Consider the following 72,089-nt stretch of genomic DNA (forward strand, 5'->3'; position numbering starts at 1 on the left):
GCAGTAATGCTATGTAGTTATTACTGTATTTATGAGTTTAGCACCAAAATATCACGATGTATTGAAAACATTGACTACAAAAATCTGTTGGATAATCCAGAATGTTGAATAAACAAGTGTTGGATAAGTGAGACTCTGCTGTATTTCCTTATGCCATCAACTTAAATGGTGGGATGGTGAAAATCCACTCTTAAAAGTACTATTTAAGATGTTAAATCTATTTTTAGTTAGCAGAATAAGAATCAAGACCCTGGACAGCTCCATTTCATTGGGCCACTGACTCAATTCTGCAAGGCCATTCAATGCTAATCAATGTGGCCAATTGCAACATTCACACTTGCCTCAAATAGACAAGAGTTCTTTCTCCCACCCTGGACATTCTACAGATATATAAACCCCACTTGCTTAGCTTCCAATATACCTCACACCCTCTGAGGATGCCTGCCATAGATGTGGGAGAATTTTCAGGAGAAAATGCTTCTGGAACATGGCCATACAGCCCGGAAAACTCACAGCAACCCAGTGATTCTATCCATGAAAGCCTTTGACAACACATTTATCACTGTTATACTCTAAGGTTGTGTGGGCAACCCATTCACTTTTTTGCTTCAGCCATGGGTAGAATTCCACTGTAGAATCAATGCAGTTGCTATCGCTTGAGTTGCCATGTTTTAATGTAATGGAATCATGTAAGTTGTAGGGAGAGCATTGATCCTCAACCAGGCGTACTTCTGGTTCACCCTGGTCACATCATCACCATACTCACAAATTTTGTACTACTATTACACACAGTTTGCTTAAAAGGGTCTGCTTCTTGGCACTTCCATCCATGCATCTCAGGAAGTGGTTTTAGGGTACATCTAGACCAGGTATGGGCAAATCTTGGCTTTCCAGGTGTTAAGAATTGTGGGAGTTGTAGTCCAAAACACCTGGATTGCCGAAGTTTGCCAATGCATAGTCTAGACCAGGCATGGGCACACTTCGGCCCTCCAGGTGTTTTGGACTACAACTCCCACAATTCCTAACAGTCTTCCGGCTGTTAGGAATTGTGGGAGTTGTAGTCCAAAACACCTGGAGAGCCGAAGTGTGCCCATGCCTGGTCTAGACTGAGGAATGAATGCAGTTTGCCACTCCTTGAACTGCCAGGGCTCCATGCGGTGGGATCGTGGGGGCTGTAGTTGTGCAAAGCCTGAGCCTTCTCTCCCCAAAATACAAATCCCAGGATCCCACGGCTTTGCGCCTTGGAGGTTCACGGGGCGTCCAAGCACGGCGTCGAGCCCCTCCATGAAGCGAGTCCCACCCAGCTCGGGTCTGAGCCTCTGCAGAAGCGATCGGTCCTCCACGCTGTTGCTGGGCGACGGCGCCTCGGTTCAAACGGGTTCTGCCGCCGTGCGTTGCGTCTGAGGCGGAGGCACCGCGACACGTAACGTGTGAATCCGCCTCCCTCTCTTCTCCCTTCTCCCCCCATCTCCCATCCTCCCTTTTCCCCCATATTGCCTATATCTTCATCGGGGGAAGGGTCCCGGCGGTTCATCTCTGCGGCTCCCCCCCCTCCCCCTTCGATCGGTGGCTCGCCTCCTTCTCCTCCTCCTCCTCTCCTCCGCCATGTAGACCCCAGGGGCCCCCTTTCTGCTTTTCGCATGGAGCGGGCTCCTTGACGTCAGCTCTATGAATATTGCACGAAGAAGCCGGCTGGCCAGAGCGACGGCGGCGGCTCGATGTAGACCGGGGCTCTATGGGGACCAAGGCGGCGGCGGCGGCGGGGGAGGCGGGCAGGAGGAAGCTCTGATCGCCGCCGCTTTGGAGAAGGAGGAGACCCGGAGGCTGCTGGCCGAGAGAGGCGGAGGAGGCGGCGGAGGAGGAGGCGGAGGAGGGGGCCCCGTCCGCCCCTGCAGCGGCCCCGCGGGCTTCGTGCTCCTGCTGCCCCCGCCGCCCCCGCGGGAGGAGGAGGCGGGCCTGGGAGGCTGCGCCCTGCTCCCCTCGCCCCGCGAGGGCGGCGAATGTGACCTGGGCGCCCGGCACTGGGGCAGCGGGAGGGGGGGCCGCCTGCCCGGGAGCGCCGCCTCCACCGGACCCGCCGCCAACGCGCTCCTCCCGCCGCCGCCCGCCCCGAGGCTCCTGCCCGCCTCCAACGCCTCCGCCCCGGCCCCGGCCCCGGCCCCGGCCCCGGCCCCGGCCTCCAGCATGTCCGCCAAGGAGAGGCTGCCCAAGAGCAAAGTGCCCACCAAGGAGAGCGTCACGCTCTTGCCCTGCTTCTACTTCGTCGAGGTGAGTGTGGGACAGACCCATCACAGGCTGACTAGCACCCTCCTGGCCTCCCATGTGGATGTGCTGGACCTGTGCACCACCAGCAGTGGGGTTTTGTGTGTGAGAGAGAAAACGGGCAATGCAAGGCTGAGCTGAGCCCTCCTGGCCTCCCTCTGAGATGCGATGGGGTTCCTCGTGGTGGCCTAAATATAAACCTCAGCGGAGCATCATCATCATCATCAGTTATGTGCTTTTTATATGTGGGACTGATCAATCACGGGCTGAGCTAGCGCCCTCCTGGCCTCCCATGTGGATGTGCTGGACCTGTGCACCACCAGCAGTGGGGTTTTGTGTGTGAGAGAGAGAATGGGCAATGCAAGGCTGAGCTGAGCCCTCCTGGCCTCCCTCTGAGATGTGATGGGGTTCCTCGTGGTAGCCAAAATATAAACCCCAGTGGAGCATCATCAGTTATGTGCTTTTTATATGTGGGACTGATCAATCACGGGCTGAGCTAGCGCCCTCCTGGCCTCCCATGTGGATATGCTGGACCTGTGCACCACCAACAGTGGGTTGTGTGGGAAAGAGACAGAATGGTCAATGCAAGGCTGAGCCCAGCCCTCCTTGCCTCTCTCTGAGATGAGATGGGGTTTCTCTTGATGGCCAAAATGTAAACCCCATTGAGCATCATCAGTCATGTACTTTTTATGTGTAGGACAGATCAGTGCATAATCACTTATGTGCTTTTATGTTGAGCATCATCACTTATGTGCTTTTTACATGTAAGACAGGTCAACCAAAGGCTGAGCTGATCCCCTCCTGGCCTCCCTCTGAGGTGTGATGGGGTTCCTCTTGGTGGCCAAAATATAAGCCCCCTTGAGCATCATCAAAACAATATATGCCCTGCTTTGCAAGGAAAGGAGAGATGAATACAAGACTTTTTACGTGTAGGACAGATCAATCAAAGGCTGAGCTGGCACCCTCTTGACCTTCCATGTGGATACACTGGAGCTGTGCACCACCAGCAGTGTGTTTGTGTATGTGTGTGAGAGAGAATGGTCAATGCAAGGCAGAGCTGAATCCTCTTGGCCTCCCTTAGAGATGTGATGGGATTCCTCTTGGTGGCCAAAATATAAGCCCCCTTGAGCATCATCAGTTATGTGCTTTTTAGGTGTGAGAGAGATCAACTGAAGGCTGAATTAGCACCCCCCCCCCCAGCCTCCCATGTAGATGTCCTGGGGTTGGGCATCAGCAGTTATGTGTTTTTGTGTGTGTGAGAGAGAGAATGATCAATGCAAGACTGAGCTGATACCCTCCTGGCCTCCCTGGAGATATAATGGGGTTCTTCTTGGGGACCATATATGGAGAGCAAAACACAACTGGCACCACTAGAGGTGTGTGTTTTAATGTGTGAGAGAAATCAATAAAAGCTGGCACACTCCTGGCCTCCCAGGTGGATGCACTGGGGTTGTGCACCAGCAGTTGTGTATTTGTGTGTGTGAGAGAGAGAATGATCAATGCAAGGCTGAGTTGATACCCTCCTGGCCTCCTTTGGAGGGGTTGTGCACCATCAGTTTTGCATGTAAGAGAGATCAGTGCAATGGTGAGCTGGCACCTTCCTGGCCTGTCTTGGAAATGTGGTAGGTTTCCTCCCAGTGACCAAAATGTGAACCCTATAGAGTAACACATAGTTTTGTCTGTGTAGGAAAGGTGAATGCAAGGCTAAACTAGCACTTTCCTGGCCTCCCTTGGGGATATTCTGGGATTTAACACCATCGGTTCTTTGTTTTTGTGTGTAAGAGCTGGGCTGGGCTGAGCTTCCTGGCCTGCTTTAGAGATGTGCTTGGTTTCCAGTCTACGTGATGACCTGACCAAAATCCAGTTGTGTATGTGTGTGAGAGCAAGGGAGATCTGATATCCTTATGAGCTGATCTCCTCATGGCCTCCTTTGGGGATGTGCTGGGGTTCCTCTTGATGACAGATAGATAGAGGAATACAAACACCCACAACACACACACACACACACACACACTGTAAAGCAAAACACAGTTATGCACTACCAGTTGTGTGTTTTTAATGTTTGACAGAGATCAACAGAAAGCTGAGCTGGGCCTCTCTTGAAGATGTGCTGGGGTTCCTCTTGGTGACCAAAACAATATATGCCCTGCTGTGTGAGAGAAGGAGAGATGAATACAAGGCTGAGTTGGCACCCTCCTGGCCTCCTATAGGGATGTGCTGTACACCACCAGTTGTGTGTATTAGTGTGTGTGTGAGAGAGAATGATCAATGCAAGGCTGAGCTGATTCCTTCATGGCCTCCCTTGGAGATATGCTGGGGTTCCTCTTGGTGAGCAAAATATCAACACTGTTGAGCAAAACAGTTATGCATCACCAGTTTAGTTCTTCTTATGTGTGAGAGAGATCAACAGAAGGCTGACCTGGCATCCTCCTGGCCAACCCTGGGGATATGGTGGGGTTTCCCTTGGTGACCAAAATATAAACCTGTTTTGCATGTGTATGTGAGACAGACAGAGAGAAGAATGCAAGGCTAAGCTGATACCCCCATGGATTCCTTTCAAAATGTGCTGGGGTTGTGCACAATTAGTTCTGTGTTTTTGTATGTAAGAGAGATCAGTGCAATGCTGAGCTGGCATCTTCCTGACCTGCTTTGGAGATGTGCTGGGGTTCCTTTTGGTGACCAAAATGTCAACCCTGTATTCCAATACACAGTTGTGTAGGTTTATATGAGAGGGAGGTCAATGCAAAGCTTAGCCTCTCTTGGGAATGTGCTGTGGTCTCTCTTGATGAACAACAATTATAAATCCTGTAGAGCAAAACACAGCTGCATGCCTCCAGTTGTGTGTGAGTGAGTGAGTGTGTGTGTGTGTGTGTGTGTGTGTGTGTGTGAGAGAGAGAGAGAGAGAGAGAGAGAGAGAGAGAGATCAATGTAAGGCCAAATTTTGTGCCTTGTGTGTGTGCTTTAAATGAAGCCACAAGGAGAATCGTGCCATGATGCATCTGTGCCAATGTCTGATCTCATCTTTTTAAAATATGGAGCGGGGATGCTCTTGCACCTCTCCAATCCATCACACTAAACAACTGGTGTGTGTGTGTGTGTATACACAAGTGCTTTCAGAAAAAATGGGCATCTGCTCCATAAAATCAAAACAAATTCCCTTTCTCCCCGCCTGGTTTGGGGAGGGAAAGGGAAACATTAGAAAGATGGAGAGAGTTTTTGCAAATGCAGGGGGGAAGCTTCATGAGATCATATCACATGCTCAGGATCAATCCAAATTCATTGAAGAGAAAGGGGTTTCTTCTGTATATAAAACAGACTTGCAAGCTCAACTGAGAAAATTAAAAGGATGGTATGGAAGAGGATAGCAGATAAGTAAAGATGTGGAGGTTGTAGGTTGCTAAAACAACCTGTGTTTGATTTTTAGGATTTTACACATATTTGAAAAATGCCCAGGTAATAGGGGGAGTTTGTAGATGGTTTATGCTGTTTTCAATGGTGGTTATAGCGTGTGCTGCATATCTCCCTAAAATCAAAGAGGATGTGTTTTTCCTATTAAAAACAGAAGTCTGTTATGGCTTCTGGGTTGAATGATGCTTGTTTCTATTCCATAAACATCCCCTTTGACTCCTTCTGGCGACATGATGTACAGGCACTTGCAGTGGTGTTTCTTAACAGCTGAGGAGCAAAAAGGATTTTGGATTCCTATGTTTGTTGACAGATCAGTAAGTGAACAGGGCCCCAGAGGACAGAAGTGTTAGACCTGTTCAATGGTGGGGTGATTCATAGGACAACTCAAGAAAAAGTGTTAGCAAAAAGCTAACACAGAGCATGGAAAAGTTGCTTTTCAGATGACAGCCCCCAAAATCTAGGAGTTGTAAACTAAAAAGCAACTTTTCCAGCCTCTGAGTTCATCATATCTCATCTTATCTCCCTTGGGGTACACTCAGACTGAAAATTTCAAGGTTTTGTTCCTGTTTATTTTAGATGTTCTACTAGGTTTTATACCAAGTTGAGATACTGATTTTGTATCAGCTTAAAATAAACCAAACTGGGAAGCTGATATAAAAAGTCCCTGATTGTACTGGCAGTTGATGGAAAATATTTCAGGATGATCAGAATTTGTACAGATCTCCAGAATAAAATCACCTAGAACAGGAACAAAATCTGTGACTTTAAGATCTTCTAAACCAGTCTGCATGCAGCCATAGATGAATTATGATTTAACGTACTAGGACAACCATCACCGTGTTTATAGTAGCCAGTAGATGTTTCACACCCCTCTGGCTACTATGTGTCAGCAAGAATCAATGACAGCTGGTGTAATCCATATTAGTGGGCCAAGGAATCCATGCTTTGATTTTGTCTAGAATGCAAAGTGCTCAGCCTAATTTGGAGATGAGGTTCAGCATGCTGGATAACTTCTCTAAAGTTCAAATTGAAACCTGAAGTCTCCTGGTTGCCTTCCTCAACCTCCAGTTTCCACCAACTAGTATGAGCAATGGCTTTTCCGAATCCTGCAGATTTTATGAAGTTGTATTTCACCACACCTGAATTCTATGAGGTTGGAGAATGATGACTGGAAGTTGATTTCCAGTAAGGGCAGTAATAGGAATGGCACTAAAGAAGAAGTAAGTAGGAGCTGAAAGGTAATGCATGGTTTTTTTGGGTTTTTTAAAATGTTTTCAGAACAGTGGTGACTGATAGTTTCTGTGGGGCAGTGAATCCAGCCCAGATTGCCTCCAATGACAGATGTTAAAAGGTGGCAGCAGCCGTTCTCATACTTCCTGAGACTCTTGGCCCAACCATTTTCCAACTACCTCTAGAAGAGATAGCTGTGTGTGACACACAGCCTTTCTTCATCATCTAAACTTTATCTTGCTGTCTTGATGAAGAATACTGTTCCATTGCCAGCATGGAACTAGAAATAATGGGCAATCAAATACATTTTTCATTGAGACACCTTGGGACAGTCTTGAATGTGAGTGTTATATATATATATATATATATATATATACACACACACATACACACACACACACACACACACACACACACACACATACACACACATACATACATACACACACACATACATACATACATACAGTGTTATATGAATTTATATATATACACACATACATATGCACATACAATCTTCTATTTATTCCCATGTGCAAATAATAAGGGTTGTAATAACAGTCCTCTATTAATGTGTTATCAAAGGCTTTCGTGACTAAAATCACTAGGTTGCTATGAGTTTTTCAGGCATTATGGCCATGTTCCAGCAGCATTTTCTCCTGATGTTTTGCCTGCATCTATGGCAGACATCCTCAGAGGTTGGTTCAGAGGCCTGTTAGAAATGAAGAAATTTTTAGGGGTCTGTTGGAAATTGAAATTGAAAATATACACCCAATTGCCTCATTTCCAACAGACCTCTGAACACACCTCTAAGGATGCCTGCCATAGATGTGGGTGAAACATCAGGAGAGAATGCTACTGGAACATGGCCATACAGCCTGAAAAACTCACAGCAACCCAGATCTCTATTGACTGTTATCTAATATTATCTAATATGATTGGCATGGTGCCAGTGTATGAAGTGGATCATAATGTCACTGTACTTTGAGTTTCGGTGCCTCCACAAATGTCAGCAAAAATACTCAGAAAGTGGTGAAGCCCTGAAATGCTTATAGACTATTAAGTACATTCTGCGCTCTTGAAAGAAAAAAAAAACAAGGTAGTGGATGGAAAGTATTAAGTAGTCCCATTTTGATTCTTAGCAAGTCTATATTATAAGAAGTATGTCTGTCACACCATAATCATCATAGACTACCAATTCTTAGGGAGATAGTATGCCTTCCTAGAAATTTTATTTGATTATTCATTTAGTAGACTACCACCAGTCCTTATTCACAACATGGGATTCAAGATGCCTCACTGGATAGATACTGAATGCTTAATACTGAGTAATATGTATATTTAAAACTTAAATCAAGTCAAATGCTAAAGCAAAGTTAATTTAAAAGGCACAGTTCAAAACACAGTTTTAAAATACATCACTCAGGAAAATACAGCACCCACATGGTGATAAGGCCCTCTTTCATCAACCTATCAGTTGCCAAGAGTTTGTGTGAACAAATTGCATCCTTTGCTCATTGCTAGAAGGACAACATGGAAGGGGTCAACTAAGCCTCCTGTGGTAGGAAATTCCATAACCTAGAAAAAGATACTAAGAAATACCTCTGAGTAGGCTTTTTCCACCAAGGAGTTCCAAGGAAAAGATGCATATACTGTCCACTGCTTCCTGCTAACCTTGCTTGAACAGTGATTGAAAACTGGCCGTTTTATTATTCTGGCTTGATCCTCAAAAGTACAACATGAGGGGATGTTAAATTACAAGGTGCTAAGGAAAAACCTAGCTTATTACACATCAATATGCAGCAGATACATGCTATAGTTTGCATTTTTCAAGAAACTTTTCCATAGCAAGTGCTATAGATAAGGCCAGTTGTTCAAGAGAACAGGGAAATTCAATGTTAGGCTCAAATTATTGCTTGAAGGTGGAACATGGTGATATGATGCCCTTGTAGGATAAAAAGCATGTCATTTTACCTCTGGTTTCTATGCCTCCACAAGTGACAACAGAAAAAACTCCGTTCAGGAAAATCTGTGTTTTGCTAGAGTAGTAGGAGGAAAGGACAGGGACACGTTCTTTTAATATTGTTTGATCTGATTTATATGGAGGTCTGCAGTGTCCTGGAAGAACCAGCATGAAATCACTTTAAAATGGGTTTTGACAACCATGACTTCATTTCTCACCCAGTGAGCAACTCACAGAATTGTGTTCAGGGAACGCAAATATCCTGACTTCATTGCACTGCACAAAGACATAAAACATATTGTTTCCACTTATTTCATGGAAACCAGCAGGAAACAGAAACCAGTTAGAGAAGTTTGGAGCGTGGGAGATAAAAGAGGGAACTGTATAAGTATGTTATTTAGGTGGTCACAGAGCTTGAATCCAAAAGCAAATAGACTGTACAAGAAGCCATAATCATGTACTTGATTGCAGATAAGATCATATTTTTTTCAGGTGGGGCATTTGAGAAGGGTCATGTTCCTGAGTTATTTTAGAAAATGAAATGTGATCTTATTATAGATTTTCATAGAAGTAACAAATACCCTAAAGGCACCTGATCCCATCTGATCTTGGAAGCTAAACAAGGTCAGCACTGGCTAGTACTTGGATGGGAGACTGCCAATAAATACTGGGTTTTGTAGACTATATTTCAAAGGAAGGAACTGGTAAACATATATCTAAGTACTCCTTGTCTGAGAAAATAATGGGGTCATCATAAGTTGACAGGTAATTTCAAGACACTTTCGGCACCTAATAGTAAAAGTAGTCATCATTGTTGCCTGGATTGCTCCAGAGTTTTATCACTCCAAGTCCTAAATCCTGTTGGTAGTTCTAACTAGAGTAGATCCATTTAATTGTTGCTGAATAATGGGTCTGCAGTGATTGGGGCTATCAGTAGGATTTGGGCCCTAGAGTGATTTTAACCACAGTAATACGAAATTCTGCCCAGCCACAATCCTAACTTTGTGAAGGAGTCATTCATGCACAGACCTCCTTCTTGAAAATGCTGACTTTGAGAGCAACAGAGGACAGGACAAGTATTGTGGTGACATAAGCAGAATACCCCCCCCTTTTTTTTCTTTTTTATGTGTGTTAATACATGTAGAGTAGGAGATCTAGATGAGTGATTGGCCAAGACAGCTTGATTCCTGAGGTGAAATACAAATTGTTACCTCAATTCCAGGTTTCCAGTAAGGTTTCATTTATGGTATAATTTTATGCCTAACACATACATTTTTCTTTACTTTCCCATGGAAATTGTTCTGGGTAACCTTAGTCTAGCAGTTCCTTCATATGGTATGTCTCATTACTATAAGTACTCATTATTTCTGAAGAAGCTGTGGATAGAAAAGAGTTAACAGGCCTGAATATGTTCAAACCCCCTACCTAAATATTTTAGGAAACATAAGATTTTTAAGTATCCGAGGAGGATTTGTAATTGGTCAGGGCAAAGACAGAGATAAGGAATTAATTTAAGAAAATGTTACATAATTTCAAGCAGAAGAAAAGAATGAGATTGATATTCTGCTTATGTGCTGGGAGTCCTTAAAACAGGGGTCCCCAAACTTTTTAAACAGGGGGCCAGTTCATGATCCTTCGGACCGTTGGAGGGCCGGACTATAGTTGGCCACTGAGCAATAATAATTAATAATAATAATAACAACAACAAAAACAATAATAATAAAAAAGAGTTTTGGAAGAGACCCCTTGGGCCATTTAGTCCTATCCCTTTCTGCCTTTGTGCGCCGAAAGCACAAGCAAAGCACCCCTGACAGATGGCCACCAGCCTCAATGTTAATAATAATAATAATAATAATAATAATAATAATAAAAGAGGGTTGGAAGAGACCCCTTGGGCCATTGAGTCCAATCCCTTTCTGCCTTTGTGCACTGAAAGCACAAGCAAAGCACCCCTGACAGATGGCCACCCAGCCTTAATGTTAACAACAACAACAACAACAACAACAACAACAACAACAACAATAATAATAATAATAATAATGGTTGTAAGAGAAGAAGAGACCTCTTGGGTCATTTAGCCCAACCCCCTTCTGCCCTTGTGCCATGGGGGCCGGATAAATGGCTTCGATGGGCCGCATCTGGCCCCCGGGCCTTAGTTTGAGGACCCCTGCCTTAAAACATGGAGAAGTGTTCAGTGAAATGAGATGCGGGAAATAATACCTCCTACTAAACCTTAGACAACACTTTTTAAAAATTCAACGAGTCACAGTGACACTGCCCTTGTGTGTAGAGGGGTTGTGTGTTTTTTTGGACTATCAATGTAATGATCTTGCTGTCTGATGTTGCTGAATCCCAGCTGTATGGAAATCCATGGCAGTTTATTAGGCAAGAATATCCAGATGTGATTTTACCAGTTCCTTTGTCTGAAATATAGCCAACAGACCTTGACATTTGTTGACAGTGTACTATCCAGTTACCAGAGCTGACCTTGCTTAGCTTCCAAGATCAGATGGCCCATAGGACATAGGCCCCCTCTTTCTACATAACCAGTGTAGTTTGGTTACTTGATTGCTTTTGAATCTAAAGCAGAGTGAGGGCAGTGATCTATGTTCTTGATCTGTTACCTTCTGAATTTAATATATAGAAATAATTAATAATTAATCCCCCAGGACTGGGGAGCTTAATCACCACTACAATTCCACTATTTACATAATCCTCTCTAGCAGTGGGGCGTTCTTTGTCCTTGTATACAGCCACCATCACTACACATATAAATCATTTAGCGGAACATTTAAGCTCAGACAATTATGTGACAACTGGTTTTCCTGGTCCTACCCATTCTTTGAGTTGTGGTGATTTCCATTAGGAGATCCAGGGCCCATGTCAGTATCCCTGTTAGGCTGTGACTTTGACCTCCTTCATGCTTGTAGGGCAAGACCTGAAAAAGATGTTTTGGTCTGGAAAATCAAAACTCTTGGGGCAGCAAATGTACTCTTAGTTTTACTACCATTACTCCAACAGATGATCTCTGTGGTACAGGAGCTACCACATTCAACTCAGAGCAGCTGCAGAAAGCATGGCAGTAAAATAAAGGGTGATGGCTACCCCTGGGCAGTGGACCCAACTGCCCTGGATCTGGGATACCTTAAAAAATTCCTTCAATCTGTTGTTGCTACTGTTGTTATTGCAATTATTGTCATGCGCTGTCAAGCCATTTCTGAATACTAGCTAACTTAAGACAAAACTATCACAGGGGTTTCTGGGACTCAGAGTATGTAATGCCCAAGATTCCTCAGGGTTCCCATGACCAAGCAGGGAATCAAATTCAGTCCAACACTCAAACTATTACAATTTCAGGGTCTACTTCAATGTTTGTGACATTCTGCAATCTATAAACTCTCCTACTACATATATGTCTGTAGATCAGTAGTTCTCAACCTTCCTCATGCTGCAACTCCCTTAATACAATTCTTCATGTTCTGGTCACCTCCCAACCATACAATTATTTTCATTGGTACTTCATAACTGTAATTTTGCTACTGTTGTGAATTGTAATGTAAATATCTGATATTCAGATAATGTAAATATCTGATATGATATGTATTTTCATTCACTGGACCAAATTTGGCACAAATATCTGATACGCCCACATTTGAATACTGGTGGGATTGGCGGGGGGGGGGGGGAGGTCATTTTGTCATTTGGAAGTTGTAGCTGCTAGGATTTATAGTTCACTTACAATCAAAGAGCATTCTAAACTCCACCAACTATTAAATTGAACCAAACTTGGCACATAGAACTCTCATGACCAACAGAAAATACTGGAAGGGTTTGGTGGGCATTGACCTTGAGTTCTGGAGTTGTAGTTCACCTACATCCAGCCTTCTCTGCCAAAGAGGTTCCTAAGATCATCAGAAATATGTGTTTTCTGATGGTCTTCGGTAACCCCTCTGACACCTCCTCGCGACCTCCCCAGGGGTTCTGACCCCCAGATTAAGAAACACTGCTGTAGATGCTAATGCAGCAAGCAGGAGCTGGTTTGTAATATTGTTTTAACATTTAGAAATGTTACTTGTTTGGATTATAATATCCAGAATCATCTAGCTGGCTTGGCCCCTGTAATGTAAGAAAGTAACTTTTTCAGGCTGTGTAACTTTGTGAGTAAATTCTACCCCAGTTCTATTTCAGGCTTCATCATTGTGGTTGTTCTGCGAAAGGCAAATTAAATGTTACAGGACTTGCTAACATAATTATCCATTGCCATCACCCACATAGACCTGACAGCAGGGCTGAATAAGTTCTAATTGGAAGGTAGAGATAAGATGAAAGAATAACACAGTTTATATGCCTAGACAATGGACAATAAACATTGTCAGAAAGAAACAACACTTGATTCTGAGCAGAGTTTATGGCTGGGCTGATTGCAGAATTAGTCCATAACCAAGCATGCACAAGGCATAAGTTCATGTGATTCAGTTAACCAACTTTTTCTCACAGCAAACATGATGAAGTTCCTAAATTGCAAAGCCTGTTGAGAACCCACACCTATAGGCAAATCAAAAATGGCCTAAGGACTGCTTCATTTTTAGCAAGTCTTAGGAAAATACATTTTTCAGAACTGGTGAACTCTCTATTGTTTAGATGCTGAAGTATGCCTATCATTGCTTTAGTGTTTTCCAAAATTGTTGGCTTTCATATGATATTTCCACAAACATGGGAATTCTTTGAAAATAAGCTTTCACAAAGCCACTTGCCAGGTTGTCTAAGACAAGTGCTGGACTGGTCCCCAGCCACCTGTCCAAGTGAAGGTGACAATCACCTAAAGCCTGCCAAGGTATTTTTGTCTCATCTGCTGCTTGTCCCATCTATCTCACTCTGCCAAGGGGTAGGCTAGTCCTGGCAGGTACTTCTGGCAGGCTTTATGTCATCATACCAGATTCACCTTGGCAAACTTTAGTATATCCTCACTCCAGGAGATAGGCGAACCTTCCCAAGTTATTAAAAATTGTTAGCCAGCAGTGGGACTTCACCTTTTAAAGCTAATTCAATGTCAAAAGTATTTACTTTTTAGTAGTAGTAATGGATTTTCAGATTTTTATTTTTGTAGAATGTGTGTTCTCTCCTCACCCCCCAGAAGAGAAAATTGGTCCCATGATCTGCCGCAGTTGCCCACATCTGATCTGGAGGGTTCTCTCAGTTTGCAATTGTATAATCTGAGCCAACAAAGTAAGGTGTCCTTGCCAAGTATAGCTGTATGCTTCAAGGTCAGAAATTTGAAGCCAATAAGTAGTGGATAGTGGGCACTCTGAGTAGTTTGAAGGCACCAGCTACTCCCATAGTTCTCAAATCTTAATCCCCAATGTTTGAAGGCTGGCTGTGAATTCTCAAGTAGTAAAAGAAAATTTCCAGTATATTCCTGGACCGCAAAAGGAGCAATGTGTAGAAAAGTAGATATCTAGAAAGCTCTCTCATAACAGAGACTGAAAGACTCTCTTTCTCACACATGTCTCCCTTCAGTTTCCACAGACTAAAGTAAATCCATAAAATTGATGGAATGAACATATGTGCTCACTCATCATTCAGAAAGAGTCAAATTGAGTACAGTTGAATTCAGGCATTAATGGATTATTTCCAAATTCTGAATGACCCAGTATCCTAGTTCTTGCAGTAGCCAACCAGAGGCCATGGCAGGCTTAAAGGGATGAAGATAATAGTTTATCTCAAAAACTGGTCATAGTGATAGATTATTATGAACATGACCACTAGCCATCATGAATTATCCTTCTTACCTTCATTGTTTTCGAAAGCCATTTATTTCAGGTATGATATGTGCTTGAGTGCCATTAATACAACACTCCGCATGGTATAGTCATTTGACTATTTATTTATCATGTAGAGTTAATGTAGTTCAACACATTTTAACTGTCACAGTCCAATGCTTTGGAATCATGGTAGTTTCAGATTGGTGAGACACCAGCACTGTTTGGCAGGGAAGACAAAAATATCTTGTATAACTATAACTACAACTACAATGATTCCATAAAATTGCATTGCCTCTGTTAAAGTGGTGTCAAACTGCATTGATTCTATATTGTAGATGAAAGACAGCCTGCCTCTGCTAAGAAAACTATATGAAAAGGTTGCCTTGGGATCACCATAAGACAGAAATGACACAACAAAACCATTAACACCATTTTGCATTGGCAGAGCTAAAGGGGAAAAATTAAAATACCATGAAATGCTCATATATAAACAAGGTAAACATCTGGGTTTGCGTAATCTTACGTGGCACAGATTAATATGTCTGTGGGGATGGGGTCTTTCAGTGATTATACAGAGAAAACACAGCAAATGAGGTCAGGTCATCTCCTGCCGTTGCAGGAAAGGGTTGCATCTCCTTTCATTAGCAGAGTCTTTTTTTATCTGTTTTTAAAGATCTTCTCGTGCAATGTTCTTCTGCTCCTTTGATTCCCACTATCATGTCTGATTCATCACTGTATACCTATCCCATTAATAAGTGCACTCATTTGTGTACAGAATGAAGCACATGCATCATGTTTTAGTGGCATATACAGGATGTATCGGGGAGGGGTGAAAATTTCCAAATGTAATTTCGTTATTTTAAAGTGTTTGTGTAACCATGCAACATTCAAAAGAGCCCCCCCCCCCCCCTTGCTTGGCTCATGCATGCCTTTGTGAAAGGCAAGAGGATTTGTTATTATTGCCTTGTGCCACATTCAGATGGGGGGTGGGTTTGCTGTGCCTGAATTATGTAGAAGACTGCTTTTTATCTTCCAGATGGAGTAGGATTTAGTCTTCATACGTTGTAGGGAAAGTTGCAAAGGAAAGAGATTATTGACTGAAATGAAAGAGAAGGCAGGGGGAGAAAAATAGACATTTAACCATTGTATTGCCAGAACCAGATCTCAGTAAACAAGCTGCAGGTGTTCATCTTAGTGTGTGTGTGAGTAAACCCCTCTTTAAAGCCATAATTTCCTGTTTGATTTAAGGACTTTCTTCCCAAATAATATTGAATTTTGAAGGCACAGTAACAGGGTAGGATGTGTCCCATGGTAGTTCTGCCCACAGAGGCAGAATTGGTCACCAGACCTATTAAATTTGCATATCCCTGATGTACATAATATAATGTCACTTGTACCTGAATGGTCTTTGGAAAATTAATGGGGTACTGTTCTATATAAATAAAATTCTGGAACTGAAAAAAATCTATAAAGATCAAGAGGGTAGAATATTAATAGTCAGAGTGAAACTTCAATATAAACATGTCTTATTCATGGGAATATATATTTGCTCTATTTATACCCTACCCTTCTCACCCTGAAGGGGACGCAGAGTGATATATAATAAAATATGCACCAAATGAGAAACAAAAAATCATTTTATAAGAAATTATATTAAATATTTACATGTATTTAATATACATGTATATATTTACATGCATATTGGAGCCCCTGGTGGCGCAGCAGATTAAACCACTGAACAGCTGAACTTGCTGACTGAAAGGTTGGCAGTTCGAATCTGGGAAGCAGAATGAGCTCCCGCTATTAGCCCCAGCTTCTTCCAACCTAGCAGTTTGAAAACATGCAAATGTAAATAGATAAATAGGTACCGCTTCTGTGGGAAGGTAACATTGCTCCATGCAGTCATGCTGGCCACATGACCTTGGAGGTGTCTATGGACGATGCCGGCTTTTCGGCTTAGAAATGGAGATGAGCACCAACCACCAGAGTTGGACACAACTAGACTTAGTGTCAGGGGAAACCTTTACTTACAGGTAAAGGCACATACACTCACAAGCAGCTTGGGAAAGGGCTCTGCACATATTGATGTCTGTCTGGCAGGCTCTTTTATATTCAGGGAACATGGACCAATTTATAAAAGCTGTTTCATGTCTATAAGAGTAACCTGGAGCCCTTTCTCATGTAAGCTAAAGATGCCTATGTCAGCATGTGGTTATGTGTTAACCTGAATTGTCCCACTTGCCCCCTTTTTATATTCTTTGGATGCATAGGGAAAGTGGGAGAGTAAGTTTTGTGTATACTCTGTGATTTAGCAATATATGAGTATTCTTTTAAGAGTATACTTCTCTTGCACTTGTGGATTCTACAGATCACTTGTTTTGTGATAAACCATTACCTCGGTTTCTGTACAATCTGTGCATGGAAAAGGCACATATCCTTTTGCGTAAGGGTGGATAGGTTGGAGATGTGTTCTGATCATGTTGCTGCAGTTATTGCAGAGGAAAGTAAGTAATCACCACAAATGCATTTTGTACAATTTTAAACTGAATAGATACAAATGTAGATCTTTAAACCCATCTTATGGTCTCACCCACCTTATTGTAATCTGAAATATGACCGCATTCTTGACATTCTGGTCACCCTCTCTGCCTCTTAATGCCTAGCTTGGACCAAAAATTCTTCAATGCATTGCATCCTACAGAGTTTGTATTTTAAGAGAAGAGACTAGTACAGTCCTGGAATTCTTACAGACATTATATGTGATTCCATTTTGGCCACTCATATGTTCTCATACAGTTTCAGACTATTATGTACAATTCAGAAAAATAAAATTACCAACCTGAAAGTAAACTGGAGAAAAGTAGCAGAAGGACAGCAATGAGAATATTTCAAAACAGTAGGGGTACAATCCTAAAAGTATTACCTAGATATAAACCTTTTTCAATTTGTTTCCAAGCATGCATAGCATTTTAAATTAAGTGAGACATATTTCAGGCTAAAACATAGGATGATGTTTCAACTTTCAATTGGTTTCGAGATGAATAAGAATATGGGAAATTCTCCATTTCGATTTAGTTGTATTTCACTTAATTCTCCCTGTATCTCATCCCATCTGTTATTATATCAGCTGTATCTTTCAGTTGTATGCACCTTAACTATTGCCAATTTTTAAATGTTAGCATAGTTCTTCAGTATTTTATTTCTTCAAAACTTTTCCTATATGGAGATTTCTGAACCAAGGTACACATTGCCTTACATTGTCTTAGGGTGTGTGAAAAGGATACTCTCACTGAGATTCTCAACTCTAGCAACATTCTTTTCTGTTTTAGTGATGAATGAATGTCTGATTTATTTCTCATTCTTGCAATAGCCTAGACATAATTCTGCTAAAGTCGAAGATAATATTTTTGAAGCAATATTATTAAACTAAACTGTAACAGTTTAGCTTGGGTTTATTTATATGTGTAGATACTGCTGCTATCATCGTTGTCTTAAAAATGAGTTAGGAGGCCATTATAATAGGCAGGATAGATGTGAATCTCTTTAAAGGACTCCACTGAAAGCTCATTCACATAAAGATGAAAGGTATTCTAGGATGTATTGTTGCAGATGCAAATAATATAACTTATTTGCTCGTCAAACAACCCTGTAGCCAGGATGGGACAACTAGTGTTGGAAATGTGAGAGATAATTGTGGATCTCTCAGCCAAAATAATAAATTGACAAAGCAGAGATTGAACAACATCCAAGTGCAAGCCAAAGCCACACACATACACACATGCATAAGATCTAGCTGAGAGAAGAAATGTGTTTTGTCTCCTTTGCAAAAAGGCAAAAAAATAGCTCTATGTGATAATGCTTTTACATAATGAAGGACAGAAAGGAGGGAAACAACCACCTGCAGTTTATAATGATGCACAAAGAGAACAGGTATCGTTTTAAGAAGTGCGGAGGGGCTTCTAAATCCCAGAGGGGACTCAAGGCGGCTTCACAACATGGCAACAATTCAATGCCTTTAAAAACAGAGTGCAAAAACAACCATTTAAATAAAATAAAATAGATAAAATGAAATACTAAAATACAATTAAAACACTTAAAACATTAAACTTCATACATTAGGATAAATCACGTGATTCATAGGCTTAGTCCGGGCCGTTCCATTAGTCAGTTACACATGTTTCATATCTGTTATTGCACCAGATTTCCAAAAGCTTGGTCAAAGAGCCACATCTTCACTTTTTTGCGGAAGATCAGGAGGGAGGGAGCTGATCTAATCTCCCTGGGGAGGGAGTTCCATAGCCGAGGGGTCACCATTTGAAACTGGAATGACAACTAGACCTGTCAGGATCAGAATTTTGGAGCACCGATCTCATATAAGAAACAAACATTATGATAACACTTTATATTCCAATTTCTTGGAATATATTTCTTTATATTCCAATTTCTTCCAGTTTCAAATTTTGTGTTTTAGAAAAAAAAAATCATACCAAACCCCACATGGACATTAAAAGTTTTCTCTTGCAAATAGAGGCTTTTTGGATTTTTAAGTTAAATACAGTTTTTCCTACTGGTCTTAATGACAGATTAGATTTCAGCTGCTTTTTGAAATAAACTCTTAACTTTAACCTTTCCTACCTAGAAATCACACACCAGCTGTACTCTGTAACAAGCTCAGGCCATAAATTCTTCCCCTTTTTGTGAGTAAGTTGCTCACTCCTGAAAGCCAAGCCAACTGTATTTGTAGAGCCATTGAGAGAGCTATATGTAAGTACAGTAGAGTCTCACTTATCCAACATAAACGGGCCGGCAGAACGTTGGATAAGCGAATATGTTGGATAATAAGGAGAGATTAAGGAGAAGCCTATTAAACATCAAATTAGGTTATGATTTTACAAATTAAGCATCAAAACATCATGTTATACAACAAATTTGACAGAAAAAGTAGTTCAATATGTAGTAATGCTATGTAGTAATTACTGTATTTACGAATTTAGCACCAAAATATCATGATTTATTGAAAACATTGACTACAAAAATGTGTTGGATAATCCAGAACGTTGGATAAGCAAGTGTTGGATAAGTGAGACTCTACTGTAACTACATGCATGCAACTCTGTCTGTTGAAATATGTATCATCATTTCATTGTCTTTTTGTGTTATCGGGTGCTGCTGGCATATCTATTATGTTGTCTGATATCACTTATTTAGGAATGTATTGAGTCTCACAACACTTGTGAAGAATCCTGAAGAAGGGATTTTCCCGAAACAAAGATTTACAAGCCCGGGGTTCTTTGTAGAGACTTTCCCAAGGATACCTCAAGTATCTTATTCATTCCTACGGAGACTCTTCTTAAACATATTTCTTTTCCATTGTTTATTAATCAACTATAAGACTATACAGAAGAGTGAACTACCTCCACCAGGAGTATACAAAATTACTAATGGGACGTAAATACTGTACATACCAGTGAAGACAAAAACTCTGACTATATGTAAAATCTCTGTTAAAAATGCACTATTCCATATTGTACCATTATGTATCCATGTGCTGTATAGTCAAATATAAAGTTCATTATTTTCTGCAATTTCAGGTATTAAGCAGATATGGAGGCCATATCTTAGCAGATATGGGAGACATAATGTCCTGTTCATAAGCTCCATACATAAACTAGCCGTCAGGACAAGCAGGCAAATATTGTTAACTCCAACTAATGACAATATTTCCCCCTCTAGAGATGTACTCGTCCACCCTCTTGTAGATTGTTTGGTCTTTAGGTTTTTTGAAATGTCTTTTAAATTTGAGACATAAAGGAAAGTTACAGGCTGCATTTAAAGAATGACAGCTTGTTTTATGAACAGGAACATTTTAAGAATAGAACCCTCTTTAAGATTCAATGAATAAGACAGGACGACGGAAAAACAAAATCCACATTTTGAAGAGCCCTCTAAAGACTTCTAATTCATGACTTACCCTGGCTGAAGGTATATCTACACTACTTTCATTGTCATGGCTCAATGCTATGGAATTCTGAGATGTGTGCTTTGGTCAATGTTTTGTCAGAGACTTTGGGCACATCTGCACTGACCACTTAGATCAGTTTCGAACCATCAAAGCAAGCAGTTTGGTGGGTGGATGATTAGATTAGTAATCCTGGAACTAGTCCAAAGACCAGATAGTGATTACACAAACCACAGATACTAGCCTTGAACTAGCTTCATGATGTGCGGTAGCCATAACTTGATGGCCATGTAGGATTTTTTTTCCAACTCCCTCTACTGGAATGTGTATGTACACATCAGTGGAATGCTTTTGGTGTCTGCACAACTTGCATTCTGCAAAGTTGCTTTTACCATGTGATGTGGTTTACACTAGAGAGCGCTGATGAGTGTTCTGGGCTCTATTTTGGAGTGTCCCTGACTTTGCTTATCTCCGTTTAAAGCACATTGCAGCACATTTTAACAGCATGTGTTGTATAACTGCCACACTTTGATGCTGACATCAAGCAGTATTAAAAGTCAAAAAGATGTGCCCCATGTCAAACTAAACTTTCATGCTTCCACAACAGTTAAAGTGGAATCAAACTGCATTAATTCTACAGTACAGATGTACCTTAAGGATGGATTTTAATGATTCCAGTGACCCTGTTTATTTAAGTAATTCTGAAAGAGAGAGAAAACCCAATTTGGATAGTAAAATGAACCTTGAAGAGTTACATATTAGAACTTTGCATTATGGAATCGAGTTCAACTCTGCCCTTCAGACATTCCTTTTTTTGACCTTTCAGTTTCAATTGTATTCAGAAACCAGCTAGCAAAAAAGTAGTATGCTTGTTTGCCTGCAGTAAGAAGTACAAGCTTGTTTATTCTGCAGCTATTTTTATGAGAAGAGCAGAATTGAGTACTTATCTGAAGGAGATAAAGTCATCATCAAAAAAAAACACCCTATCCTAAGTTAGCCTTACTCTTTTAAAGCACATGGTATATCCACAGTTTTGATGGGCATATTTTTCTTTTTTCTTGAGTGTTTGTTGTCACAAGTTATGAAACAGTTCTAAAGGAACAAAAGCACTACAGTGTGTTAACAGTTAGTTGGGGAGCTGACCATCTTGATCTAGATCAGTGGTTCCCAACTTTTGGGCCCCCAGGTGTTTTGGACTTCAACTCCCAGAAATCCCAGCCAGCTTACAGTGCCAGCTGTGGGAACTGAAGTCCAAAACACTGGAGGCCCAAAGATTGGGAACCACTGATCTAGACTGTAATTCAGATCTAATTTCTAATTTTCCAGTGAGTGTAGCTTATCCCAAACAGTAACACCAACCAGTGAAAAATGCAATTGTATTTCAAAGTAGTTTCTGATCATGTAGTTGATTTTGTATATTGCAACACTGAAAACTTTCTCTTTGAAAAGAAATATGTCATGCAGTATATATTGTAGAGATGTGTGAAATGGCTGAAATCCAATTAGTAACTCATTTCAAAGGTTCAGGTGACTCTCACTTTGATTCATAAAAATTTGGAGGGGTCCTTCTTTGGCTTCGGAATCCGAATCTCAGAAGATTCGTAACTGGATCATTAAGATTTGCTCCATTAGCTGCAATGAAGAAAATTGTGAAACTCTTTTCTCTGTCATTGTTATTGCTATCAGGATGAAACTTGGCACATCTGAAGGCAATATTTATGACTTTAAACCTGCCAAGTTTCAGAATGTTTTGGTCATCCACTGATTTTTAGGAAAATTGTAAAGCTTTTACAAATAATTTAAAATAAAGATAGCCCATCTTTCTGTACAATGAGACAACATAAGCAGGGCATCAATCCTGAATAGTTTCAAAAAGATTTGTTCATCTACTGATTTCTAGGAATTAAAAAAAAGTTTTTTCAATTAAAATTATTTTTAAAAACTAAATGAGGTATCCTCTCAAATTGTGTTGCAATGAGACAACATGAACAGGGCAACACGCTTGGCAAGTTTCAGAACAATTGGTGTATCCACTGAGTTTTAAGATTTTTTCCAATTGAAACACATGTGATAAACCTAGACGGGGTCTATAACATGTGCAGCCCTGCTCTTCTGGCACAAGCAGAATTTTGGGAAAGATAGTTTAGGGCAGAGCCTTTGAATACTCTGCTACAGAGATCCTTGCCTTCCCAAACTATATTCCCCAAAATTCTGCTCATGCCAAAAAATGGGGCTTCAGTTTGGGGTTGGATATAATTTCAACAGAGAAAGGAGAAAGAAACTGGATATCAACGGATAGAAAAAAACAGAATGATAAAAAAGCTATTATAAGTTTACGTTTTAAGAAACACACAGAAACAGAACAGACATCCAAAGAACACTTCTTATCTCTCTGTCCTTGAAATGCCATGCATGCCACACAAAGGAAACACTGAGGAGAGTATATATAAGACCAGCTTTGCAGAAAGCTACATGATTTGGTTTTCTTCTTCTGATTGGCTGACAAGGAAAAAACAGCATACAGCTGACCTTGTCAATCATATTAGCCTTGCCCCCTCCCAGCCTTGACAATTATGGGTGCCGGGGGTGACTGAATATGTTACATTGGAAAAAAGCTCTGAAACAACAAATATTTCACACATCACCCTGAATGTTCCGGAGGCTTGTGTTTCGATTCATAAATGCTTCAGAGGGGTTCTTCCCAATTAGTAATCTGGAAATTTGTATTTACGAATCATCCAAATCTCCGAATTACGAAGTGGAGCTCTAAAGTTTTGCACACCCCTAATATGTTGCATAGATTTAAGGATTTAAACATAAATCCTGTTGGTCATACCCAATGAGAGTGGAGCCTTTGAATTTACTCTGTCATGAGTCAACACAGAGATAAATCTCACTTTCTCAGTAGTTCTACTCTTTTGTTACTAATAATAGATTTCAAGCTCCATTCTTATTGACTTCAGAGAAAGTTATGAATATTGAGCTCAGCACCATTCTTTCTAACTGTCAGACTCCAGTTGCATTATAATGTGCTCTACCTTGTTTTTAATTGGTGTTGTCATGATATGAGATTAAGGTTGAATTTCATTGAAGGAAATAAGCTCTGCACTAATTCTAATTTCTTAATTGCTGCATAATTATTTTATTTGATTTATCCTTTTTCATACAGTAGAGTCTCACTTATCCAACACTCGCTTATCCAACATTCTGGATTATCCAACGCATTTTTGTAGTCAATGTTTTCAATATATTGTGATATTTTGGTGCTAAATTCGTAAATACAGTAATTACTACATAGCATTACTGCGTATTGAACTACTTTTTCTGCCAAATTTGTTGTCTAACATGATGTTTTGGTGCATAATTTGTAAAATCATAACCTAATTTGATGTTTAATAGGCTTTTCCTTAATCTCTCCTTATTATCCAACATATTCGCTTATCCAACATTCTGCCAGCCCGTTTATGTTGGATAAGTGAGACTCTACTGTATCTCGTTATTTACTCTGTCATTAAGATCTCCCCTTTTTCATAAAGAAAAAACTCAGTCTTTTAATGCACCGTGAAAAGCACATTTATTTATTTATTTTTGGTAAATTTGACCTTTTTATAGCTTCTTATGTAAGACACTTTCTACAAGAGGGAAAAGGGTGGGAGGAAATCACTGCCTTTCCCTTCCGCTTCTGCTTGACAGGCCTTCATATCACCAACCCCCGTCAGTTAGTGGGAGAAAGCTTGACCAGCTCTTGACTCCCATAAAATGCCCCACTAGAAGTCACTTAATAAAGAAGGAGAGCTTCAGGGATGTTACAAACCCAAACAGTTCCACCACCAGTGAAAATAAAACAGAATCCTAGATAGAAGTAAGATTGTTCAAGTTCCTTTTGTTAGTATGCTACTGATAGTGCCCAAGATTGTTTTTGCTGTGGTCAGGTAATGCGCTGCAATTTCTATTGTAAGTAGATACCCTAGCAGTCCATGATCATTGTTATCAGCAACTGCTTCCAGATAGCAGAATGAAATTGTTTTGCTTCTGATGGAATGGTGTGTTCAGATATCCTGTTGCTTAACTTAGAATCTCCTCCCTGTACTGATGTATTGTAAGACTAAAGCTCCAAATTTTACAATAGCAAAAGCAATATGCCTTAACAGATGTGTTCAAGGGAAAGTTTTGAACTGTCATGGATTAAGTTGTAAATGGGTTTCACTCTGTATGGTGGTTGAAGTCCATGAACTGATTTTTTAAAAAATTCCTTTAGTTTTACTAAAGGAAATTTTCCTTTAGATACTAGTTAAGACTGAAGCCCAGGTCTGCTTTTGTTTGTATCATTCCAGACCCTTTTATTCTTACCCCTAGAAGGCCTTTTCATTGACATCTACATTTAATCATTCAAAATAAACATTGAGTTGCTGTGAGTTTTCCAGGCTGTATGGCCACATTCCAGAAGCATTCTCTCCTGATGTTTCACCCACATCTATGGCAGGTATCCCCAGAGGTTATGCAACCGCACAACCTCTGAGGACACCTGCCATAGATGTGGGTAAAACATCAGGAGAGAATGCTTCTAGAACTTGGCCATACAGCCCAGAAAACTCACAGCAGCAACCCAGTGATTCTGGCCATGAAAGTCTTTGACAACACAAAGTAAACATTGCCCCTCTTAAACTTTTATATTGCCAACAACTATTCCATTATACTGTTTATTATTTGATTTCAGTCCAAATTCTAACCTAAACTATTAATTTAATCTGATTGGATCAATGGTTGCCCTAGCTGGGATTAACAGTTGAATTTACTATTCAATTTCTTCTATTCCGTAAACAAGGCACATTTTACCCAGAAATGTTAAAAGATTGTGAGCCCCATATCTCCAATTTTAAAAACTCTTCCTCCTGTGATGTAATCTCATATTTTATAAGATGAAAACTGGGGCATGTGTAGCTAAACAACATCAGAGTGTCATCCAGATGGTGACAGTTATTAATGAAGAACTCACAAGCTAGGTGAGGCAGCAGCAGTTTGCTTTGGCTTTAGTCTACAGGAAAGTGCAAGATCTCAGCCATCCTCTCCACCTTATTTATTTAATTGAGTGCAAACTACTTTTGTACTTTGAACTTGGTTTGCAGGAATTGAAGTATGCTGATGACAAAGGTGGGAGGGGGGAGGAGGCAATAGAATTTGGTCCATTTTAAAAGCAACTGAGGTTATGACTTGAGTCAAAAATCTTCCTGAGGCATTACATAAGCATGACTCCAGGCTAAGACAGATATTCTACTTTTTAAACATAGGTGTAAGGAGAAATCTAGCACCCCCTTATATAATCAGTTCCTCTGTACTCCATAGCTCAACAACCTGTCTTTAAGGGCACTGCAGTTTGACACTATCTTATAATTAGAACTGCCATGGCCATTCTAACATCATCCCAACTTTGAGTTATTCACATAAGTATACCCTGCCAGTATTAAACCAGAGCCTAGCCTTCGTCAACCAAACAGTGTTTGCCTATTTCCATTATGCACTTAAAGCATCTAGTACAGTCAAACTGCATCAAGAATTCATAGTTTGTCCACAATAAATTGTGTCATGGAATGTATTTGGTGTTTCCACCTAGGGATTGCTTCTGCACTTTTAATCCTAGTTTCTCATTAAAGATGTAGGCTTGGAAAGTACATTTTAAAGACTATTATTCTAAAGCTAGTTCAGTGAAAATGTCACTTTCTATATATCAATATCCTCCTGACTGTTAGATGCCTTCATAAAATGGCATTAAAAGGCATACGGTATTCCTGTACAACTGCCATGCCAATGACATTTCTGTGAAGAGAAACAGAAACAGTGTTTTATGGACAAGAAATTGCCTCTCCCCTGACATGCAAAGAACATTTTAATTCCAGTCTTGAGATATGTTTTTAAAGTCTTTATTTTTTAAAAGAAAACAAGCAAATTGGGAAAACTAAAAAGCAGATTTACTTCCACCAGGATGATGAGGGCCTTGTGGGTCACAAGCGGCATGTGGTCTGCATGATTCCCATCCTCTGTATTGAGGGATGCAGAAATGTGGAGGGGCAACATGAATGGAAGTATATATTTCACCCCTTTCATCTTATTCTTTTTGACATACACATGGGGAGATGAAAACAAATAGGTAGAAATAACCAAGGGCTCTTGGGGTTAGCAGTTCGTGCTCAGTAATGTCTTGTGTGTCTGAAATAAGCGTTTTAAAGAAAAGTAAACCATTGAAAGCCCCCTTCTATAAAGAAGTAGTTGCCACCACTAAGGTTTTAAAGTAACTTGCTACTGTACATTAACTTTTATTACTTTTTCATCATTTAAGAAATTTCATATTGATTAGAATATTATATAACACTTGAAAAATAGGCCTGGCAATGAAAAAGAACTAGAAAAAATACCTTATTACACACAAAATAATTAATAATTTATTTTCTGTGTATTTTGTTACTTCTGAATTAGAATTTGACCCCAACGAATTATAATAATAATAATAAATCTTTATTTATATTCCGTTTTCCTCCCTCATGGGTCCCAAAGGGGCTTACAACATATTAAAATCACATAAACAACAGAGTACATCAATAATATAAGCATAATAGGATAAACAATTAAGAAAAACAACTACAGTATACATTCAAGTTCATGAGGCATTATTGGTGACTATTACTTTTAACTCATTACTTGTACATTTAGCATAGTAAACTGGATGTACTGTATTATTTAAGCATATCCAGCTGGAGAGGGAGAAATCAACATTAACAAGCTCTATTGAATGAAGTTATATTCTTTACCAGAAGTTGAAAATTCCTTGCCATTCTTTTGACTTATTTCATGTACTGGCCCACATGGTGGTAATCAGTACTCTTTTAATTATAATTGTTTATTTCTATGATAGATTAGTCCTTTTTTTTTTCAAGAAGTCACCCCAGATGGTATATAATTTCTGGTTCACTTCGGTAGAACAGTTCATTGCAATCAAAACAAGAGTAACAATGTTTGCTAAGAGAATGTTTTTATGTTGAATGTTTTTATATTGTGGAATGATATTTTAAATTGAAGTCGCTTGGAGCACTCTGGTGGAGAGCGACTAATTAAGAAATAAAGTGAAGTGAAGAAGTGAAGTGAAGATTACGTCATAAAAGAGAAAAAGAGCACTGGAGTAGAAAGGAAGCATCTTTACTCTGTGACATCAATGTGGAAGGCAAAATTTTCAATGTAAGAACTTCCCTTACCCAGCTGCGCCGGGGCTGGGAAGTTCCTTCTGAGAATAGATGAGATCCTACATTGTACTTGCATGATGTAAATTTTAAGTCATTGAGTTGCATCGTGGTTGTGTCAAACCTCGCACATACACGCACAGACACACTTTTCTATATGACATCAATTCTCGTCAACTGAGTATACTATATCTGCAAGTATGCCTTCATATTATCTCATCGAACTATTGGCTATTTCTGGAATCTCAGTGAATAAGTGTGTGCATGTCCCTATGTGTGCATGTGTATGTGTGTGTGTGTGTATGCTTTAAAAATAATTAGTTTAAAAACAACCAACATTAAAAATACTAAAATGCATTAAAATTAATTATAGACACACCTTTAATATCAGCACATCTATATATATATAAAAGAGTGATGGCATCACGGCGACCCACAAAACAACAAAACTACAGGCCCCCCAACCTCAAAATTTGACAACACAACCCATCATCCACGCCTCTAGGTTGATACAACAAAAAGAAAAGAAAAATAAAGTCCCAATTAGAGAGAGAGGAATAATTGCTTTTATCCAATTGCTGCCAGTTAGAAGGCTAAGCTCCTCCAACTTGGTCTCCTAGCAAGCCAATAAAAAATAATAATAAACACTAAAAAAATACAATAAAATACTATAATAACAGAAAATAACTAAAAATAATACAAGAAAATAATAAAATATAATAAATAAAAATATAACTTACAATAAAATTAATAAAAAATTCAAATAATGTCAAATAAAAATTACACAACAATTTTTAACCAATACCACCACCACTTTGCCACAGCAACGCGTGGCCAGGTACAGCTAGTATTTTAATATACACGTTTGATATCAGCATCATGCAGTACTAAAAGCCCATGTACTACTAAAGGCCCAGTATGTAAAAGCTTTGGCCACATAATGAGAAGAGAGGAAAGCTTAGAGAAGATAATGATGCTGGGGAAAATGGAAGCAAAAAGGAAAAGGAGCCAACCAAGGGCAAGATGGATGGATGGTATCCTTGAAGTGACTGGCTTGTCCTTGATGGAGCTGGGGTTAGCAACAGCCAACAGGGAGCTCAGACATGGGCTGGTCCATGAGGTCACGAAGAGTCGGAAGTGACAGAATGAATAAACAACAACGTGTAAAAGCTTGGCAGCACATTAATATTTAGACCTGACACTGGAAAGATGGCAAAGACTGAGCCATCCTAGCATCCTTGGGAAGCAAATTTCAAAGTCTGGGAGGAGAAAGACAGCAGTCTATTAAATGAGCTCGAGGATCCATATACACTGCTAGACAGGGCCATAGCCAGAAAAAAAATTCGGGAGGGGTTTTGAAAATTTTGGGGGGGGGGGGTTGAACCCCTAGCACGTACCCCTCCCCGCTACAAACCTGTCAATATCTGCTTGAGATAGTGCCTGGAGGGACTCTTAATGTTTTGCATCTCATAGACTTAGCATGGGGATTTGGTTAACCAGTTAAAATTCATGAGTAAACGAGATTTTTTTTATAACTTGAAAAATTTCGGGGGGGGGGGGGGGGGTTGAACCCCTAACCCCCCCCCCCTCGCTACAGACCTGCTGCTAGATAATGTAATGTTGATGGCGCATTAGCCTGGAGTGTCGAAGTGACACCCCAGACAAATGATTTAACTCAGGTTAAACTTCTTAATGCAGGTTATTTCCAGGTTAAGAAGACACCAGCTAAGGTCCAGATCTTCCAGGAATCCATGATGGCAGTCTCCACAGCCATCCCATGTTCCCCAGGCTCAGGCAGACTGGGAAGGTGGGAAGGACTCTCACCCTTCTCTCCTTACACCCCATTTGGCCCCAAAATGGCAGAAACAGCCTCATTACAGATCCACAAGGCTTTCCTGTTACCTCCATGGTGCTCGGAAATGATGCAACAGAGCTTTAGAGAGGGGAGGAGGGATTCCTTTTCCAAACCTCCATTGTATCATTTATGAGTACCACGGAGTTACAGAGAACCCTCCTGCATCACTATCCATGTTATTTTGGCTGCATGCTTTGTCTTTGTTTATTTTTTAATCTATAAGAATGTTTGGTACTTATGTTAATAGAGCATTAGTGGGCTTGTGCTGTGCATTTATGCTAGAAAACCTAAGGCCAGAATCTTTCCAGGCATTTTATTAATCTGGAGCAAAATGGGAAATCTCAGTTTTCTCTGGATTAGTTCAGTTTTAACTGAGGCGTCATTTGGATGCCTCAGATAAAAACCAAGACAGGTCCCATGTTTTGGGCCTGTCTGGAAAGCTGCTAAGATAAGTCAGGCGAGAAAACTCTGTATTTTGGTTACAAACAGTCCACTATGTATGCAGGACTGCACAACCAGCTATTATAATATGTACATGTACTGTCTGCCTCTCGCTATCTCGGAGAAAAAGAAAGAAGAGACCTTAAAGAAGGAATAAAAAAAGAAAAAACAGAGTATAGCAAGCTACACAGAGGTCTGAAAAAACAAGAGTGGAAAATATAGTGGACTATTTGCTTATTCTGTCCCCCTCCACACTCCCACACACTGCTTTACTTGAATAATAATAATAATCATCATCATCATCATCATCATCATCATCGCACAGACAGACTACAAACAGAGACACAACTATGTGGCCCAAATGATTCATTGGAACTTATGCCTCAAGTACCACCTCCCAGCAGTAAAAAACTGGTGGGATCACAAACCTGCAAAAGTATTGGAAAATGGGCACACAAAGATACTGTGGGACTTCCGAATCCAGACTGACAAAGTTCTGGAACACAACACACCAAACATCACAGTTGTGGAAAAGAAAAAGGTTTGGATTATTGATGTCACCATACCAGGTGACAGTCGCATTGACGAAAAACAACAGGAAAAACTCAGCCGCTATCAGGACCTCAAGATTGAACTTCAAAGACTCTGGCAGAAACCAGTACAGGTGGTCTCGGTGGTGATCGGCACCAAAGATCTCAGCCGGCATTTGGAAACAATAGACATTGACAAAATTACAATCTGCCAACTGAAAAAGGCAACCCTACTGGGATCTGCGCACATCATCCAAAAATACATCACACAGTCCTAAACACTTGGGAAGTGTTCGATTTGTGATTTTGTGAAACGAAATCCAGCATATCTATCTTGTTTGCTGTGTCATACAATAATAACTTCATTTTTGTACCCTGCTTCCATCTCCCCAAAGGGACTCAGGGTGGCTTACACAACACATAAAATAAACACACAGTACAATATAAAATAAAACTACTAGTATATAAAACAACAATTTGAAGTCAGAACAGAGCCCATAGTGCTTTAATATACAACACTATGACCTTCAGGTTGTTTTCTCCAAATTAATATTTTTAAAAAACTATTTCTACAAATCTTGGATTTCTTCCAAATACAGTAATGTTTTAGAGACCGTATTTACTAATATAAAGTTGTAATAAGTAGCCTGATATCAAATCTCTTACGTAAGATTATACTTCTGTATCTTCTCTTATGAACAAAAGGTTACTTTTATTCAAAATATTAAGTTCAACAAAAAAAATCCATTTCAGACTTGAACAGTCCCTGGTGGTTCTCCAAGGAAGCATAATTGCTCCCTGATTTTTAAGGGTTTCCATATGGGAATTCTTTATTTTTAATTATGATTCCTAATGCCTTGCATAATGAGTCTTGCCCCATATGTACTCCCACTTGTGTATAAAGCTAAAAAGAACAGCGACAATTCTGAGGGCAAAGAAAGCCTATTAACTGTACTGATCATTTTAAAATACATCTGTTTGCTAGTAAGGCCCAGTATGAGACCTACACCCAGAAAAGGATTTCCATCATGTGTATTGAGAATACAATTGATGCCTTTCCCATGATCTCACTGGACCAAACTTTTATTTATTTCTCAGGGCCCTTTCACACAGCCATATAACCCAGAATATCAAGGCAGAAAATCCCACAATATCTGTTTTGAATTAGGTTATCTAGGTCCACACTGCCATGTATTTCAGTTCAAAGCTGATAATGTGAGATTTTATTCAGCTGTGTGAAAGGGACCTCAGCTATAAATTTCAGAGAGGAACAAGGATTAGTTGTTGAAACCATTTCTCCCCCAACCAGCTAATATTAGCTCACTTGACTGGCTTGTAGATGCCTCTCCTTAAAATTCCAATTTGAAACCAGAAAAAGGCATTTCTGCTTTGCAATTAATGCAGTGCACATTACCCCGTCTAATTATGTCTGACATGCTCAAGGTGTTTGAAGTTAATTCTTGTAATTGCATAACCCTGGCTGCCCAAAGTAGCGGACCCAATAAATATTCATAATTACAAATAGCCACTTGTAAGTTTTAGGCTGTTGAACATACATTTACTTTTTCTTCAGCTATTTTTAAAATATTTATTTTATACTTTAGAATAAAGCCATGAAAAGCAGTTTTTATCAGGTCTAGTAAATACAAAGTCCTTCGTATACACAGGGATACATTGCAGCTTGTAGCTGCCTGTTATTAAAATTCACATTTGAAATCAGAAAAAGGCATTTCTGCTTTGCATCACTCTAGCTCCCCACACAAATACTGATACAATCTAGTTCAATATGACCCCCTTATCCACTGATGCAATATCCATGATTTCACTTACACACACACTCCAAAGCAGTACGAAAAGGGCATTTTTTACAAGGTGGACTTGAAGACACTTAACAACAAATATTGTGAGAGGAATCATCAGCATGAGCATTGTGAAGGGCAAGACTTCTGTGTTGGGCACATCCAGACATCTTGAAATCTTTCATGATATTCAACATAATGAAAAGGGAGCAAGTTATTAAGAGTCCATTTGGTTGCTGGGTTTTTTTTTCTACCACAGCAAGGGAAGGGAAGTGGTGTTTGTGGAATTTGTGCTTCATGTGAGTTGGTCAAAGTTGGAGAACCTATTTCAGCCAGAGGGCCAAAATAATGTTCAAAGGAGTTCTCAAAGGTTTCATCTCAGTGTTGGTTAGGGCCAAAGGCAAAAGGATACCACCCAAAATATTGGCGCGTTTTAGCTAAAGTTCTTGTTGATGGTTACTAAGCCATGCTAGTTGGAAGATTCTGGGAGTTCACATAAAAAATGAAGTTTTCCAAGCTTTGGGAAATGTCATGTGGGAACAGATGTGAAGTGACTCATCGAGTTGCATTCTACATTCAACAAAACCTGCCTACACACATCAAAACCCTTTAGCATTACAAAGCTGTTTTGCTAAGACAACCACCGTGTCATGAGTCATCATTTTTTTTTAAATGCAAAATTATTGTAGCTGTGGGGGAGCACAGTGGGATAGACCTGCTATGTTTGCCTCACATATGGGCCCCTTCCACAGAACTGAATAAAATCCCAGATTATCTGCTTTGAACTGGAATATATGGCAGTGTGGACTCAGATATCCCAGTTCAAAGAAGATATTGTGGGATTTTCTGCCTTGATATTCTGGGTTATATGGCTGTGTGGAAGGGCCCTGGATCTCCAAATGCCAGTTCTTTTTCAGGTTTCCTGCACATACCAATGCACATTTTCATGCCAATGATGTCAAGAGATCTACACAAATACTGTAGTGCATATAGAGACTTTACGGGAAGGGGGGAATTTCTGAAATCTTATTATTAGTGCAGATTGAAGTGACTTAGATTTACCAGTCTAGTCACTTGCCATTCAGCAACTGATTCAATTGGCCTACTCTACTTAGCACTAACTAACAGTATTCCAGCCCTGTATTCCCATATGAACCTGTACAAATCCCATTTTGCAGAAAACAGCTATTTTCCATATTTGCAGAAAACCTGTCCCTTCAACCAGTTTTTGAACTGTAATAGGAACAGCTATTCCTATTACAGTTCAAAAACTGGTTGAAGGGACAGGTTTTCAGAAGAAGAGGATAAGGGAATTGTGTGACCACTTGTGATATGCAATGGATCCTCAAGCTATAGGAACTGAATTTTAAGCATACATGGGTGTTGTAATTACGGTTGCCAGAGTGAAAACTGAAGATGATTCTTGTACTTTTCCTGCAGAAGAGGGAATTTCAGCAGGTGTTGCTTGTCATACAACAAACAACACCTGCTGAAATTTCCTTTTCAACACAACCATTCAAGGAACAAGAATGCTCTCCAATTTTCATTTTGGCAATGATATATACATTTCAAAGTGGAATCAATAAAGAATACTTAAAAAAAACAGGAGGAAATAAAGTCCTACATTGGCATGGGGAATTCCTAACTACCAGTGCCACATAAAATCTAAATCATTATTATAGATTACAATCTTCCATACATTTTTGAAGTATAAAATCTATATTTATTCAAGTCTAATGCACCATCAAATTTAATGCAGACCTCAAATTTCAAAACCCTGAAACCAAAAAAGGGTACACTCTTTGAAATTTGGACAAAATAGGTGCACATTACAATGGCTGCATACTTATAATTTCTTCTGAAAAAATGAAAGTATTAGATCACCAAAGCTTTCCCCAATGACAGAGAAAATCTTGGCATGCATCTATGCTGTAGAGTGAATTAACTTCAATTGCTCTGGTTCAATCGTATGAAATCATACTGTATTTACAAGGCCTTGAACTTTCTGTGACGAAGAATGCTGATGCCTCACCAAAGTACAAATCCTAGGAATACATAGCATTGAGCCATGGCAATTAAATTAGAAATGACGTCCCTCACATAGGAGCTCCAGATGCTCCTGAAGTAGCTTCCCCTTTTACTTTGGCTCAGCAATAAGATTACCACATAATGCGAATCTAATGCGCAATCTAATTTTGGGGAGGTAATTTAGCTTTAAAAGGTGAGTATTAGGTTCGAGTTAATACGTTATATCAATCAACTCATGTTGATCAAACATGCTTTAAAATCAAGGCCATCCATATATGTGTGTTTATATTGGTATTCCATCACTTTGAACTGGGTGTGTATGCTTTGAGCTATGGTTTTGTGATCCCAGAAAACCTGAGACATATTCCGCTAAGGGCAGAAATAGTTCCACTTTCAGAGTACCGGATTTACCTTACCTTACTTTATCTACCCAGCATAAACCTTTTCAGTCTTTCCTGTCTCTCCAAGCTCTTATTTCAAAACCCAGGTGTTGTCAGTCAGAAAAGGGGTCAGGGAGAAGAGGTGCTTTCCATTTGTCAGTGGATGTGCAAACTAGAAAAGCTGTAGATCTAAAGAAACAGAAGGACTGCTACACAGGCCAAAAATGCAGACTGAATTGGTGCTCCAAATGCCAGATTGGCCCTGCACGGTGGTCCAATTAAGACTGCTTGAGCTATCTCGGAAGTCGCAGGAAGTTACAACACAGTTCAGCACTGCTGGACAGCCACCCTACAGGAACACACCCATCTCCCCACATGCCATGGCTGTAATCAGCCGTGACACCCCATCTACCTTCTGATGTCCCCAAGTGTACCCGCTTACTGAGACAGCTGGGATAGAAGTGAAGACTACCTTACTGTCCCCTCCCCTCCCAGATGGCAGTCACAGTGCCCACAAGTAGGTTGGTGGCGGTGTCTTGATGGCAGCAGCCACAACATGGGAGTAGGGGACAACAGGGCACTGCCATCCCACCTGAGCCTGGGGAACACCAGTTAGTACTCAAGACAACCAGACCATCAAGGAAAAGGTAGGTGCGGGTGTCACGCTCACAACAGCTCACAGCCAAGACATCTCATTCTGCATAGCTTTTCCAAAGATGGGGGGAGAGGATCCAACATACTTTTATTCCCAAGCATTTGGTCAAGGATACTCAATCTGTAACTATAGTACTCTATATATCAAGTGTTACTATATTCATTTCAATATGAAGCCACAGTGGAATGGAGCTACTTATATTATTTTTAGTATAGCTGGAACAGTTTTTCCTCTGAGAAGCTCTCCTCTGCACATGTTGAATAATCACTGGAGGTTTTCTGAAAATATCCAAATATTTGTTGATCATGCCTCCATTTTATAGCTAACAGCATGTAGTATTTGCTAGGCCATATAAACAAGGAAAAATATTTTTCATTAACTTGTGATGTTCTCTATTTGAATCAAAATAAAGAATGGATGCCAAGTTATGTTAAAAAATCTATTTTTCAAGTGAGCCTCCACATCAAGTTTCAGATTCAATTTATTTAATTAAAAAATTATTGCTTAATTAGAAATCTTGGTCAAGTTTATTTTTATACTTGTTAATTAATTTTTAAGCCTCTGATTACATTTTCATAATTTTATATTTGAAAAAAAGATTATATCTAGGCATAGAAAATTATGCAAAGAATTCTCACAAAATCCAATAGCTAAAATGTTATAATGCTATGATTTTTCATTGCTTGTGTATCTTTATGCTGCTTCTTTCTATTGATGCTGAAATGTATATATTAGCCAATGGATTTTGAAAAGATTCAAAGAGTTTAATCTTATTGGAATTGGTTACAAGGACAGACTGGTTAGATCAATTGAAGAACAGTGGGTCAACATGTAGGTAAATTTCTGTTGACCCGACAGGTCTCTTCTAGTTGGGACTAATAATAGAGTTCAGGATCAAATATTTGTGTTATTCTGTGGATCGAGACAAAGTATATGCTTTGCTCTTGACAATTCCTTTTCATCTTTCTTTTCCAGTTACCTATACTGGCATCTTCTGTTGTTAGCCTCTATTTCCTTGAGCTGACAGATGTCTTCAAGCCAGTTCATTCTGGATTCAGCTGCTATGACAGGAGTTTGAGTATGCCATACATTGAACCTTCCCAAGAGGCTGTTCCTTTCTTGATGTTACTTAGTCTGGCTTTTGCTGCACCAGCCATTACGGTGAGTCATAGATTGTCTGACCTCCACTCATAGACCCTTGCTATGTATTCTATTTAAACAAAATGGGAGGTGCAAATGGATTGGAATTGAATCATTTGTGCTGTTTCATAGGGCTATAAGGGGGAATCCTGTGAAATCCTCAAATAGTAAAATAGGTCCAATGGATCAGCAGAAGGCCTTGATAAATGCACTTCTGCATACTCTGCATTCCATTCATTTAAAATATGCATTCATGTTTCATATCACTTAACATCTTCAAAAATCATTAAATAATATTTTCAGTATCAATATTTACATTAACCTCTAAGCTAACTGCAAGTATATTGTACAGTTAAATTTTAAAGGTTAACAGATCCTCCAAATTTAGTAAGTTATGCATGTGCAAACATATATTAAATCATTCCAGCTTTAAATGATAAGAATTACAAAATCAGTGCACAGATATGTGTGAATGTATATTCCAGATGTTATCAATGTTATCATAATGTTGTAATAGTGACATTATTTTGGAGACTACATGCCCTAGAATTCCCTAGCTGGCCTGGCCACTCTCCCTTCTTGGACAAGTGGTTGTGCTTTTGGAACCATTGTGAAACAGATATACAACCATTGCACATGGGCCTACATCTTACTGATATTCCCAAGTCGAATAGAGTCATTGAAACAATTGGACTTGTATGTGTGTAGATTTACAGTTACACAACTGATTAATGGATCTACTCTAGAAGAACTGATCACCAGATTCCATGAGGTTGTATGTCTTTTTGTGCATATCTAAGTATCAGTACCTTTTATGTATAGACCAAGTATCTAAAAATTGTGAAAGATATTTTATGTTGTGTGATGGGCTCCATTGGTATCTGTTTCTAAAGTGTGTAGAAACACAGAGTTCAGTGAGTGTGATGAAGTCCTATGTTGTAATTACTGAACAGGATCCCAGTCATGTTTTTAAATATAAAAATACATTGCATTAAAAGCATAATGTTGTTCTTTAAGTGTAAACTAATGACTAATGGTTAGATCTGGAGATGAAATAAATAACCAGGAACATCAAATCATTTAAAAGTAATATTCCATGTTTTGGCCCCATGAGACACTGAGTAGAGTTTTTTGCATTAAAAAATTGTAAATCCTATTTTTGGTGCTCTTCAGTGTTCTTCTGATTGTTCCCTGAGCAGTGAAGTTCAGAATGCAAATGTGCTGAAATGCAATTTGTTTCCCGCATCACTTTTCTGAAAACAAGTATGTCTCCTAAGTAGGAACTTGGAGAAAAATAACATGAACCAACAGAGAATAAGCAAAAGCAACCACCTTTATTCAGGTTTCCTCCAGTTCCTCTTGATCAAATTCATATCATCATAATGGCTACATTGAGGCATATTATATTGTTAGAGGCTATTTTTGTCTCTTAGCTTGTTGCTCTTAGCTTGTAAAATCCTCTAAGTCCTCCTTAACATTTCAGTTCTCATGGAATTATACAACCTTCACTGCCCTCTTTTTGCTTTAGGGGGAATAAGAAAAATCCATTAAGATACACAATGCAGTGCAGAGGAGGATTTTGGTGTAGCAATGATGTCAGTCCACTGTAATCTTGGTTACTTGGATACCAGGAGGCCTAGTGTATCAGCAATTTTTTAATTGTTCCTGCAATTCTAATTTTATTACAAAATTAAAAAGCAAATTTTCCACTTATACAGCTTTATATTTAAAATATTGGGTAATTAGTATCATCAACAAGGGAATCAGCTATTCTCGATCTCATCCTAGCAAACACGGATGATCTGATCCATGTAGTTGAAGTGGTCAGATCCTTAGGGGCAATTGACCATGTGCTCCAGCAGTTTGCAATACAAAGGAAGGCCAAAACTAACACAAGTCAAACCCGCATTCTGGACTTTAAGACAGCAGACTTCCAAAAAATGAAAGAAATACTGACTGGCATTCTGAGGATGCCAATACTAAAAGACAAGGGAGTTAAGGATGGATGGTAGTTTTTCAAGAGTGAAATACTCAAGGTGCAGTTGTGAACAATGCCAACAAAGAGAAAAAATAAGACAAGTGCAAAGAAGCCGGAATGGATGTCCAAAGAACTTCTAACTGGGCTAAGACTCAAAAGAGACATGCACAAGAAGTGGAAAAGGGGAGAAATCACCAAAGAAGAATTCAAACAAATAGCCAACTCCTGTAGGAAAACCTAAGACATCAAACCAATTGTTAGTCCCAGCTAAAGTCTAACTTGTTTTCATTTTCTGCACAGAATTGTTTTTCACAAAATTCTTTTTTTACAGAATTAGTCCTAGTCCTGCACCTTTTTTCAAATAGGAGAAATGTGAAAGATTATTACAGATTTGTTGTTCTTCCAAGCCAATTTTCTCAAGAGAGACTGAAATAATATCACAGGTTATGAATGTGTAACCTAGAGTTACTCACTTGAGACTTATGTCTACATAGTCCCTCATTTAGTCTATCAGTTCCCACTTAGTAGAAGGCAGTCACTGTGATCAACTGGGGTCTGTTCCCCTATCAATTGGGAAATTGCTGGCAGATGATTCACTCATTCAAGCAATCTCTAACACATAGTGGTAGAAGTAGTAGTAGTAGTAGTAGTAATGTTTCTGCCTGTTGCACTGGATATGACTAACAGGAGTGAGGTGGGCCCATTAGTCAGCTGCTTCCTGAGAAACATGATAGATCTCCACTGACTGCAGCAACTGCATAATTATGAATATTGATTCCATCCCTAACTCTTCGAACCTTTGCATTATTCCAGTGTCATCAAGGCCCTTTCTGTTCCCTTCCTTGCTGCTTCTGCTGCTTGACGTTACAGCCCTCATGATTTCTTATTTTGTTTTTAATGGGCATAAGTGATCATGCTGGATATGGCACTGTGATATCCCCAACAGCAGGCCAATTGCAATAGCCAATCAAATTGAATGATACTGAGTGCAAGTGAGACTGAGAAGATTAAAAAGAAAGAAAAACGCAGTACCACACAAAAATACATATAGGAAATGTTTACAACTAATGTTGAAAGTCATCCCAAACAGGCAATTTTAATACTCATTGAAGCCAAACCAATGGAGGGAGTGTTGGTTTGATTATAATGTTTAAAAACTTTTCAAAATTTGAAGCACTGGCTTGGAGGTATGGTAAACCTGGGGCCCTCTTGAAGTTTTTAACTTCAATGTGTTGTTGAAGGCTTTCATGGCCAGGATCACAGGGTTGTTGTGTGTCTTTCGGGCTGTGTGGCCATGTTCCAGAAGCATTCTCTCCTGACGTTTCACCCACATCTATGGCAGGCATCCTCAGAGGTTGTGAGGTATGGAGAAAACTAAGCAAAGAGGTAAATATATATCTGTGGAAAGTCTAGGGTGAGAGAGGTCAGTGTGAATGTGTGTAGTTAATCACTTTAATTAGCATTGAAAAGCTTATCTGCTGTCTTCTTCCTGCCTCTGGGGCATCCTTTGTTTAGAGTCGTTAACTGCCCTAGGTTGATTCATGTCTGAAAATCCTCTGTTTTTAGAGTATTGCTTTTTATTTACTGTTCTGATTCTTGAGTTTTTAACTTCAGCTTCCAGAAGTCCTAGCCATATTATCCACTAAGAAATCATGCGAACTGTAATATGGATTAAAATCATCCCACAATTATCAAACTTGTTTTTAACCTTATACTTGCTGGTGCATTCTTCCAAATGTTTTGGGGTTTTTTTTTTACAAAGAAAGAGTGTATGTGTGCATGCAGGTGCAAGCACCGCTTCAACACTTTGAAAATGTTTGCTATATTTGTCATTTATGTCTATTTTTTTAAAAAAAATGTTTTCAATCTGCTTTTCAGTCTACAAATGGGCAAATATATCTCTCTGACAAGTAGTATGTTTTCATGATAAGGAAAACAGCACATCTTATGCTACCATTTTCTGTGCCCACATTCAGGAAAGTAGAATCAACACCTTTCTATGAAATCATGTTAACAATGCATACAGTCAGCTTTCCACATTTAATGGCTTAGGTGGGCATGACCCCTGCAAAAGTGGGAAAATGACAAATAAAAATATCAATTTTACCTGTGAGAATCTCTTTCTAGGAATATTTGGGCCCTCTAGTTTTCACTAGAATCACACTAGAAGATCTAAAGGTACCTAACAGGTATAATTTTAATCAAATCTGCAAAAGACAAACTGGCAAATTGTGGGGTGTACTTTTTGATTAAGGTCCTTTCAATATGAATCAAAATTTGGCTTTGTCAAATAATTGTTACAATTATCTTGCCCCTTGCGTTTCTATTGTAGATCATGGTGGGTGAAGGCATTCTATACTGCTGCCTTTCAAAACGCCGGAGCGGTATCAGCGCTGAAGCCAATATCAATGCAGGGGGCTGTAACTTCAACTCTTTCCTCAGGAGAGCTGTCCGTTTTGTTGGTAAGTCTTGCCAACTATGTTTTGATGAAGATTCCTGGTGTTGGTGCTTTCTTTAGACATGCTATTTTAGAACTTGGATGGATGTACTTATTATTTCAGCTTCAGACCTAAAAAGATAGAAACTGTGAAGGTGCCTTCCTAAATTGTCTCCCTGTGGCAACTGATCTCTCTAGTCCTATCAACAATTCACATTAGACACTATGCAGACAGAAGCTATCATGAATGTCCATGTTTCCAGCATCATTTTCCTTATGGCCACGGGAAGATTAAGGTAAAGGTTTCCCCTTGACATTAAGTCTAGTCATGTCCAACTCTGGGGGTTGGTGCTCATCTCAATTTCTAAGCTGAAGAGCCGGCGTTGTTCGTAGACAACTCCAAGATCATGTGGCTGGCATGACTGCATGGAGCCCCATTACCTTCCCACCAGAGTGGGATCTACTCACATTTGCATGTTTTCGAACTGCTAGGTTAGTAGAAGCTGGGGCTAACAGCAGGAGTTCACCTCACTCCCTGGATTCGAACCGCTGACTTTTGATCAGCAAGTTCAGCAGCTCAGCAGTTTAATCTGCTGCACCACCAAGGGCTCCCATGAGAAGATTTAAAAGGTTTTTAAAAATAGTCTCAGAACATGTTAAGATGTGTTTGCTATTTTTAAAATGGTAGATAGTCGTGGTGATGATGATTCACTTATGAAATTTCAACCATTTTCCAAGTGATATGCAGAGATTCAAAGATCCTAATCATATGGTTGATAATCCAACAGACAGAAAAAGAAAAGGAAGTAACAGGAAAGCTAGCAGATTGAAACACGATGTTTTGTCCTTACATAATCTCTGCAGACATCATATGTCTGGACAAGTTTTCCTTGTCTTTAGGAAGACTTGATTATTCAACGATGTGACTATTCCTGTAGCACAAAGTAGTCCAGTCCCTGAAGGACATTTCCACATAGTGCTTTTTGGTTGAATTTTCCTAATGCTTGGGAAAATTGCCCTACCAATGATTCAATGGCCACTTGACATAAGAGCAACCATTTGATAAATTACTAGTGTATACAGCTTAGGACAAAGTTCTCTTCTCCAAAACTGTATCTGCTATCAAAGGTGTACCTTTCTCATGTTACTCTGTTTAATGGTATGACCAGCCCTGATTATAAAGCTGACTTTTCTAACAGACAAAATTTCACTCCTGTGGAGAGCTGACAGGAGAGCTCAAAAGTAAGTTAACACTGAAACATAGAACATTGTCTGCTGTAAATTGAACTATTATTTAACAAGTGACAGGGCAACTGAAAAGTCTTTCCTATTGTGCAGCTAGAAAGACAGATTTGAGCCACAAGCCATCAGTTTCTCACTGCTGGACAAAAATTGTGCCAAAGATGTAAGAGTTTCTTCTCCTTTTTCTCTAGGTGTCCATGTATTTGGCCTTTGTGCCACTGCTCTCATCACTGATATTATACAGCTGTCGACGGGGTATCAAACACCATATTTCCTAACTGTATGCAAGCCTAACTATACATCCCTCAATGTATCTTGCTCAGAAAATTCTTACATTGTGGACGATATTTGCTCAGGACCCGATCCCATGATCATCAACGATGGAAGGTTGGCTAGAAACTGATACATTTAAAAGAGTATATTTATTAGCTCTTTAAGAATTGGGAATGTGTTGCCATCTAATTTTATTGAAACCTACAAATGTGTATTGTTCAAAACAGTAGGGGGTGTTATGCACTATAAATTCTGTTTTTATGTGTGTGTGTGTGTGTGTGTGTGTGTGGATTCAATGACCACTTACCAACCCCCCCCCCCAAAAAAAATCCCCCCTGTAAGTGGTTATGGATATTTCTAAAGCCCCTTCCACCCAGCTGTATAAAATCCACATTGAACTGGATTATATGGCAGTGTGGACTCAGATAACCTAGTTTAAATCAGATATTGTGGATTATTTGCCTTGATATTATATGGCTGTGTGAAAGGGCCCTGGGTCCTCCAGTACAAATATATGGTTCTACTCAATTATAGGGTTTGTTATTATCCATAGTTTCAGGTATCCATCTATAGTGTTCTTGGAATGTGGATATGGGGGTTGTGTTGTATTTTTTATTTCTGTCTTGTAAAATAGTAATAGAGTTGCAAATCTCAAGTCTTAAAAATGATGGCATACAAGAAAACTGGATAAGTCGTGAGAAGGAATAGGCTTAAGAAAGTCTCTCAGCAGAGGTGATGGAGTAGCACAACTTCTCCCCTCTTCTCTAGCCTAATGGTGAGGGAGCTGGTAACTCTGGAACTGCAAAGTAATCCACCACTGGCTTTAATGCCAGCTCTTTCCTTTCAACAGCGGTTGCACCATAGCTACTGCAGATTGTATTAGAGACATTGCAGTTCTGAACCTCAATTCTCAGTGTAGGTTTAGCATATGGCTAGTTCCTATACAATCTGGAGCATCAGAGGCGGAACTGCCATTAAAATCTGAAGAGCTGATGTAAAAAGTAAGGATGGATTATCTCCCAACCCCCACCATACCATTCCAGTATCACCAGCTTCCTCTGGCCTAGTGAAGACACTGCCAGCTGGGTGACACATGCAAGAAGGCCAGCTGAGCAGAGGCAATGGCATGTTAGCTCATAAGAACCAGCACAAAATGATTGAACACAAAATGATTAATTCCTCCATAATGATACAGAGTAAACAAGCTACAGTTGGCAAGACTGTGGGGGGAGGAGCAAGAGAGGAGCAAAATTATCCCTCTCTCATTGACAATATGGATCACGGAAAATAGCAAATTCTCTTTCCTCAACAAAACATTTCATTAGAATCCCCATTGCTTTTTTGCAGATAATTAGTGTAAGCAATTAATTGTATAGTTTTTTCTTGCTATCATGCAATCCCCCAGTCTGTAGACAACTGAGAAAGGTACCGTATATACTCGAGTATAAGCCGACCCGAATATAAGCCGAGGCACCTAATTTTACCACAAAAACTGGGAAAACTTATTGACTCGAGTATAAGACGAGGATGGGAAATGCAGCAGCTATGAGTCAAATTCAAAAATAAAAATAGATATTAATAAAATTGCATTATTTGAGGCAGCAGTAGGTTAAATGTTTTTGAATATTTATATAAAACTGTAATTTAAGATAATAATAAGACTTTAATAAGATAAGACTGTCCAACTCTGAATACCTATATACTCAAGTATAAGCCGACCTGAATAGAAGCCAGCCAGGACCATCACTTGAGTATAAGCCGAGGGGAGCTTTTTCAGCCCTAAAAAAGGGCTGAAAAATTAGGCTTATACTCGAGTATACACAGTATTTACAAAGCAGATTGTGCCTGTCTGAAAGTTCATTAACATTCTGGATTGCTTCAACAGGACTCATGGCCACATAGAAACATAATGCGTTGTAAATATATGTTCAGATGAGAGGACCCACCAAGAACAGGCCCTGTATTTAATGAATTATTCAAGGAAGACTAGGGAATAACACTAGAAATATGTCTTGGCCTCTGTTCCTTAGAATTATATGTATATAATTCCCAGAGCTACATAGAATCCCATCTGCCTTTAAGACTGCCTTGACATTCTAAGGGAGCATACAATGTATGTTATGTTGCCATCTATTTTCTATGTATATTCCCTCATATAAAGGTCAGGATATATTCTGCTGCTTTTGCATATGCCATACATTGTTGAAGTACCTTATTTCCTTAGTAGTCATGTAGTAGTTTTTAAAGTCTTTTTTCTTAGGAACTTTTCTTTATAACTATTACCTTTCTGCATGCATTTAAAAAGAAAAATGAAATATCAAACTTTTATTTTAAGAGTTGAAACTTGGAAAGCACTCCCCCCACCACCACCACCAAGAGGAATAAAGTTACAAACTAAGCACCTTGCAAACTGTCTGCCAGTCCTGTGACTATTACGGCCCCACCTACACAGCCCTAAAATGTGGGCTGGGAAATGGATTACCCTGAGACGTCCAGATGACGTTTCAGGCTAATCCACTAAAAACGGGAGTAAACCAAATTTACTCTGTTTAATCCAGGTTTAAAAAATACCTCTAAATATCTGGTCTTTCGGTGAAGGTCCAGATCTTTGGGGGAATGGGGCCTTTGGAAACAGACTGCCGGTATTACCTTCCATGATCCCCATGTCTGTTTCCATAGCAATTGCTCATCCCCAGGCTCAGGCAGTCAGGAGAAGAGGGATGGCAGTGCCTGAGTATTTGCCACCCAGCTTTGCTGCCTGCTCAGCCCTGGGCTTACCTTTTACACTAGCACTTTATATCGCCTTACCCCATGGTAATAACGCATAAGACCACTTTTACTAGCAGGCTTATGTTTGGCCTGTGGGGGGGGGGGGGGGCGTGATTGGGAAACTATGTTTTTAATCTGTTTTATTGCATTTATGTGTTTTAACTGTTTTATAATTTGAAATGTTATATTTATTATTTGTATGTATGTAAGAGTAGGGTATAAATATAGTAAATAAATAAATAAATAAAAATTGGATTTCCAGGTGAGGATCTTTCCAAGTCAGGATCCTGTGGGGATCGACTGCTTCTGCAGTCCCAGTTCTTTGGCTCAAAGAGCCCAAAGGAGTGGGATGGCACCCACCCCCTCCCCTCTCAACCCCCCATTTTCCCCAAAAACCTTACCTGAGGGGCCTACCGGCAGCCTCCCCACCTCCTGGTGCATCATTTTTGCTTGTGAGAAGATCTCTCCAGAGGGACCTGCCCTGCACTACTGGCAGGTGCCTCCAGTCAGGTTTTTTTTGGAGGGGGAGGAAATGGGGAAGGGGTGGGGACTTGGCTCAATGCTCTCATGAGTCAACCTCTGGTTGACCCAGGAGGGTATATAGCTAACCCCCAGGGAAAGCACGGGGTTTAGGTTGAAGGTGTGGACTAAATCCCAGGAGGAACTGGGATTTAATATCGGAGTTCCTCCCAGGATCCAGCTATGTCTGCATGCGAGGTCCTTCAGGGCAACACTATATTCAATTTCCAGTAGAACATGTTAATCAAATACATGAATGATCAAATCTGAAAAAGCTAAACCCTAAAATGTTGAGGTCTAACCATATTGTAATGCACATATAATGAACTGGGATACTAAACTGTGTGATATGTTTTTGAATTGATTCTCAACTATGGCAGTCCTATCATTCATAATGTTTTCTTAATAAGATTTATTCAGAAGAGATTTGCCATTGCTTCATTCTTAGACTAAAAGTGCGGCTTGCCCACAGTCACCAACTGGCTGAAGGTGGATTTCAACTCTGGCCTCTGAGGCCCCTTCTCCATTGCCCTATATCCAAGGATCTGATCCCAGATTATCTGCTTATCCCAGATTATAATGTACTGGAGACTCAGATAATCCAGTCCAAAGCAAATAATTTGGTATCAGATCCTGGGACATAGGACAGTGTAGATCCAGCCTCAGAGTACTAGTCCAACATTCAAACAATACACTATACGGACTTTGGCTAATGCTACTGCACATTCTGTTACATAAATCTGGATTCTGCAGTAATCAAAATACAATATCCTAGCCCTTGCATCCGTAGTCATCTGTTCCTAGAGTATTGTGCAATATTATTTATTTTATGTAACTTCATAATTTTATTCCTTACCCCCCCCCCAAAGTTCAGATCATTTGACTTTGAGCAGTTTAAGTAATGTTAATATGTGTTATTTGTAAATGTGAAATTGCAGCCACTCTTTCTAAAATACCAAAAGGGGAATTTTTAACAACTCCGTAATGTGATAAACATTTCCCTGATTATATCTTGTAAGTTTAATATGATTTCTGTACCCGGCCACCCAGTGTTATTTTTAAACCTTCCCTAGCAGAATGTCTATTTAAGTGAGAAATTTAATTTGAGTGTCCTTCCTTTACAGAAAGTCATTCCCTTCACAACACGCCACTCTGGCAGCCTTTGCAGCTGTGTATGTTTCGGTGAGTAATTAACTCTCTTCATAATATTGGGCAATGTCAGAATGTCACTTCCTGTCTAATTTAAAGCAGGCTGGTAAAGAGGCATAAAATGCTATATATGTGTGTATAATGTGTGTGTTTACACACTTTCACAATACAAGAATTCGAACGGCAAAGACTCTGGCACAAGCCAGTAAAGGTGGTACCAGTGGTGATCAGCACACAGGGTACGGTGCCTAAAGAGCTTGACCAGCACTTGAAAATAATTGGTGCTGACAAAATTACCATCTGTCAGCTGCAAAAGGCCACCCTACTCAGATCTGCACACATTATTCACTGATACATCACATAGTCCTAGACACTTGGGAAATGTCCAAAGTGTGATTCAATACAAAAGCCAGCATAGTGATCTTGTTTACTATGTACTAATCTTGTTGTGTATCAGATAAATGGCTGTGACAAAAGGTCATCAGGAAGAGCACTTCTTCTAATACACATGTGAACAATGTACTACAATGAGAGAAATCCTTCTTATTTGTAGCACCCAAATTTTGGACTACCCTTCTTTGCAACTGATGCCAAATGTATAACTACTTTGGCACTTTCTCAAAGTTCTTTGTTTGCTGAGTTATTATAATTGGCCAGTTTCAACTGTTTTATTGGTTGCTTTCTTTTGTTTTATGTCATGCTTGTGCTCACTGTACTACAGTCTGTACCCATATTCACTGGGGCTAGGGATACAGGACCACTGCAAAAGCGAAAAAAAACCATGAATATTTTGCTAGTTTTCTATTATGGACATCTAGTTCCTCCAGTATGATTTCATGGTCAGTGTTTGCTGGAAGCTGCTCATAAAATCACACTGAAGAAGTTAGAGAATCCTGGAAAGGTTTTCTCTCAATGAAACTGTAGCTCCTCCAGCATAACTGTTGACCATAGTGTTGCACAGGAGGACCAAGAGATTCCTCGAGAGAACATTTTAATCAAATCTGTGAATCCACAAAAGTCAAATTTGCAAATATGGAGTACCAACAGCATGTCTTTCACTGTTTTTACAACAGTTGGAAGAATGATAATTTCAAAATGTTTCTATCCAGCAAGCAAACAATATTAACAAAAACAGCAACATTAACTCACCCCCCCCCCCCCAAAAAAAAGACCTGTCATTTTAAAATAAAAGGAAATCATAATAGGAAGACTGGTGAGAAACAAGACGGTTAGAGTCCAAAAACAACCTCAGGCATCACATCTGGGGTGTAATGAAAGGACGGCAAATCATTGCTTATTATTATTGTATTTTGGGATATTTTCTATTTCATGCGCCAAAGTAACATGTATGCTTTTGGATACTATCCACTTTCAGTTAGGCTGTAGCATGGGTATCCTATTCCATCTCAGTAAAATATCTTGGGAAACAGTGCCTGGTGGGAAAAAAAACAGCTTTCTTAAGAAAAATGGTGCTTTCAAGATGAAATCATCTTGAAAGCAGTGTATTAATATGTAGCCAGTTCCCACTAACGTAAATCTCTTAGATTCCCCTCTCATTTGCATCAAATGAAAGAAACTGATTAAAGTTTGAAAATATACATATGCAATCAAGGAGCATGCAAAAAGCTTCTTTCAGTTCATTTGGTGAGGCTTAAACTGCAAATTTAGAATGAGATGCGGTAGATCTTTCATAGTGCAATCTTATTCATGTAGACTAAGATCTCTTTCACACTACAGGATGGTGTCAGGACCCAGGCTGCAGAACACCAATAACCATGCGCAGAGGCCAGACTCTATGTAATATCTTTATTAATGAAATATATAAAAACAATAAAAACAAGTGTAGAATATAGTTCAGAAGCAGACCTTTCAGATAAGGCCAAATATAGTCCAGAAAAGTATTGTCCAATATAAGATATTAGAGTTCAAAGTTATAATCCACTTGACCGAAACACACACTTTGCCAAGCAATAGTGTGGGGAAATAACAAGGTCTTTATAGTCCATTGAAGCTTGACAACCAGGCTGGAAATAAACTTGATACTTGACTTGACCCAAGACTTAAACGAGGCAAACTTGAAGCATGAACAAAGTCCGTGGTAAAACGTGAGACAAGGCAAGACTTGAAACTTGATCCGGGAAGCAGGGAACAGGGTTTACGAGTCCACACACGATCTCTCTCCTCAAGCTGATCAATTGACTCCGCAAAGTTTCCCTTGTGACAAACACCTATATTGGGTCTCGTTTTCCCGCCAACAGAACTCTTTCCCTAGAGAACGAGAAGCGAAACCCAACTCTGTCCAGATGCATGACTCCTTAGAATTTCCCAAGGGAAGCAGACCTAATCAGTCAGTTGTTTGGCAGCGATTCTCAGACTCTGGTGATTAGCCTCTCTGACTCCCCTTTCCTTAGTATAATTGTCCCTCCGGGAAAACGGGGGGGAGTTCTGCCCAAGGCCTGTTTGGCTGAATTCTTGAGGTCAAATCCTCCAGGTGGAGAGGCTCCGGCTCTAACTGAACCGGCAAAAATCCCATGTTTTCCTCTTCGTCTGTCACAATAGTACTAGGAACAGGACTACAAGGCCCATGAGTCATCACAGATGGTGACACTAGGAAGCTACTTCAACAGCTGTCGCTGCAATCTAATCAAATCTATGGGCCCTTCCACACAGCCATATAACTCAGAATATCAAGTCAGATAATTCACAATATCTGCTTTGAATGGGACTATCTGAGTCCACACTGCATATAATCCAGTTCAATGTGGATTTTATTCAGCTGTGTGGAAAGGGCCTATGACTCATAGTTTGGTGAAGCAGTCAAGCTCTATAACAGAGGATTCTGAGTCCTGGACAAAACTACAAATACTAGGGTTCCATAGGATGGAATGAAGACAATTAATGTGCTGTCAGTATTAACTATGTACTGTGAAGCATTAATTCTGCACTGTGAAGAAGACTTTAGAAGCTATGACATTGGTCTCTTCCACATAACCATATAACCCAGAATATCAAGGCAGATAATCTACAATATCTGCTTTGAACTGGGTTATCTGAGTCTACTACACTGCCATATAATCCAGTTTAATGTGGATTTTATACAGCTGTATGGAAGGGGTCTCACCCTTTATGAGAAGAGCTCTGGTTGCAAAACCATAACTATCCTCTTTTGCTCCATTCACTACTACTACTACTACTTATTATTTTATTATGACACAGCAAACAAGATAGATATTATTATTATTGTTATTAGCATTAGCATTATCAAAAACTGTGAAGCCCCTTCTAAGCAATTATCAGAATCCTTCTCCCACCCCTTGATTAGGCATTTCTGTACTTTTTACTATCTTTTCTTTGTTCTTTTAAAAAATCAAAGTGCTGGAAACTCAATTTGGGCTTGTCTGGCAATGAGAAATAGCTCTCTCACTTGTAGAATGCACAAATCAGGGAAAAGCCTCAATCATCTTTCTTTTTTATTAATTGAAAAAAAATCTGTTTTGCAGTACAGGGAGGCACAGCAAAGCTTGTTCAGGTTTCTCAGCAAGCCCTGTTCTTTGTAGAGTATATAAAACAGAGAAAGGATAGTGAATGCAAAATGCATATTTCCTTATTGAAAATGTTTTTAAAAGCATTGCTTGTGAACTTGTGGAAGTATTTAATTGCAAAGCTCCAATCTTGTGAGATTTTGAACTTACGGGTTGCACAATTCTGATGGGGAGGGTGTTAAAATCATGAATAAACAGGCAATTCTAAATGTGCTCACTAGTTTTTGGAGAACTGATTGGCGTGATAAGATGAGTGGCTATTCTGAGATAGATTGCAATGCCTTTTTTAGAGCCTCATTTGATAATGTCCTAAGTCATAGTGAGTTCAAGGAGGCTTTCTCTGTGATTAATTGGTATCATGTGGGATGGCATCCTCAAACCCCAATCTGAATAATGTAATAAATTTGAGTTGTGCTATTTTTATCCTTCCAATGATGTATTATTTACTGAACTGATGTAAATCTACTAACTAAGCATGGCTAATTTTGTTTATCCCGACTGACTGTGACATTGACTACATATGACAATTAAATAACATTACGCTCTTCAAAAAGAGGCTGAATATCTAGATGCATTACTACTCTCTAATACCATTGGTGAAAATGTTTGTTTTCTGATGTTTACCTTTTTAAAATAATAATAATAATTAGTTCATGAAGTTTTTTTAAGCAATTTTCTCTTACCCTGCTCCTATCCTTGTAGTCTGTCAACCACACGTTTCCTCCAATTGTTTAGCTATGTCTTATAAAGAAACAAGAAATGTTCCATCTGAGAAATCACACTAAACTTGTAAAATTTCTTTCTTTTTTAAAGATGTACTTCAATTCAACGTTAACCGATTCGTCTAAACTCCTGAAACCACTTCTAGTATTTGCATTCATCATTTGCGGGATCATTTGTGGACTGACTCGCATCACCCAGTACAAAAACCATCCAGTTGATGTTTATTGTGGCTTTTTAATTGGGGGTGGAATTGCCCTTTACTTGGTGAGTATCATGCAAGTATTCACAGATGCCTGTTTCTTGTTAACTAACTACTTCTAATTAAGAGATTTAGATGAGTAATACTTGTGTTCATGGTGATTCTCTGGAAGCAGGATGGGGAAATATACAACAAACAAATAAGATGTTACACTAAAAAGCCAGTGGGATTTTGGATGTGTACGGCAGCTAAAAAAACCAATGGGATTTTGGCCTGAATAAATAGGAGTCTAATGTCTAGATCCAGGGAAGTCATGCTATCCCTCTATTTTGCCTTGGTCAGACCTGGAATACTGTGTTCATTTCTGGGCACCGCAATTTAAGGGAAATTGACAAACTGGAATGTGTCCAGAGGAGGACGACTAAAATGATCAAGGGTCTGGAGAACAAGCCCTATGAGGAGTGGCTTAAAGACCTGGGCATGTTTAGCCTGTAGAAGAGAGGGCTGAGAGGAGACATGATAGCATGTATAAATATGTAAGGAGAAGTCATAGGGAGGAGGGAGCAAGCTTGTTTTCTGCTGCCCTGGAGACTAGGACGTGGAACTTCACTTCACTTCACTTTATTTCTTAATTAGTCGCTCTCCACCAGAGTGCTCCGAGCGACTTACAATTTAAAATATCATTCCACAATATAAAAAACATTCAACATAAAAACATTCAACCTAAAAACATTCAACAGTGACTATTTGGCAAATTAGATCTGATTTACTTAAATGCACAATGGCTTCAAACTACAGGAAAGGAGATTCCACCTGAACATCAGGAAGAACTTCCTAACTGTGAGAGCTGTTTGGTAGTGGAACACACCGGAGTGTGGTGGAGGCTCCTTCTTTGGAGGCTTTTAAGCAGTGGCTCAATAGTCATCTGTTGGGGGTACTTTAATGCGATTTTCCTGCTTCTTGACAGGGGGTTGACTGGATAGCCCACGAGCTCTCTTCCATCTCTATGATTGTATGATTTCCTATTATCATTCTCCATTACTTTTACTGGCTTATACTGATGAGAGTTAATCCTAGTCCTAGCCTCAGCTCAAGTGAACCTATTGAATTAACAAAAACAAATCAGTCAAGATGATTGATTTACTAATTCTACTCTAGTTGGAACCACTAATTCAATTTAGGTCCTGAAGGGCCACACATTCCTAATCAACTCGTTTTTGCACAGAAACCATTGGGGGTTTCACAAAATAGGTTTTTTGCACATAACAATTGCTCAGCAAAGTTTGGCAAAGTTACTTTTTGGAACTGAAACTTCCAGAATTTCCCAGTAGAAAATTCACACTAAGACTATGATCTCTTCATTGTTTACTACCAAATATATGATTTTAATACAAAGACTAAGAATTGCTCATAAATAAAGCTGAAATTAATAGCGAAATATAAGAATTCCTCCTTCCTTACTTCTTCAGCCACATAGCCGGATTTACTGGCTCCTTGCATCAATCTGATTCATTTTCTGCTCAAAGGCTGTACACTTTATGTTGACAAACCGTGTAATGTAATATTTTCATGAATTTGACAGTTTCAAATGAATTTGTGCAGAACGACAGCCTAGTTTGAGCTGTACTCTGTTTGCAGTCAAAAACCATTCAAAAGAACCCAAAACAACACATTGCACTTCTGAGGAAAGAAAAGGAGAGGGAAACATGGAAAAATAAATAGGAATTTTTAAAAGGTCTTTGATATGAACTATTAAAATCTATATCTAGTGGTATTAATGAACATTAGTATCATTCAGATGTTTATGTGAATGTGTATAGAAAGTAGAAAGAGATCACTTACGTTTAATCCCCACAATTCATTTCCCACCACACCTCTTGACTATAAGGGCCCTTTGAAAATGGAATAGGCAGGCTTGGAGGGTGGTGGACTTTCCACCATTCATGTTCTTTTTGTTCTGACTTGTGGTGACTCTGAAACAACCCTTGGCAAGATTTATTCAAGAGGAGTGTGGGAGTTGCCTTTGCAATCCTCTGAGACTGAGATAGTATGACTCCCATATCCTAGTCCAACACTCAAACCACAACACTGCACTAGTTCTTTCCATCTTTGGAGGTCTTTAAACAAAGACTGGATAGACATCTTTCAGGAGTGCTTTAGTTGTGTATGACTGTATGGCATTGGATTGGACAAATTGGCTCTTGTGATCTCGTCCAGCTCTAAGATTCTGTAAATCTGTGATGTAATTTATGAAACATCTCATAAAGCAAAGTCATTTAGTCATTCATTATACAATACAATTTAAAATGTAATAATGGCACGATAACATATCATATGGATAGCTGAGTAGTTGAGTGAAAAAATAACAGAATTGCCAGATTCTGCAGCTAGGAGTAACAATGCAGTAATGGATTTTCAAATCCCAGAAGAGAAGAGTCTTAGACTGTTGGCAAAATGATAGAAGTGTGAACACCAGGAAACTTTTTTATGAGAGAGGATTCCAGTCCATGGGATTATTTCCCTTGCAGCTATGGTCAGTGAAACATCTGAATGAACATTAAAATAAATGTCTGAATTCAAGTACTTTCTATTGCCCTAATTTTTTTGTTACCTAACCCTAACCCTAACCCATCCTTCCTCATGACAGGCTATGCTAGTTTAGCCTGATACAAATTGCATTCCAATAACATTCAGAACACTTATGTCTGATCCCTGCCAAGCTGCATTACATCTGTCTGTCTATTTATCTACTATCATCTATCATATGTCTACCTACCATCTGTCTATCTGTACACACATGCAGAGATGGGAATATTTTACTGGACTATTGAAAAGAAAAGTAAGATAGAAATCAAATAAACATATACCATATCTTCAATGCTGAGCCAATCATGATTGAAATGCTTAAAAATCTATGTTTTCAGTAATTGGATCCTATTTCTCTGTTTATTTTCTCTCAATACTAGGGTTTCTATGCTGTGGGGAACTTTCTACCAAGTGAAGACAACATGCTTAATCCAAACCCCCATCGAGAACCACTGAGGTCTTTGACAGACCTGAGCCAAGATGCCAGCAGAATCTTACCAGGGAAAAACAGTAGCAGCAATGATGCCATTTCCACTCACCATCCTGAGAGTATGTTGAACAGGAACCACAGAGAAACTGGTTCTCTGACCAACCTCAAAAGAGCAAATGCTGATGTTGAGATTATAACCCCACGAAGCCCAATGGGGAAGGAGAACATGGTCACTTTCAGCAACACTCTGCCAAGAGCCAACACACCTGCAATGGAAGAGTCAGCTCGACGGAATGCAACTATTCATGCCTCTATGGATTCAGCTCGCTCAAAGCAGCTTCTCACTCAATGGAAGAACAAGAATGAAAGCCGGAAGTTATCCTTGCAGGTGATAGAAACAGATTCTGGACAGTCACCACCTCGAGCAATTGAGATGAGGTCAAGCTCTGAGCCATCCAGAGTCGGTGTCAATGGAGATCATCATGGTCCTACCAACCAGTACCTAAAAATCCAACCTGGTAGTATGCCAGGGTGTAACAGTGCAGGTCTGTCTGGTGGGCCAAGGGTTTCCATTCAGTCACGTCCAGGTTCTTCACAGCTTGTGCATATTCCTGAAGAGACACAAGAAAATGTGAACACATCTCCCAAAACAAGTTCTGCTCGTGCAAAGTGGTTGAAAGCTGCTGAGAAGACAGCTGGGTGCAGAACCAATAACCAGCCAAGGATCATGCAGGTCATTGCTATGTCAAAGCAACAAGGGGTTCTCCAGGGTAGCCCACAAAGCTCTGAAGGCAGTACAGTTACCTGTACTGGATCGATCCGATATAAGACCTTGACAGACCATGAGCCGAGCAGTATCGTAAGAATAGAGGCCCACCCTGAGAACAACCGACCCATCATTCAGATGCCATCAGAAGGAGAAGGAAGTGGCTCATGGAAATGGAAAGCACCTGAGAAAGGAAGTCTTCGTCAAACATATGAGCTCAATGATCTCAACAGAGACTCAGAGAGCTGTGAATCTTTGAAAGACAGTTATGGATCTGGGGACAGAAAACGAAGTAACATCGACAACAGTGAACACCACCATCATGGGATGACCACAATAAGGGTCACACCAGTAGAAGGCAGCGAGATTGGTTCAGAGACCCTGTCCATTTCCTCCAGCCGTGATTCTACTCTTCGAAGAAAAGGTAATATCATTTTAATTCCAGAAAGAGGAAGCAGTCCAGAGAACACCAGGAACATCTTCTACAAAGGGACGTCTCCTACAAGAGCCTACAAAGAATGAGAGTTTGTGCTTTGGTCGGGCCATACGACTAGCTCTCAATACTGTTTGGTACAAGGTTTTTGCTCTCTCTCTCTCTCTCTTTATTTTTATTTTTTTGAGCTGATGCTGAATTATTCTTGATGTGCCAAAATATCGACCATCAGCCCGACTGTTTATGGATGTTGCTGATGTGTAGTAATTGTGCATGAATTTGTGGATTTCATGTCGCAGGGGGGGGAAAAAGCACAAAGCAAGAACCTAATGAATGGGAAATTTCCTAATAGTGTTTTTTTTTCAGAGACTCAAAAGGTTTTTCCAATGGGAACAATGTCAACAAAAAGAGCAATCTTAAATACAGACACCTTAATTCCTGAATGTGCCAACTTTTTGATTTATATCGGTCTAAGGACAAAAGAGAGGTGATTTTTTAATTTTAAAAAAGCAAAAGCTGTTGTACTTCACCTTTGCGGGTTTTGCACCAAAATTTAATACAAGTCGGTGCTGATTCTAACTTTACCTTTTTAAACAACGTACATACCTGCTTTACAAACACATGATGTTTTGATATGTAATTCCTTTTCAAGTGATATTGCTGAAAAATATGATGTTGGCTGCATTCATTTAGAGTAGAAATTAAAATATTGACAGCTTTGTTATAGTGGAATGTTCACATTAAAAGATAGAAAAGATTTTGTGTAGTACCTTTGAAATGTTTCCTGGAACAAAAACAGACATGGATGATAGTCCATGGAAATGGAATCATTTTCTCTTCAAATTAGTTTTTCTGTTTAGTTACAGGTGCTAAAAACCAAGAGGTGACATTTTAGTGAGCTAATCTGGACATAGTCTAAATATTGTGATAGTGTTTCTAAAAAACAGGAATCGCTTTCAGCACTAATTCACATCCTTTATTTTTAACAGCTCCTCAGTTTTTCTCACTGCTGATTTTTCTTTTTTTAATTCATCAATGCGTAACTAGTGCTTTACACTGATAATTGCACTTTTGTTGTCGAAATGAAAATAACAACAGGCTACCTAATCAGCTAGCAATGCTGAACAGGTATGGGAATGTCTTTGATGTGGCTGGAGCTCATCTTTCTGTGTGCACCCACTGCTTTCTTTTAATCCTGCCAGAAGTTGCGCTGCAGCCATTGTCTCCTATATTAGATAATGTAGCACAACTGGAGAAGCCAGGTGCCTGTAAAATACTTGCTTGACCCTTCTTTAGACTGGTGAAATGGCCGGTGGAGCTGGGAGCTGAAAGTTGGTGGCTGCAGAGCAGCCCAGAGAGTGATCCATGTTGCTGTGTCCTATCACAGGTTGGTTTTTGCCATCTCAAATTCAAAGTCAGGTGATACTGAGCCAACAGAGTTTTCGTTTTTTGACTTCCTTGTGTCACCATGTAACACCTACCTTCCTCTGAGTTCTTAATATCTCAGATAGCATACAAAAATCTAAAAGGATAGCTGCAGTAGCTGAAGCAGCTGGTAGATGGTAGACTCAGAATACTTTGGGGACAAATTAAAAATGAAGCTCACACTCAGAATTGGTTGCCTCATTTATTTGACATTGCACTACATTACAACTGCTAAACTACTTCTTGCATATTCATCTAAGCAGTCTTTATTTTAAAATTTAAATGGCTTTTAGCAGCCATGTTAATAAACAAGTGCTACATTGTGCAAATGATTATATTCAGTGAAGTGTCTCTTTTAATAAAACTTTCAGTTAAGGATATGAACGTTTGTTGTTGATTTTAGCATGGACTCATTGCAGGGAGGTGAGACGCCACTGAGATAATTTATTAAGGGGAAACAACCGGCTAGTTTGGAGGTATTCAGACAAATGAAATATGCTGTGAAAGGGACACAAAATTCTCTAGAGTCATATTTCAGTGGTGTTACCTAGGAACAGACAATCTGTCTCTTTCCTAGTCCTATCTCATTTTCCACATTTCAGTCATAGGTCTGTTCTGTCTTGTTTCTGAATTAACCTGTAAAGTTTTGAGAATGTGCGTTGAAATTGTTATACAAACATACAAGGCTGAATCCTATTGCTTATTACAACCAGAGAAGACACAGTGAATCAATATATTTGCATTTTGATTCACCTGTAGGTATTTGAGTCAATGGAAATTTATTCTGTTTGGACTAATCAGTGGGATTCAGGTAACATTTGTTTTCTCTTAAAATGTGTATTCTTAAAAATGTTTTAAACATATAATATTTTATTTCCTGGCTTTCCTCCAAAGTTATTTTACCCTCACATGTATTGGCTTGCCTCAGAGACTGCCCAGAGGGTTTCAAATTCAGACAGAGATTTCAGTCTGAATTTCCTTCATCCACACTGAATGCCATCTTTTCTAGCCCTTCCACATAGTAGCTGTGGTTTTCCAGAAACTCAAATGTGAGATCATTTCAAGGCTACCATCCCAAAGAGCATTTAAATTATCCATTATTATGCATATGGATTTTATGCATATGAAGGTCATTCTTCTGCAAAAAGGAAGCATTTATTGCTAAAAGCAAGTTCAAAACCAGGGTTTTACAAAATTTTGCAAACATGTGATTTATGCACACACAATGCAGAGAACCAAGGAAGCAGGCTGGAGATAACATCTTCAGATGTACTGAAAGGCAAGTTACTGAAAACTCACATTAAAAGGTTCACACCTTTCAATGCTGAGGAGGGCTACATGTTGTAATACACTTCTGTATCTATATCCCATTTCCACCAACCCACTGTTGGCCATCCAGTTTGAAATTCCCAATCCAGCTCAGGGATCTAACATGTGCAGCGCTGATGGCTGGATGCAGGCATCCAGTCTAGAGTTCTTTATTCTCTTTGCACTTCTGATCCCAACTCTACAAAGAAATCAACAGAGACCCTCTTACTGGATTGAGGAATTGTTTTCCATTTATAGGATTTATTAACATTTCTTTTCTTTTTTGAAATATGCAGGACTGCAAATGTCTTGTGTTTATCATTTTTCTGCAGTTTAAATAACTGCAGACACTTTACTAGATGAAGAATTATAGCTTAGTTTAGCAACACCAAGTGGGAAAGACTTTGAAAAAAATAAGTCATTGCTGGCCTAGAAATATAATGGAAGAGCTTAGTGATCTTAATTAGAAAGGGAAATGATGAATAAGAGCACAATCCTAGGCATATCTACTCAAGTGTTAGGCCTATTCTGTTCAATGGAACTTACCCTCAGGTAAGTGTGTATAGGATTGTAGTCTGAAGGGTCATCTATTCTGGGAATATTAACCCAGTTTAAATCTGTCCCAGAGCAGTCCCGGATCCAATAAGTATTTGCTGAATCCAGGGCCATTTTCCAGACAACCCAGGACCACATCCACTCTGCTAGGCAGTGACTTCTTCCGTGTCACCTCGGCCACTCTTAGCCAGCCACGAAGCTCTGTCCAAGCATCTGGGTGCTGTGCTCACCTCTGCTACTGTCAGACTGGTCCACCCATATGACCAACAATGAGGAAAGGATCAATCCCCCCCCCTCCTTCTTGCTGATCAGCACAAGGAAAGTGTGATGGTGGTGGTCTATGTCTGGATAGGAGATGGGGCTGAATTGTACTTGTTCCAGCTGTCCAAACTAGCCCAGGATACTCGAGTTTCAAGCAAAATTCAGAGTATCCCTGAATTTGTCTAAAGCAGTGCAAAGTCAGAGCATAGGCAAAAAAAAAAAAAAAAAAGACCTGGGATACTTATCGAAAGCTGCTGTATTGTCATGAAGACTGTCAGTGGTCCATTTGTAGTAAGGGTTTTTTTGTGTAGATAAGCCCTGAGTGACTGCAACAATTCACAGAAGAAAAAATGGACCGTCTGAAAATGCAGCTTGTTTTGTCAACAGCGTGTGCATTTTCTTTTATGGAAATGGTTGCTTTATTTTTATTGCCATTGGTTAAGTTAATTTACCATATATAAGGATATCATGAGTTACTTTTCAAACACAGAAATTCACTGCATTCTTTCCAATGCAGTGTGATATTTTTCTTATCTAAGCTTTTTCCTACTTAACTATCGAACAATTTTAAAGCACTTGCAGGATCATTGTAATCACATTCTTTACATAAAATATTTAAAATACTCTTTTTTTACTCAGAAGTGCCAAAGGCTACTCTTTTTAATAATGGCTTCTCAGAAACATGATTACAAATCAAGAACAAAAAATGTAACAAAGATATACCTTGAATTTCTAACTTCTCTGCGTATATCATTTATGGAGCCTTTTATAAAATGAACCTTTGTTTACATCCCACTGATACCTTAATTTCAGACAAATCAAATAAATTGACCGGTGGCATCTTCTAATAATTCTTTTCTTACTAAAATAGGCACCCATTTCTTTGTTAGGCTGTGCTTTACTAAGAGAAAAATTGGGTAAAATACAAAATATGTTTTTAAATAAGAATTCTATATAAAGTATTGTGTTCTATTAATAAAATGTTATGCACTGTTTTAAAATGAAAACAAAAACTATTTGTAAATTGCTATAAATGTATTTTGTTAAATAAGGACAGAATCAATGCTACTGTGTGAGTTTACTGTGCTAATATCATTTTAAAAATAAAGATTAAATTCTTCATTCAAATAGAGATATTTCATCTGTTTCACAAGACAGTTTAATTTTACACTGCACTCTCTTTTTTTCCATTTAATAGAATGTCTAGAAACACCAGCAACATGGGACTGGGGCCAGAATCAAAGTAGTGCAACTTGGCTAGCACAAGCTTTCTGCCGTTCTCTGTGACAGACTTTCCAAACCCTTTAAAATACTACATAGAGAGTTAAAGGTATTTGCCAAATGAGGGAATGTGCAGTGTAGGGAAATCAGTCAGGGCACCTTCTATGAGCCTATTCTTCTACTAGTTTTAATTTTTTATCAGCTTGGTCCCCATGTAAGCTGCCCCTAGTTCCCTCGGGGAGATGGAGGTGGGTTATAAAAATAAAGTTACTATTATTACTACAAGGCAGCAGAAGTGAAATTTGATTATGGTGATAGAGTGATAAAGTTTAAAAAATGGTTTTAAGTTTAAAAAATGGCTTTAAGTAGTAGTTAGAGGAAAATAGTGGGACATAGGAGATACATCAGTTGAAGGTGAGCAGTGAAACAAATACTAGTAGAGGAAGTATTCATAACTGTTGTCACCCTTCCGCATTGAAATCAGTATAAAACCCTCTTGGTTATGTTTACAAGACTCCTAGCAAATATGTTTTTACTGGTTGCTTTCCAACTCTTGAAAGAAGTCTTTCTTCATGAAAGTGCAAACCAGGTCCAAAAAAATTGACTCTTTCCTGATGACACCACCCATGGAGCCAGTTCCTCAGTTATATCTTTCAACAAGAAGAAGAGCTCATAAAACTTCAAAAAATGTTGAAGATTGTATCGTTTATCCCAAAGTGTACCAGAAGCAAGGGGTAAGGGTTGGTGGGCTTGAGGAGTTTTTCCAGCTTCTCCATCATGTCATTGATCTTCACCCCTAGGAAGCCCACCACTTGAGACATCTTTTCAGGCCCACATATCACTACTGCAGTTACTTCCAACTGGGAATGATATACCACCACCAAGGTCTTTCCTTCCTTTGGAGATAGATAGAATCCTTTCCATTTATAGATTCCTCCAAGGTTATTCCTGTTCCTTCTGAGGAGTAAAACTATTGCCCCTGTTCCTATGCCTCATTATTATTAAGGGGAGTGCCTGGAATCGATTTTATATATCCATACTTGGTTCTTGATTATTCTGTTTCTGTGTATCACATCTTTTCCAAGAATTTGTCTCCTGTGTTTGAGATTTGTCCTCCCTAGAGGTATCACCTGTATCTTGCTCTTTTAGTAGAATCTGTTTCACAGTTTCCAAACAAGTTTCACCTTCAATGATAAGTTCAATTATAGGAATATGAACATCAAGATGCATCAAGCAGGGCAAACAATTTATATTGGCTGAGATATAGACCTGCAGGTTTTCTGCAAGAAAACAAATGCCTTACAAAAGTTGAGGTTAATGCAACACTCCATCATAATCCATGCATGTCATGCTATATAATCAATGTGACAGCTGTACTGAAATGCTTTTAATGTGAGCCATTCTGAGTCTCCTTGTGGAGGGAAAAAGTGGGGTCTAAATATACATGATGATGAATATGAGCTGGTCATTGACGGTAATAAAAGATTACAATTACATGATGATGATGATGATGATGATGATGATGATGATGATGATGATGATGAGAGTTGTCCCAAGTACCTGGAAGGGTACAGTTTAGTAGTCTTGGCCTAAAGGATCCAAACACACAACATATCCAGTCTAACTAATCATTTAGAAACTAGTGTCTTGTATCTATCTTTTTGTCATAACACAATCGCAGACTTAGCAGTTAAAAGTGTCCGCTTGACTTATAGGTCTGGGAAACTGATGATGTAAAAGCTCTCACCAGTGCTATGGTTCTCTAATCCAGATCTGCAGTTGCATACATGCCTAGACCCAAAACAGTAATTTTGTTATCAAATGTGAGATCACATCCAGTCACCATTTTGAGAGGAAAAAAATAGTTATTTTGGTGCTGCAGGTGAGTGCCTTCTATGACAAGTAGCAAGAGGAAAAATCACCCTTGGGCCAAGCAGAATTGCACATTCCTGCATTAAAGAATCAACTAAGGGCCTTAAACCCCAAATCTGATCGCAAGTTGCTCCTGGACAATTTTACCTCACATTAGCAGAGATTAGAGAATGCTCCAGAGCTTCACACTTCAGAGTTGGCATGAACAGCCATTTCCCTTACACTCCACAGCATAGGCAAAGAGGGATGGCACATAGGCCCTCATCACATTAAGATCCTTGATACAGGGGACAGCGGAATGACACATAGAGCAGCAGGGCAAATCATGGGGCAGCGGGGCAAATCTGTTACTTAGTGCCCCACATCTTCCACACCATCTGCTTGCCCATCACATGCCCGAAAGCGTAACTTTCCAGTGTGCTCCTGTGTTGTCCCTATGATTCTCAACCTGAAGATGGGTAGTCTCCCATGTTCAGGTTCCCACTCCTACCACACTTCTCCGATGCAGCCAGCACAGAGCCTTACTGGAAGTAGATGTGTTGCATGTGATGAGATCCAGTGGGCTCAGTGTCGGCTGCATTGGTGAAGTGTAGTAGGGCAAGACATTTCTTTAATGTGATGAGGTCCTTATCCTTATTATCATTTGTCACTCCAGCAGTGGTCATAGATCTCTGGAGAGCTCCTGGTTGTTGCTGGGCACCTTTGCTAATGTCAATAAAGGTGTCCACATCTTCTCTCCAGGTCATGTTAGTGCTATCCTCTTTCTCTCTCCAAGTTGTTTTATTATAAGTTACCTGTGTCATTGTCTTGTTGTTCTTGGTATGAATATGTGCAAAGTGCACCTAATGTACCTGCCTGTTCTGATTTCTAGATATGATTATGACTTTATGGTGGTCAGCATAAAGCGAGCTGACATGTAGGTAAAGAATCAGGTTATAGGTTTCCCTTGATTTACAGGGAAAGGGTTTTTCTCGGGGGTTTGACTCAGTTTAGATGCCTTTGCTGACGTTGGCAAAGGCACTTAGCGATGGTCAGTAGCTCCCCAAAGCTCTGTGGCTGCTGGTGCAATGACAATAACTAAAGTAAGGGTGACTATCCAGTGTGGCCAAACAAGGTTCAGCCCAACAGGATAATCCAAAGCAGCAATGCTTCAGACCAATTCTGGGTTTTGGTGCCCATGCAGATGGACCCTGAGTGTGTAATGGAATTATAAAGAAGATATACTTGTTAACTTTCTCTGATATTGTATCTGTCACGTCCTGATTGAAGCATCAGAGTGTTAAAACGGGTTGGATAGTAATAGTGACAAATAGAAAAGATTTCTGCAGCAAACAAGGATACAATCTCAACGTTGTTACAAATACCCAGACGGACTGACAGAGTGATCTGGCACCTGTTGCTAGACTGATGAGGCAAAAAACCTGTTGCCATGGAAACAAATCAGCATTAAAAGAGGCAGGACTGCCATCATTGGATCAGCACAACTCAGCTTGTTTTGACTGCATTGTTTATGATATGTTAGAATACAAAATCTCAAAGCAAATGTGTATATGTTGCACTCGTTTCACCAACCCAAAGCACAAAGTCTGCAAACTGGAAATGCTACAAAAACATGGCAAAACAGCAGACTTCATTTGAGGTCCACAGTGTGACTTTCTTGGTTTCCCCACACACCCTACCCTAAATCTGGATGAGGCTCAGGAACATACTGAGATTCATGCTGTTCCCGATAGGAGTGGAAGAGGATTGCAAAATTGGAAATTTTACCCCTGAAATCCAGATCCTTCTGGATTATCACTGGCTTTCATTCAGTTCTTACAGTTTCTGTTTCTATGGCAACTAATCCAGTTATCTGCTTATAAATAGCCATTTATGCTGTGGCGCTATGGAAATTCATTTTTTTATCACTGTTCTGCATTAACAAGGCAAATCAAAAGATGTCTGTCCTCAAAGAGATTTGAGCAGGGTGGGAAATCAAACCCACACTGAAGGAGGTCCTGTCTGACATGGACAGGAAAGTAAAGAACTCACATATAAAAATAGGCATGAATTTTGATCACAGATAAAATATACATGGGCCTTCAATAAATAATTCATAAGCCTTACTTGGTTGTGTTCCATGACAAAAATGTGAAGCAGGAAAGAGTTTCCACATCCTAGCCTTCCTCAACCATTTATGTGGTAATAGTAGGAATTACAGTCCAACAGAGAACTTAGACATTGTACATTTTGGATTACAGCACCCAGAATCTCTCTGCCAGAACTGCCATTCTTGACAGACCATCACTGTATTAGTGTTGTGATTCATATTTCAATATATAGTTTGCTGCTGTTCAGAATTGCTCACAGCAGGTAATAAGGACATTCCTCACAGTATAGCAAAAGATCAAGTTTTACTATCAATCTATCATAAATATTCTTAGGATTTTTTAAAAATTGTCAAATCAGGAGAGAAAGGTAACACCCTTCATCTGCCAATCCATGGTCTTTAATGGCCACCCTGCTGAGGAGTGAGTTCTTTGTCTCAATGAAAAAGGAAACATGGATGTTTTATTTTGAGATAAAGTTAATACAAGGAACTGAAAATAATAACAGTAGATAAAAACAATACAACAGGATCACAAAGCAGGCAACATACTGATTGTGGAGCAGTTAGAGTACAATTAGTAAAAGGAAAAACTCTATAACTTCCAGACTTATTCATTAAAAGACTTTGGGAGAGGTTTAACACAAGCTTCATGTCATTATCAAATTTTTGTCCCAACCACAGAGACCCCAGATATTCCTTCTATTCATTGGATTCAAATTCCTTTCATTCCCTTGAGTCACCCTAGGGTTGGTATAACTGATTCTTCTCATTACTTTTTCTAAATCAGTAAGATGGACATTTTAATGAAATAAAACTCCCTGTCACGTTAGCCCCAACCCTCCTGTTATGTCAGCTCCACTGTCCAGTCTACTACCGAGCACAATTCAAAGTGCTGGCTTTAGCCTATAAAGCCCTAAATATTTCTGGCCCAGCTTACCTGTCCAAACATATCTCCCTCTCGGAGTTTAAGATCGTCAGAGGAGGTCCTGCTCTCGGTCCCGCCTCCTTCGCATAGTTGATTGGCAGGGACGAGAGACCGGGCCTTCTCAGTGGTGGCCCCTCGGCTGTGGAATTCCCTCCCTGGGGACATTAGATCAGCCCCTTCCCTCATGCTTTTCTGTAAGAAAGTGAGAACATGGCTTTATGACCAAGCCTTTGGAGCAGCATTTCTCAATCTGGGGGTCAGTACCCCTAGGGGGGTCGTGAGGGGTTGTCTACTCAGCCATGAGCCACCTTGAGTCTCGTCAGGTGAGAAAGGTGGGGCAAAATTCTGTAAATAAATAAATAAATAAATAAATGATATTATATAATCAAGGTCTCCTGAATTGTATCACCTATTGCTGTTCTGTGATGAGACTATCTAACAAAGAAATCTTCTCAGTTTCTCAAAAGATTTTACATCAAAATAAAACCAATATGTCTGTATCTAAATAACTCTAAATCATTCATTATAATGTTTTTGTTAACCTCTAGATGAAACTCACTACAGCACTCCTCCCTGGAAAAAAAATCCCAACTTTGAAATATAATTTATTTTAATGCCTCTCTACTGGGATCTTTCATGTAATATGTGATCTAAATTTAAAGATGAGTTTAAATCTAATCTTAAAAAATGTGGCATAAACACCAAGAACTGGGAAGCCCTAGCCATCGAGCATTTTAACTGGAAGTCACCTGTTACCAACAGCACTATAGATTTTGAAGAGGCACGAATAGAGATTGAAAGGGAAAAACGTGCTAAGATGAAGACACGTCAAGCTAATCCTTGTCTTCTACCTGGAAATCAATATCCTCATTATGATAGACCATGCCAATCCAGAATAGGTCTCAATAGTCACTTATGGACCAATCGCCAAGACTACTTCTGGAAGACAATCACACTCGGACACAAGGGATCACCTATGATGATGATATGATGATCTAAATCTGTTGACCAAAATGTTCCCAGGAAACTAACAAAGCAGTCTTATTACTTCAAGTTATACACCGGCATAAATCTTCACAATCTCTTTGCAGTCACAGCATAATGTGAGTTTTGTTCAAAGAGTTTTAAATAGCAAGATTACAAAGATAGCCTTGCAGAGTCAATCAACTAGGTCAATAGGAGTCCAGTTTAATAAACAAAGGCAGTAAATTAGATCAGCAGGGAGTTCAGTTTAATAAACAACATCACCAGGTAATGGTATATTACAAAGGAAGAGTCTTTCAGAAATAGAAGTGAACAAAATAGTCAAGTAAGTCTTCTTTTTCCTTTGTTCTTATCAACACTTCATGATCACAAGACCAGCCTTACTACAAAGTATGATCAATCGTTTTTTGTGTGTACATGGGCATATTTTGTGCAATTGCTACTGGGTGCTTTCATGTCATTTCCAGTGTATGGTGACCCTAAGATGAACCTATTATATAGTTTTCTTGGTAAGGATTTTCAGGTGGCATTTACCATTGCCTTCCTCTGAGGCTGAGACAGTGTTACTTGCATAAAGTTACCAAGTAGGATTTTGTTGCTCAGTGTGGCATTGAACCCTGGTCACACAATGTACTAGTCCAACACTCAAATCACTACACCGTTAAATGCATTTTGTCAAATCTGGTCCAATCCAAGATGTCATTCTACTTTAAATACAGTATTAATGTCTCTTCTATCAACATGAGGCCATCTCTGTAACTTTCTGCAATGCACTACATATTCATGCAAAATAACTCAAAATATCACATGGATTAGGAAGAGCCACCTCCTTGGCACTAGCCACCTTGCTATTGTGAGGTGATCATCACAGGCAACACAGGGAAGAAAATGAAGGAAATTTGTGGACCATGTGGTTTTGGTGGAAAAAGCTCTTTTAAGTGAAGGAGCAAGACTAGTGTGACTCAGAGCTAGACGAGAATCTTAGCTTCCTGCTCAAAAGGAGCTTAGCCTTGAACCTCACCAGTCTAGCATTATAATGCAATTGCCCTACAATGCTAAGTGCTGCAATTCTTCATGGGTGAACAGGAAATTGTTTATAGGTTCTGCCTTTGAGCAGAAAAAGCTCATCTTGAAAAAGACCCATCTCCTCTACTGCTGAAAGTGTTTCCCTTTCCCATATAGCTCAGGGATGCAGTGCCAAATTCTGAAGTGCTGGTCCCCATACACATGCCTGCTAAAGAATGTCTAAAAATGCTGGGAGTGATGTTGATCTATATCTGCAAGCCGGTTCTAGCAGTTTTCCACTCCACTAAGAATAGATCTTGTGCAGCACCAGCAAAAGCCAGAAGAGAATTCACCACTCCATTGGCATTTAAAAAGAAGCAAAAACTGAAGCAGGTCCATCAGAATTTGTGGAGAAGAGAGATGTGTCAATCTGTGGGTCCCCAGGTATTTTGGTCTACAACTCCCAGAAATCCCAACCAGGTTACTAGTTGTTAGGATTTTTGGGTGTTAAAGGCCAAAACATCTGGGGACCTCAGGCTGAGAACCACTGCTCTAGATGTTCAAAGGGTGGTTTGATAATTGGTTGAAAAGGGTGGTAGCAAAAAGTGCCTTGACTCTGGATTAAATTTCTGCTGTTTCCCAGAGAAAAGCTTGACTGCCCAAGCATCTTCCTGTCCCTGCCCCCCATTTTTCAAAACAGGAGGCAATCTGTGTGACTTCAGCGCCGTTTGCCTGTAGGAAATGTGGGAAGCCCTTCATCAACACCACCTCCTTTTGTACAGCTCTCCCAAGAGGATGTTTTAATAGCTGGGGATGCGCAAGGAACACAGAGGCACTTCCTCTCATTTCAAAGCATGAACTGACCTTATCACAGCTCTCACAAACCGCAGCTTGTCTCCCCTGCATTAATGAAAAGGCCTTCTGTCTTCCTTGAACATGAGGATTCAATTACATTAAAGAGCGATTAATTTTGAAGTTCAGCTATTTACTGGGTTTGCAGAGCCTCTCTCTGCTGCCCAAGATATAGCACTATTTCTGCAAACAGCTTGTCTCTTTCTATAAATTTCAGATCTATCATGCTCTGAACTGAACAAAGATTTCAGAGAATTGTAGCAATTTTTTTGTAGTGAAAAGAAAACAAAAATCGAAAGCACTATCTTTTATTCTCTTGGTGTGATAAAGAATTAAAAAAATACCATTTAGAATTATCTGTCACTTCAGATGTCTAATTGGTGAGGTTAACTTTTTTTTTTAAAGCAAAATATTAGTTTTTTAGGAGAATGTGTTAACCCATCAGGTGCCATAGAGATTAGGCAGAAATTTGTTATGATTGAGAATTAAGAAATGTGTCCATGTTTTTTCCTCCAAAATCTTCAGGGTATTGCAAAAGATACTAGAAGAAGATAGACAAGAAGGAAAGTAGGAAGGAGATATACTGAACGATGAGAAATTATGAGTAAGGATTAGGCTAGCTCAAGGGAAACTGTTCAAGTCAGAAGCAAAGCTGAATCATCAGACACACCAATCCCTTTGTATTCATATTGTCTACACTAAAAATTAAATGAGGAGAAAACAAAAGAGGCAGCATGGTGTTTTGGTTTGAGTATTAGGCTACAAATCTGTATACTAGAGGCAATTCCCCACTCAGTCATGGAAACTTACTTGGACAAATCACACACTCTTGATGCCAGAAAATCTCAAGATAGGATTGCCTTAGTGTTGCCATTAGTTGGAAATGACTTGAGGGCACACAACAGCAACAACAACAGCAACAACAACAACAACAACAACAACAACAACAGCAGCAACAACAACAACAAGAACAGCAACAACAACAACAACAACAACAGGAATATAGATTACATTTTCCCCAATGGTTATTCCATGCAATCATAAGGCAAACACTGTGTAGGACAATTTGCTGCATGTCATTTCTTACATTATGTCATCTTCCTTCTTCACAATTTTCCACCCATTGTTGATTGAATTTTGCATTCTGTGGTTGGTGAGCAAACTGAGCAAAGTACAAAGGACAGCAACAAGCATGTGAAGGGAGAAAGCTCAGTGACAGGAAGACCAGGATGTCACTGTTCACTTCTTATAGTAGAATGCAGAGCATGTGAGAAAGAAGGAAAAGATACATGGGAGTAGACACACACAGGACAAAAGAGCATCTTCTTTTAGGCGTTACTATTGCAGCATCAGCTGCTGTTCCAGACATCATTGAAAAGGTGGAGGAGTCATCATAAATCTCTCTTGTGTAGAACCTAGTATGGGTTTGAATCAGATGTAGCTTCTATAGATAAGAAAAAGAATAAGTGTAATTATTGTAGTCACTCAAGACTAACCATAGGTACAGAAATAAACTATACATCCAACGTGGACCAATATGAAGGTAAGCATTTATCAGAGTGCCCAGTGGGAAAATGTCATAGTTACCACTGGAGGAGGATGGGGATATAGATCAGGAACTGAAGAGCAGCAGAAAAAAATTATGAACTTTTGTTTCTCAAAAGTATTTCTGAGAATTATTTCAATTACGGATTGGGGATCATGATGGTTTTAGAAAAGTAATCTGTGGCCCCTTCCACACAACTGTATAAAGTCCCACATTATCAGCTTTGAACTGGATTATATGGCAGTGTGGACTCCGATAACCCAGTTCAAAGCAGATATTATGGATTATCTGTCTTGATATTCTGGGTGTGGAAGAGCCCAAAGAGCTATCTGTTTTCTTTAAAATAATATAATGATAGAAGTAAACTTGCATTTTATAATTTAAGAAGCAAATGAAAATTAACTTAAGTATAATACATCTTTTTCAAGATAAATGCAATCAACATACTTTTTAAATGCTTTTAATTGTAAAAGTATTTTCCTTACTAACTTTCCTGTCTCTGGCAGGTCGAAACAGGTGGAGGCAATCTCTTCAGGCCACAGATGTTGAGAAGTTATGCTAGTAGCCCAACAATAACTCACTCATAGTTCATAAATTTAACAGACTATCATAGTCTCAGAATGTTACTTTTTGGATTATGCCTCCCAATTCTTTCAGCTATTGAGGTCACTCACCACACTGACTGAGAGATTCAACTCAAAAAAACAATTTTTCCAAGATATAAATGTAATAATCTAATATAATATTTTTTAAAGATGCCAGAATGTAAAACAGTAGGGCTTCTAGGCAGCCTAGCATCATGTGCCAAATAATAAATGGATCACAAGGAAAAAGAAAACCCTGAGAAATATTTTATATCTGAGTGACATTCACTAAGCTGTGAAATCTGGACAAACATCCTTGCTGTACAATTTGGATAAAAGAAATCAGCTACTCTGTAATCTGTTAATGGACAGATGTTGACCTGAATTCAGAGTGATTCAAGAAATACTAATGTTATCATTAAGAACAACTATTTCCGTACATAATCCCACTCACCTCAAACACAAAATACCCTAGGCTAAAAATTCTATCTTTTGCACAGCCAAACCAAATTTGCTAAGTTGCAAAATGGCTTGGGTTCTTTTTTTTCCCTTTGCCTTTCTACCAATTATATTTAGAACACCTACCTGATCAGCAATTAGTCAATTTGTATTGGCAGAGAAGGAAAACCCATAGAAATGAGATGTACCTATTTCAGGAAACAATTCAACTTCCAGCTGACCACTCCTTAATCCTAATGAAGTCATTCATCCATGCTTAGCTAATGATGAAATTACATGGTTGGATATTGTAAGAAAAAAAGAAAAATGGGGGAACTGAAAGTTTCTGTTTGGGCGAAAAAGAATCACACTGGAAGCTAAACTTAAAGATGGGAGAGAGTATCACCTCTGCATGCCAAAAATGGTACAGGTTTGTGCTATGAATTTGGTATTGGTGCAAATGGTGGTAGTGATGTTATGGTGATGTTTGTTGTAGTGGTAGCAATCAAAATGTTTTGCCTATGATTCTGTGTAACATGGGAAACTTTCACCTGCCCAGCGACATAGCTATTTGGAAGGAGTTTGAAATTGAGCCTATATGCCCTGCATAAGAATTCTACCGCTCCGATAACATTTCTCTTCTGTTCTCAGATTTCTAACATTGCTGTAACTTGAAATTTCAATTGACCTAAACAGAAGCACAGCTTAGGCCTCTGAAAAAATGGCAAAGTTGTCTAAGAAAAGCAAATATGAGGTTTAGTTGGGAAATATTTTTTTCGACAATAAAATGCCAAGACACATTGAGAAACTCTGCTAACAAATTAGCCAGCCAGCAAAAAAATTGTGCATTTTGAAATTTATTTATTTTTTAACTTCACAGTCATACTCTTTCCTACCAACAAAAAACCCTCTTGGGATCCTCCAAAAAAGGAGTATTTTTTCAGAGTATATATTTTTTGCAAAATGCAGTGTTCTTCCGAAAATATTTTTTGTGCAAATACTTTTTTACACATTGAATTCTTTGCAAAAATAGCCACAGAGTGCCCAACACCCCCAATGATATTTTTAAAAATCTTATAATCTCATACAGTGGGGAGAAAAATCTTGAAAGAATTAATTCCATTCTGAGACACTGAAATAATGGAAGTTCTATTTCTTTGATTTGGGCCAAATTTTTACAGGGATGGCATATTCAATGTGATGCCTCCTTTCATCTTGCTCAGGAGATTGTGGGTGTTGGAGTCCCAAAAAGTAATTTCCTTAAACTCTGCTCATATTTTTAATACAGAAACAGTCCCTCATTAGGCACTTCCCAGATTGGGATTAAAGTTTGTGGT

At 39.4% G+C, this 72,089-nt stretch overlaps 1 protein-coding gene across 1 annotated transcript; it reads left to right on the forward strand.

Moving 5' to 3' along the window:
- The first annotated feature begins 1,312 nt into the window (after nucleotides 1–1,312).
- Nucleotides 1,313–60,364, forward strand: plppr4 (phospholipid phosphatase related 4). The gene is made up of 7 exons (XM_062977982.1): nucleotides 1,313–2,268; nucleotides 36,477–36,662; nucleotides 40,952–41,081; nucleotides 42,490–42,685; nucleotides 46,984–47,041; nucleotides 51,364–51,537; nucleotides 54,439–60,364. Exons 1-7 carry the CDS (start codon nucleotides 1,669–1,671, stop codon nucleotides 55,774–55,776), a joined length of 2,682 nt encoding a protein of 893 aa, XP_062834052.1. The 5' UTR covers nucleotides 1,313–1,668; the 3' UTR covers nucleotides 55,777–60,364.
- Nucleotides 60,365–72,089: the final 11,725 nt, after the last annotated feature.

The sequence above is a fragment of the Anolis carolinensis genome, chromosome 4, assembly GCF_035594765.1.
Source record: "Anolis carolinensis isolate JA03-04 chromosome 4, rAnoCar3.1.pri, whole genome shotgun sequence".
NCBI lineage: Eukaryota > Metazoa > Chordata > Lepidosauria > Squamata > Dactyloidae > Anolis > Anolis carolinensis.

What these genes read in the sequence shown, in the direction of transcription:
- plppr4 (XM_062977982.1), top strand. Translation starts at nt 1,669, where the DNA reads ATGAATATTGCACGAAGAAGCCGGCTGGCCAGAGCGACGGCGGCGGCT. An exon ending in GAGAGCTGTCCGTTTTGTTG is followed by an intron (nt 41,082 to 42,489) that starts GTAAGTCTTGCC and finishes CTTTTTCTCTAG; the next exon opens with GTGTCCATGTATTTGGCCTT. An exon ending in ATGATCATCAACGATGGAAG is followed by an intron (nt 42,686 to 46,983) that starts GTTGGCTAGAAA and finishes CTTCCTTTACAG; the next exon opens with AAAGTCATTCCCTTCACAAC.